The 60,948-nt window shown below is 51.8% G+C and overlaps 3 protein-coding genes across 6 annotated transcripts in view; 2 read left to right on the top strand and 1 right to left on the bottom strand.

The window, feature by feature from the left end:
• The window catches only part of CDK18 (cyclin dependent kinase 18), a 9,998-nt gene extending 3,700 nt beyond the window's left edge, over positions 1–6,298 (top strand). The window contains exons 2-15 of the mRNA XM_084301798.1: positions 701–846; positions 1,163–1,288; positions 2,481–2,537; positions 2,769–2,883; positions 3,029–3,123; positions 3,208–3,270; positions 3,406–3,529; positions 3,767–3,887; positions 4,155–4,252; positions 4,433–4,538; positions 4,755–4,797; positions 5,278–5,368; positions 5,771–5,848; positions 6,162–6,298. Coding sequence (XP_084157924.1) covers positions 701–846; positions 1,163–1,288; positions 2,481–2,537; positions 2,769–2,883; positions 3,029–3,123; positions 3,208–3,270; positions 3,406–3,529; positions 3,767–3,887; positions 4,155–4,252; positions 4,433–4,538; positions 4,755–4,797; positions 5,278–5,368; positions 5,771–5,848; positions 6,162–6,196 — 1,298 coding nt within the window. The 3' untranslated portion in view covers positions 6,197–6,298. The remainder of the gene's footprint in view (positions 1–700; positions 847–1,162; positions 1,289–2,480; positions 2,538–2,768; positions 2,884–3,028; positions 3,124–3,207; positions 3,271–3,405; positions 3,530–3,766; positions 3,888–4,154; positions 4,253–4,432; positions 4,539–4,754; positions 4,798–5,277; positions 5,369–5,770; positions 5,849–6,161) is intronic.
• A 7,821-nt stretch (positions 6,299–14,119) lies between these two features.
• On the top strand, positions 14,120–32,026 carry MFSD4A (major facilitator superfamily domain containing 4A; the record flags this gene model as incomplete). Its single annotated transcript, XM_084301738.1, has 10 exons — positions 14,120–14,349; positions 19,804–20,002; positions 20,135–20,374; positions 24,975–25,143; positions 26,856–26,971; positions 28,003–28,176; positions 30,031–30,178; positions 30,844–30,914; positions 31,132–31,252; positions 31,912–32,026. The coding sequence occupies 10 exons, from the start codon at positions 14,120–14,122 to the stop codon at positions 31,974–31,976; spliced, it is 1,533 nt and encodes a 510-aa protein (XP_084157864.1). The 3' UTR covers positions 31,977–32,026.
• Positions 32,027–35,976: 3,950 nt separating this feature from the next.
• On the bottom strand, positions 35,977–55,672 carry ELK4 (ETS transcription factor ELK4). Of its 4 annotated transcripts, none has more exons than XR_014619133.1 (6): positions 55,530–55,659; positions 47,179–47,394; positions 44,867–45,790; positions 43,581–43,697; positions 41,480–42,288; positions 35,977–40,957 (listed from the first exon to the last, which is right to left on the bottom strand). XR_014619133.1 is itself a non-coding variant. In XM_084301775.1 (5 exons), the coding sequence occupies exons 2-5, from the start codon at positions 47,383–47,385 to the stop codon at positions 42,190–42,192; spliced, it is 1,347 nt and encodes a 448-aa protein (XP_084157901.1). In that variant the 5' UTR covers positions 47,386–47,394; positions 55,530–55,672; the 3' UTR covers positions 35,977–42,189. The 4 variants fall into 4 exon arrangements, 1 of the variants encoding a protein (XP_084157901.1); XR_014619134.1 differs by having other exon boundaries at positions 35,977–41,379; XR_014619135.1 differs by having other exon boundaries at positions 41,239–42,288.
• Positions 55,673–60,948: the final 5,276 nt, after the last annotated feature.

The following is a 60,948-nucleotide window of genomic DNA, read 5'->3' on the forward strand; positions in this document are numbered from 1 at the left end:
ATGCTCTGTGCAGCCTGCAGAGCGCTGCCTTCTCCGTCCCAGTATGCCCAGTTAGAGCTGCCTTTTCCATCCCAGAGCTCCCAGTTCTACCTCCTCCGTCCCAGTACACCCAGTTGGTGTTGCCTCCCCATGAATCAGGGAACTCGCTTCCTACCAGCCGGCCGTTAATTACTGAGTGAGGAGCTTTGAGTGCAAGCCTCAAACCGGAGGCCAGAGGGAGCTCAGTGGCTTATTTTGTTCCGATTTCTTGCTCCTTTCAGGGTTTCTTGGGCTTGATGAGGCTTCACACCCGGAGTCCCTAGAGGAGAGTGATTTTTCTGAGTTGGTTTGGTTTTCAAGAGGGCTTTTGTGTTTCCCAGGGTGATGGCACATCTCGCTAAGTGTTTTGTTTTGCAATAAACAACCGCCAGATCCAGAGCCGTGGTCAGGCACCTAGGTGTCCCTATAGCACACGTCGTGTTTTGTCTAAGGTGACGTTAGTGAGGATAAGGCTGGGAAGCTGAGATGAATGCTGGCCCATGCACCAGGAGCCTGTAGCAAGCAGCAGGTATTGCCTCTGGGTGTGGAGACAGAAAAGGATTTTCCTGCGGCCCTGGAGCATCTCTGGACCTCCCTGCCCTGCTCCCTTTTCTTCAAGACGAGGGTCATGGTGGTACTTCTGTCACTCCAGCAGCTCTCTGTCCTTTCTCTTTGTCCTCAGACCTGGCTCAAGGGCACCTGCAGCTGGAGCACCTGGGCAGGGACTTCCGAGCCGACACGACCCCCATCTCCCCCTCCGAGGTGGAAGGCCAGTCCCCGATGGCCGTGCGCTACCGCAACAACAACCAGCGCCGCTTCTCCATGGAGGCAAGTGCTGCTGGGGGGCAGGAGGGATGGGGACAGCTCTGGCTGTCACCTGCCTGCTGGCTGGAAGGGCCAGTGCTCGATTCATGGGGATCTGGTGGGCTCAGAGCCCTGATGCCCTTGCTCAGCATGTCCATGGTACCGGACAAAGCCCCAAGCGCATCCCCATGCACACACCTTCCCTCTTCCCCTGACCAAGGGTCCCACAGGTGTCCCTATTTCTTTGCCATTGATATCAGCTCTGGATAGAGGGTGCTGCCCCTTGGAAGTTTCTTTCATCAGGTGCTTTCATCACCTACTCTCTTGCCCCTCTCTGCAGGATGTCAGCAAGCGCCTCTCCCTGCCCATGGACATCCGCCTGCCCCCCGAGTTCTTGCAGAAGCTGCAGATGGAGAGCCCGGAGTTCCCCAAACCCCTCAGCAGGATGTCCCGGCGGGCTTCCCTCGTAAGTCTCCGTGTGCAGAGCAAGCAGTGCTGGCACAGCACCTTGCTTTGTGCATGCAGCACCCAGCACATGCACGTGCCAGTTACCACCCACCCTGCGCACGTCCCCCTGTGCAAGCTCCCTTGTACCAACTCACACACACACTGCAAATCCCTCTTTGCGCACTCCCAGCAATAGATTCCCGTGTAACCCATGCACATTTGCCCCTGTGCATATGCACGCACTCATCCTTTCCTCGTGCCACCCCTACACGTGCAAATCCACGCACTGCTGTGCAGATCCCCAGGCCCGTGCATTCCTTCACCCAGCTCCGCGCACACCTGGCGCCCTTCCAGGGGGAGGAGGTGGAAACCTCCTGCAGTGCCACGAACGCTGGAGCCTCTGCTGGTTGAAATGCAAATGCTGATAAATAATGAATTAGCCTTTGCATTCATGCTGGCATTTCAGTTTCTTTTTCTGCAGAGCATCAGCATACGTAGGCACAAAAACCTGGTGTCCTGTTGGCAAACGTGCAAGCACGCGTCCAGTGGCGAGGTGTTGGCAGGTGTCTTCTGATCCGGTGTGCCTGTCGTGTGGAGGGAGGAGAGCATGGCAGGGGTTGTTATTTAAGCTTCAGGAGCTAGGATCTGCCCTGGGCTTTGGGCCTGTAGTGCTGGGAGCCATCCCCTGCCTTGGCACGTGAACGACCCGGACTAACCGAGGGGTCTGTGTGCCCGCAGAGAAGTGCAGAGTGAGGGGTCTGCTGGGAGCGAAACCTGAAGCCCTTGCCTTGCGGTGGTTGCCCTTTCTTTCACTGGGTACAGGAGAGCAGGTCCCAGCAATACATTAACAAGTCGCTGTTCCAAATGGGGAAATGTCCCTTTCACGCTCGATTTGAGGAGCAGAGAAGTGAGAGGAGTTGCAGTACAGGGCAGCACGTAGGAAAGCACTCAAGAAAAGGTCTGGGTGCTGGCGGCAGGATCCCACCGGGCTTCTCCAGCAGAAAGGGCATCGTCAGCTCCTTACAATCTGTGGAGGTGTTCTGATGGATCTCATGCTCGCCTGCACCGCTTCTGCAGGACACAAATCCACATCGTGAAGGCACCTGCCTTGATCAATCTGCCCCCAAATCAATCATGACCCCACGGCCTTGGAGACTCATCCTTCCCTGGATGAGATCCCTCCCAGGGATGTTTTCCTTTCTCTCTTACAGTCGGATATCGGCTTCGGGAAGCTGGAGACCTATGTTAAACTGGACAAACTGGGAGAGGTAAGGAGATGCTGAACCCTCACCAAGGTTTTAAGTTAGGTTAAAAGGACTGTAGAAGGGCAGAATGGAGCCAAATATCTTTAATACCTTGCACTGTTTAGACCAAGTCTTGCTGTGGACTTGAGCCCTTTAGCTTCAAATTATCCTTCCTGCAAATGGTACAGGCTATATCACCATTGTGCCACCCCAATAAATGGCCCGTGTGCCCTCCATTTCCTCCCTCTCCCCCAGGGCACTTACGCCACCGTCTTCAAGGGGCGCAGCAAGCTGACGGAAAACCTCGTTGCGCTGAAGGAGATCCGCCTGGAGCACGAGGAAGGGGCACCTTGCACGGCCATCCGGGAAGGTGAGGGCGTGGGGGGCTCTCCCTCGTCACAGCCCTGGTGAACAGTGCTGGGTCCCAGGCTGGCTCCGTGCGGGCAGACTCGGGGACGTCCCACCGGCATGGTGCCCTGGTCCTGCTGCCCCAAACCCACCTCTTCTTCCCCCAGTGTCGCTGCTGAAGAACCTCAAGCACGCCAACATCGTCACCCTGCACGACATCATCCACACGGAGCGCTCCCTCACCCTCGTCTTCGAGTACCTGGTGGGTCCCGGCGGGCGCTGCGCTCCTGCAGGCGGGTAGCGGGGTGCAGGGGATGGAGAGGCCGATGGGTGCTTCTCGTTGCAGGACAACGACCTCAAACAGTACCTCGATAACTGCGGGAACCTGATGAATGTGCACAACGTGAAGGTGAGCCAGGCCTGGATGTCTCCTCAAGGTGTCTCCAGCTTCCAGGGGTCTTCCCCGGCCATAAGGCTGGGAGTCGCTCGGCCTCTCGGTGCCTGTGCCCCCAGGGCTGAGCGCCAACCCCTTCTGCCCCCGCAGATCTTCATGTTCCAGCTGCTGCGGGGCCTGGCCTACTGCCACGGGAGGAAGATCCTGCACCGAGACCTCAAGCCCCAGAACCTGCTCATCAACGAGAGGGGAGAGCTCAAGCTGGCTGACTTCGGTCGGTGGGCAGGGGAGAGGCAGAGGCCGGGTGGTCTCCGGCAGCAGCTTGGAGCGGGGAGGGATGGGGGGGACCCTCATGAGCAGCTCAGGGCTCCCACACGATGCTGCGTGTGCTCCTGAAGCTGGCTCTGCCTGGCTGCTGCTTTCTACCTGGCAGAGTTCGAGGCATCTCTGGGGAAAACGCGGCCCCGCAGGAAGGCGCCGCTCCCTCAATGCCCACCCCTCTCGTCTTCAGGGCTGGCCAGAGCCAAGTCGGTGCCCACCAAAACCTACTCCAATGAGGTGGTCACGCTGTGGTACCGGCCCCCTGACGTCCTGCTGGGCTCCACGGAGTACTCCACGCCCATCGACATGTGGTGAGCCACGGCTGCCAGCCGAGGGTCCCCAGGGGCTCCGAGCCCCCAGCCGGGCGTTCCCATCCCGCTGGTGGTGCGGTGCCGCACGTGCCCACGGCGTTGGGTGTCCCAAAGGGTGGTGGGCTCTCCTTGAGTGTTCTGCATCCCCTGGGGCCCCTCGCTGTCCCTGTCAGAGCTGATTTCCCCCCCCCAGCAGCCCCAGCCCTCGTTATGGGGCATCCTTGGGGCTTCTCTCTCCCTAACGCCACCGCTCCTGCTGCGCTTTAGGGGTGTTGGCTGCATCCACTACGAGATGGTCACCGGCCGGCCGATGTTCCCTGGCTCCACGGTGAAGGAAGAGCTGCACTTGATCTTCAGGCTGCTGGGTGAGTCTGCTGCTCTTTCCCAAACGCCCACTTGAGGGCAGCGGCTGACTGCGCCAGCGGGGCCGGGGCGCAGCCTCGGCCGCCCGGGGGAGCTGGCACGGCGCTGCCGGCCGGGGGCTGCCGTGGTTCTTGGCCCCACAGCCGGTGAGCACGACAGGTTCCCCTCTTTCCCCCTCCCAGGAACCCCAACAGAAGACACGTGGCCGGGAATAACATCCAACGAGGAGTTTAAGGCTTACAGCTTCACGCAGTACCGAGCCCAGCCGCTCATAAATCACGCCCCAAGGTACCTCCCGCAGCACCCGCGCGGAGGGCACGGTGGGGTTGCAGGGGATGTAAACGGGAGCTGGGGACGCCGCTGTCAGCTCCTCGATGTGCTGCTGGCAGCAGCCGAATGCAGCCACGTGCTGGAGGTGCCAGCTGCCCCTTGTCCCCTGCAGGGACTCTGACAACGTGTCCTGGGCGCAGTAATGCTCCACTATTTTTTTCTTCCTTTCCTCAGGCTGGAATCAGAAGGCATTGACTTGCTGATGAACCTCCTTCTGGTAAGTGTTAGAGCGGCCCGGGTGGCTGGCGAGGGGTTCTGGTGGAGCAAAGTGCTCCAGCTGCCCTCGTGCTGATTTCGGAGCCAGGCAGGAGAGGGGCTGCGAGTGCAGAACGAGCCCTGCCCGTACAGCAGCAGCCTGGTGGATGCTGTCTCAAACCACTTCCCATCAGGGTGCTGAGCCAGCCTTCGCCCAGTGTCCTCTGGCACACAAACCAGATAGGTGTGATGTGGGCAGTGCACTCCCATGGTCACACCGTGTGTGGTGTCCCTTGTGCCCGTGCCAGTGGCACTGGTGACTGCCTGCGTGCCCCAGTGGTGTGCACAGCGCTTGGACGCACCGGCACCCAGGCAGCACATCAAACTGCTTAGGTGCACACCTCGCACGGGTGTGTGCACAGCGTATGGTGCACACCCCACCAAATGCCATTTTGCACGCCTGGTGTGAATGTAACCGCCTGTTCTCTGGGGCTTTCTGCAGTACGAAGCCAAGAGCCGGATTTCGGCGGAGGCAGCCCTGAGGCACCCTTACTTCAAGAGCCTGGGCGAGAGGGTGCACCTCCTGCCCGACAGTAAGTGCGCACTGCCCTCGGCCCCGGGGGACGTGGAGCAAGGTGGCTGTGGGGCCTGAGCTGGTGGTTTGCAGCCCGAGGTGGTTGTTTGCAGCCTGGGGGCTGTGGTTGGCAGCCTGGGGACTGTGGTTTGCAGCCTGAGGGTGGTGGTTTGCAGCCAGGGCTTTTCGGTTGCCACTCGCCTTTTCTTGCTCAGAGGAGCCGAGCGCTGCTGCAGCAGGGTGGGGTGGGAGCCTGGGGGCTGCGAGAACAAGAAATGTTTTGGGGCAGGGTGACTTAGAGCAGGGGTGAGCCCAAGAGGAAGGCTCTGCAGAGGCGCGGCGCTGCGCTGCCATCCCTCCTGCTCCCCCCATCCCATCAGCTGGCCGGACTTACCCCTCTCTCTCTGCCCCCTCTGCCCAGATGTCTCCATCTTCTCCCTGAAGGAGATCCAGCTTCAGAAGGACCCTGGCTACCGAGGCTCAGCCTTTCAGCAGTCAGGTAGGTCTGGGAAAATGGCACTGACTCCACTCCTGGATGGCACCACAGGCCGTGCTGGCACCGGGGTTACTCCCAGTGGGTACCCACGTAGGAGAAAACCAAACCTGCTCCCTGCTTTAGTCTACAAGTTACCTCTGAGGCATCCTCACTCATCACCTGCTGGTACCTAAGTCACACCTGGGTGCTCCTGGGGCGCAGCTCCCTCTTCTACACGGCCTTAGGCTCAGAACCCACAGAGCACCGCAGGGCTTGGTGCCCCCCGAGCACCGCTCACGTCTGACCTGTCTGACCCTCGTCTCTCTGTCTTCCTCAGCCCGAGGGAAGAACAGGCGGCAGAGCATATTTTAAACCCGGACCTCGTGTTCCCCTTGTCACCATGGAGATCAGAGCACTGAGAAAGGAGACAGCAACACGCTCCCACCCGCCCCACCGCAGCACTGCCGACCCCAGCAGGACGATGCTGATGAAGCGCCCTTGGCCGCAGGCTCTCCCCGCCTGCCCCCACAGCCCACAGCAGCCGCTGTTGGTGGACCCGGGGCCTTTTCCCCCCCTTGTTCTCACGTTGCCCCTGTCGGATGCGAGCTGCCACCCTCCCTGCGGGTGCTGCAGTGAGCAGCTGCCCTGGCATTGCCCAGGATCGTGCCCTGCCCTGGGGGAGCCGCTCACTGCCTGCGGGGCTGAGCTGGGCACAGGGAGGTTTGGTGAGCAGAGGGTGGTGTCTGCAAAGCTGCATCGTGTTCGGCCCAGGCAGGGATTTGTGAAGATGTACCTTTGCTCAGACAACCTGCTCTGCACCCCCGGGCACCAGAGAGACTGCAGCTGAAGCCCGAGCCCCGGAGCCCCCTCCACCTGCGCCCTTGCCTCTGCCTGCGCAACCCCTTCCTCGCTGCCCATCTTCGGTACCTGGATCCTGGCAAGGGGGGAGCAGCTGGAGCAGAGGGGCTTCCACCAGCATCCCCCTGTCCTTGCCACCACCGCATTCCCCAGTTTGGCCACCAGGACGGGACCCCATCCCCAGTGCCGTCTCAGGAGCGCGTCTGCCCCCGTGCCAGCGCTGAGCCCCGCGGCGGAGCCGAGCCGCGCAGCCTCGCCGCACCCAAGCGTTGCGCACACCCACCGCAGTGCTTTTCTACCCGGAGGAAGGGGGAGAGGTGCCAAACCTCCCACAGCTCAGCTGTGGGGACCAGAAATAGACCCAGGGAGAAGCAAATCATCCCTCGAACCTTCTTGCCTGGCCTCGCCGTGCGTAGCCAGCACCACCTCGCAGCAGCCCTGGCTCAGGCGGCCGCCGCGGGACCGAGGTGCGTGTGGAGATGTGAGCGCACTCGGCTGGCCGAGGGCTGCTCCTGGTGCCAAACGGAGCACAGCAGGAGCCTGCCAAACCCAGCCCGAGCGAGGGAGCCCTGCTGCACCTCTCCCTGCAGCCTGCCACCAGCCTGAAATGTCTTCAGGTGTGCGAGCACTGCAGGAAGTCTCCTCTGTTTAATATCCACGTCCCCTTTGTGGCTCTCCCGGATGACCGTTCCTCCCACCCATGGGTCCTGCAGCCCTTGGACACGGCTGGGACTCTCTGGTGGGTGCTGTGACTGGTGCTGGGCCCGGCAGGACGTGCCCATGTCCAAACCTGCCACCCCGCCAGGGAGGGCAGTGCTCTGGGGACGCTGACTGCCGCACGCCGCTGCTTCCCCACCGAGCTCTCGGAGCTCTCTTTCCTTTCCACTCTGCCATGCGTGAGGGATTTCTTCTGTGATCCTCTGCGAATGCAAAGCGTGAGGATAAAGGAGGAGACCCCGGGGCTTCCGGAGGCGCCTCCTCCCCGTGCCAGTGCTCGCCGCGACACCCCCTGCGCTCCCCCCATCAGACCAAAGCTGTTAAGTCGGGTTTGTCCTAGACAAGCATCCAGACGTCTGCATTGTTTGAGGTTTGCCCATCCCTGCTCGGTTCCCTTCTCGGTATGTCCAGCATACAGCAGGCTGAATAGTTCATTAATTGTTTCCATTTGATAGGGAAGAGCATGAATAGCCATCAGCCACCAGTGACGCATTTCGCCCTGATGTGAGGGCAGGGCTTTGCCTGGTTTCCTACACCCTGCTCCTGCTGCAAGGGGCTCGTCGGTAGCGAGGCTCGCAGAGGGAGATGTTGGCTGGAGGAAGTCTCAACTCTCACGCTGTCACCTTTTCTTTCACGAAGGCATTTATGTGGAAGTTTCCTCTGCATGGAAGGGATCCGTGGTGCAGAATTGCCAGCTCCTGCCCCAAAATTGGCCGCTCAGCTGGCGGCCAGCTCACGGACACTGCATCCCCAGTGCCCCTGCCTGCGGGTGCTGGTGCGCCCAGGTCCCTGAGCACAATCAGAGCTAGGGAGAAGCAGCCCTCTCCTCCTGCTCTCGGGAGCCCCATTCAAGATGTGCTTGACCTGTCTTCAGGCAGTTTTCTTGCCTGCAAGCTGAGCCCTTGGGAAATGGGTCCCAGCAGCGCATTCCCCGTAGGACAGGCATCTCGCCGAGCGGCAAGGTCACCCAAGGCAGCAGCTGGAGGGAAAGGTTGGGAAAAGCCCAGCACTGACCGTAGACAGGGCTACCTTATCTGGGATCAGATAACGAAGACAAAGGGCCTTCTAGCTGCTGTTTATCCTTTCACAGCCTTTGCCTTTCCTCCTACAAATCCTCCCCAGAGGAGCTCTTTGTGTGGAGGCGCTGTTATTTATTAGCCCCGCGCGCGCTGCTAGCAGCCCAAATTTCAGATAACCCCTTTTGTCCCGCTGCCTTCAGAGGGTATTTCGTTCCCATTCAGGAGGACGATAGCGTGCGTAAATATTTGGTGCCCCGCCGAGCAAGGTTTGAGTTATGAGCGCCCGCCGCTGCCCTGCCCGCACGTGGCGGCCGCTGCGTGATGCCCACGCTCCTGCCATGCACTGCCCGCTGCCAGGCAGCCAAATCCCCTCCAGGAGAGGGGTCGTAGTCCCCCCAAGGGCAGAGGGGGTCCGGCTGGGTTTATGAGGCTGGAGAGCCCCCAGGGTCCCAGGGGGGGACCTGCAGTGCTCGCCCCCTCCTGCCGCAGCTCCCTGCGGGCAGCCCTTCCCTGCGCTGGGAGCGCCAGGCGGCTCCGGAGATGGATGTTTAAAGTAGCGCTGATGAAAATGCTGGGAATGTCTGTGGCTCGCTGGAATTTTTGTCATTTTGTGGGTTCTCCCGGCCGCCGCTTTGCAGAGTAGCTGGCACCCGTCGCCGATTGGGAGTTTTGACAAAAGGAAGCTGTTGTTTTGTCTTCCAGACATTTTTTTCCTTGCTTTTTTTTTTTTTTTTTTTTTTTTACCAGTTATTGTGGAAAATGGAGTTTTGGCTGCGCTCTCGGGAAAGAGCCTGTTATTGCATCTCTCCAGCTGATAGCTGGTTAAAGGAACATAAGTAATGTGCAAAGCAAGGTCCATGTTACAGGGCAGCAATAAAGCTCCCGGCGGCGCGGCTGCATGTCACTCTCCACACACACGCTCACGCCTTTCCTGGCCCTGCCCTTTGCAGATCTATAGCAAGATTTTAAATAACAAACCTGCATTGTATCGTGGAGGCTAAGAACAAAATAAGGGGATTTTTTCCTCTCCCTTACACACGATGAAAAAAAAAATAAAAATAACAAGGCCATTTTCCCAAGCTTCTCACATTTTTTTTTCTTTGATTTTTTTTTTTTCCCATGGCTTATCTTCGGTCGGGAGCTGGGCTGGCGTAAAGCAGTAGCCCAGAGCTCCCAGGGGCTGGAAAGGCACAGGCAGGTGGGAGAATGGCACTGGGCACGAAAGCTGTGACGCCTGCTTTTTGCTCTCCTCATTGCCTGCCTTCGTCCTCTGCACCGCGCTTGTCCTCCTGCAGGAGAAGTCGACCCAAGTGGCCAGGATCCGCGTACTGTGAATGTTCTCTGGTGTGATTCATCTGCAGAATACCGATAATATATTTAACTCGTGTTGTACAAACAAAAGATGCGTTTTAAAAGAAGTGATTTTAAAGATTTATTCCAAAAGAAGCAATGATTTTTTTTTTTTTATATATAGAAAGTTTTTTCTGGAATAAATGGAGAGGTGAAAAAAGGAAAAAAAAAAAAAAAAGAATAAAGGACTGTATCCATCTATCAATCTTGTGTCTGAACATTTTATACAAAGACTTCAATTTTTGTATTTCAGACGTGACATAGACTATTTTGTGGTGTGCTCATTTTCTTGCTAAGGCTTCTATTACGGTTGTATTGTGAATGCTCCAAAGCCAAGCTTGAAAAATAAACTTTATTGAGTACAGGGGAGTTTTGTACGGGATATAATTTTTCTCTTTCTCTCTCTCTCTCTTTTTTTTTTTAGGGGAAGGGTCTGCTTTGGTTTTGGGATTCAGCTGGGTGACCCCCAATGCCTGGGGCACACATGGGTGGCAGGGGAGCTGCAGCCGAACGGCCCGGGCTGGTGCTGAGTTAACCCCAAAGGAGTTTCCCTCTATGTGACCTTTGCAGGAAGCTGAAATGCGGCACCATAGGAACTTGTGCGCAATAAGAAATGTTTCTGTTGTCCCTTATGTGGATCCTAATGCCCTAGACAAATATTGCCTAGACAAATAAGTTAATCAAATAAACCACGGGGCAGCTGTGCCCAGCCCATGGCTGCAAAGTGACTCAAGGGCAGAACCAAGGAAGGGACAAGGGAGACCTGTTTCCCACTGTTCTGGCAGCTAAAAACCCCCAAGATCAGGGCTACCCAGCACGAAAATCCCTGTGGGTATCTGCAGTAAGGAAGCTCCAGCCACCGAGGTCAGGGAGATGGGAGAGCCAGGGATGGAGCACGGGGGGGACCTGTGGGATTTTTGGGGCAAGGCCCATGGTGTGAGCCCACAGACGATGTGTGGTGGGACTGGGGAAGGGACAATGCCCCCTTTTCCCCTGAGCTGCACCTCGGGGCAGTGCCCAGCCCTCCTGACTCACACTCAGGCTGCAGCGTGGGCAGGTCCCGGTGGCAAGCTGTTTGCCAAACCAGCTCCTCCCTCGGCTCGTTCCCGAATCCCGTGGTGCCAGCTCGGGGGGAATGCGGCCGAGCAGCCACAACCACATCCTCGGCACGGCGGGGCCGGATGCGCCCAGCTGCCCCAACAGCCGGCACCGCTCCTGCCCACGGCTCCTCATCCCTTAGGGCATCCTCGTGCCTCATCAGGGCGCATGCTCCGCGGCGCTCGCTGGCGGCTCCCCAGGTCTCGTGGCATGCCTGACCACGGGGACGTGACCCTGGTGCTTGCAGGGAGGTTGGCTGCGTGTCCTTAGGGTGCAGGTGCGTTCCAGGAGGCCTGCGTGTCACCAGGTCGCAGCCTGCCCGCCCTCCTCTGCAGCAGTTTAGGCGCAGAGAAGGAGGAAGCGCGTTGATTGCAGCCGAATTGGGGTGGGCGTGTGGGATTGGTACAGGCAGGTGAGCGCTTCCTCCCTGCTGCCACTTGTAGTACCTGATCTGTAACAGCTGGGCCGAGATCTCAGGATAATGCTTGACCTAAAAGTGGAGCCAGGCTGCCAGGCTCCCCAGCTCCCCCAGCGTGTGGTGAAACTCCTGACCCTGACACGCACGAGGTGAGCACCTCCGGGTGTGCTGCCCTTCCAGCCGGATTGCTGAGCATCTGACACCACAGCCTAGGACAACTCAGCCCATCCTATGGACAGTTTGTGCTGCAGTGCAAGAAGCATCCCGTCTCTCCCCAGCAGCGTTCAGTGACTCAAGGTGTTCCCCAGAACGTCCCAAGAGAAGTGATGCTGGCACCACAACAGCAAATCTGGACAAAATCGGGTTTCTGGGTTGCTGCTCAGGCAGAGCAAAGCAGGACCGATGGTGGTAAAGAAGCAGTTGCTCCATCGGCGGAAAAATCTGTGCTGTGCCTCTTGCTGCCCCAGGAAGAGCATGTGAGCGCACAGGAAGCAGAAGGAAGGTGTTTCTCCAACGCTGCTTGGATCCGTGGAGCAGTGCCTGGCAGTGACGCTGCTGTCCGTAGGCATGCGGCTCCGCTATTTGCTCATTCATGATTTCACTTTGCAGTTTGCAGCAAGCAGAGAAATGTGGGTGTTTAACTCACTGCAAGTACAACATTGACTTCAGTTTGGAAAACAGCCTAAAGAGCCTCCTCACGAAGCTAATTCTGGTGTTGCATACACTCAGAGTCCTGTGGCTCGCATTTTTATGAGCTACCACCGAGGAGCTGGGTTTCAGTATGTGGAGCCAGAAAGATCTGTGTGTTCTTCTGCTGAGTAACCCACCTACGCTTCGGTTTTTATTTGCAAGCATATCTTGCATGATTTGTGTTATCCCTGATGAAACGGCCTGATATTCCTGGAAGCCAGCGCACCGGCGTTTACGCCACTGCTTAGCAAAGCGGGGTCAGGTGCCGTCGCTGGGACAGGGGCCGTGCTAGCATTTGTAGCCTCTGGCACTCAGATGTTGCCTTTTCATCAAGCTGGGGGTGCCGGGAATTTGCCAAGGCGGGGAGAGCGTTGCTCAGCCATTTCATAGCTGGGGAAGGCGAGGCCCAGCGAGCTGATGCTATCAAGTGATGGTGAGATAGCCGTGAAAACTGGGAGGACAGCGCATGTTGCCTGCCTGCCTGGCTGCTGCTGTAAGGCTGCTCCGTGCTGAAGATGTAGTGCGTCTGGCCAGCCATAATAGATTGGCCTCCTTGCCTGCCATCTGGCATCGCTAAAATAAAGTTTTACCAAGTTCAGAGTGGCCCAGATCAGGTCACCGTCAGCAGGAGAGATGTGGTCACGCCAGGTTTTGTAAAACCAGCGTGTTCCCAAGCTCTTCCAGGGGACTTGCAGGGTATGTGTAAAACGTGTGATGATTTATAGTACCGTAGGCTTCAAAGGAAGGCTGGAGCTTGGCCCCCTCTGCCCAGACACACCTGGAGCTGACCAGAACAGAGCCAAGGGGCGACGAGAAGCTGCAGGGAGCAGCTGCAGCCCCTTTTTGGGGGCTTGGTACCTGGTGTGAGGAAGAGAAGGATCTGCTGCATCGTGCAAGGAACCCCAGCTCCATGTACTGGAGCCCTTACCAACACTACCCTGCCACCCCCGGGGGCTTTTATCCCCACAGATGGATGGAGAAAGAGAAACCAAAGAGGTTCACAGTGAGTGGCTTTTGCTTGGGGCCCCGTGCACCAGGCACCATCCTGCTGTGGGTGCTGCTAAGGAGATGGTTATCACCTAATGACAAAACCCTCTTTCCGGCCCTGCCATTGACTCACTCGGTGTCTGTCAGCAAATGCCTTCGTTCCTTTCTGGCCCCGTTTCCCTGTGAGTGAAGCAGGATAACAACACTGCCCCGTGCCTCCAGGCAGCTGAGCTTGATTGCTCCCTGGTTTCAGGTGCTGGAGCCACACGTCTCCCTTCAGGGCAATTGGGGCTTCACCTCCCACCTGCCCCCTGCCACTGCCCACGGTTTGTTCATTTGTTTGCTGTGCTGATGGGAGAGGGCCTGATCCTGCCCTCCTTACGCCAGGAAGGCTCCTGCGGATGCCATGGATGGGGAAGAATTAGGACTCAGATGCAATTTGGATTAGCTAAACATTAAGCTATGTCCAGGTGGAAGGCAGCACCCAGGGCCCTGGAGCAGCATTCCTGAGGTCAGGGGATGGGGGAGCAGCGAGGGGGGTCCCCAGCTCGGGGTGGCACCGAAGGGGCTCAGGGCTGCAGCCAGCCCTCTGCCCTGGCTCGGCTCCAGCGATTCCGGTTTGCCTGGAAAGAGCATTCTAAAAATGGCCAGTCTTCCCCTAAAAGTAGGTGAAATATTTATAAACCCAGCCTCTAGAGGAGACCTTTTGCGTAAGCATCAGCCGCTCCGGCTTCCAAACGCACGCGCTCCCCAAAAGCCAGCTCGCTTGGAGAAGGGGCAGGGGCGACTCGGATCGCGCTGGCCGCGGTGACAAGAGGGTGGCCGAGGGACAGAGGGTGGCAGGGGGACGGCGGGTGTCAGCTCCGGGGGCCGGGACCTGGGCTGAGCGCCGAGGGATGCTCTGAGACGCGGCCACCGGGGGGCTCCGGGGGGACCCCGCTGCGCGCTGCTCGCCCGCGGGAGGCTCCGCCCGGCCCCGGGAGGAGGAGGAGGAGGACGAGGAGGAGGAAGGAGGAGGAGGAGGAGAGGGAGGAGAGGGAGGAGGCGGCGCCCGGCGGGGCTCGGCGGGCTCCGGAGGCACAGCCGCGAAGGAGGAGCGGGGCCGGGCGGCGCTGGAGCCGCATCGCCGCGGGCCGCCCCGCGCCGCCGCCCCCCAGGATGTGGTGGGACGAGCGGGTGTCGGCGAGGTTCCGCAGGAACCTGCAGCCCACCCTCACCTACTGGAGCGTCTTCTTCAGCTTCGGCCTCTGCATCGCCTTCCTGGGGCCCACGCTGCTGGACCTGCGCTGCCAGACGCAGAGCTCGCTCTCGCAGATCACCTGGGTCTTCTTCTCGCAGCAGTTCTGCCTCCTGCTCGGCAGCTGCCTCGGAGGGGTCTTCAAGAGGACGTAAGGAGCCGGGAGCCCCCCCCCTCCCCTCCGCAGCAGCCCCGGGTTGGGGGCGGCCAGCGCCGGGCCCCCCGCGCCCATCCCCAGGGCTCGCACGGCTCAGCCGGAGCGCGGAGCCTGGCGACCCCCCTGGAAAATGGTGCTGGGTGCCGGGTGCTGGGTGCCGAGGGGCAGCTGGGGGCATGGGAGGGAGGGAGGGGGCCAAGGGAGGGCCGGGGGTGTGGGCTGGGGGCTGCTCGGGGTCCTGTTTGCACACCCGTTCCCTGCCACCCGCTGCCCGTGCCCCCGAGCTCGGGACAGGGGCAGCCGCGGCGCGAAGTTACAGTGAGAACTTCCTGGAGGATGTTTCCCTTACCCGAATCGCTTATCACAAAGATAACATCGAGGGCCTGTTTTAATAACCCCGGGTCGGGAGCTGAGGCACTGCCAGCCCCCCGGCCACGGGGGCACAGCGCGATGCCAGGGGACGAGGGCAGCAGCGGGCAGCAGTGAGGTGCAGCCGAGCAGGGACTCACACCGAGCTTCTGCCCAGGATGTGTTTAAAATAAGTAATGTGCAAGGCTCAACCCTGAAGGGTGCCAAACTGGCACTAGGTCGGAGGCTTGATGACAGCTCCGCTCTCCGGAGGCTTAGCTGGTTATTTACCTTGCCGCTCATTCTCGGGGCAGTGGTGTAACGTTTCACCTCCGCGTGTGTCTCCAGACACATGTCACCTGGATAAATTTAACATGTGTAGAAAAGAATCTCACACGAGCCCTTCGCTTCTGTCAAAAGCCCGTTTAAGAATGGCTGAGTTAGGTGGCATCAGAGCACCTGTGAAGTCACCATCGTGGTGCGGGAGCTGTCCCAGCCGCCGTGCCCAGGCAGAGCCCAGAGGCTTTGTGGAGCAGCCTGGGCTGTGCTCCTGTGGGCTGTGCTAGGAGAGGAGCACGATGTGGGGGGACAGGGACAGTGTGTGGGGACCTCGCCCTGGGTCTGACACAGACCTGAGGCTGCCGGGTCGGCAGGCAGCGCTCCGTCAGCCCCGCTCTGCTGCAAGAGTGTTTGAAGCAGCGGCGGAGGAAAAGGCGGAATTGTTTCCTGTCATCAGCTTCCTACCCAAAACCTCCTGCCCCTGGCCAGCACCTCGTAAAAACCAGCTTGAGGTTTCGTGGTTGGAGGCTCCTGAACTTTTAACTCTGCAGCAGCGAGTTGGGGAGGACAGCACGTGTGCTGCTCGCTGGGGCTGCGCACCAGGACGCGCTCAGGGCTCCTTGAGCAAGGGGCTTTGCCGTGCCCACGAGCCGTGGCGAGCAGCAGCAGCGCTGCCGGGCAGGAGGGCATTTTGGGTGCTTGTGGCTTGTGAATGTACCGGGTTACTCAGAGCAGTGCAGTGGTTTGATGCGTGGGTTTGGGCAAGCATGTTACGTGTGCGGGCTCTGAGCTCCGCTCTCCTTCCCGTGCTGCCCTGCCGTGCGCTCCTGCTCCACGGGCTGGAGGACTGAGCGATCCCGGGGCAGGCAGGAGCACTGGGGTGGGCTTTGCTGGCTGGGACAGGGTCCCAGAGCCTCACCTGGCAGCAGTGCAGCTGAGCCATGGTCTGGCTACAATTAATTTCTCATGTTGAGGAACAGAGGCTTGCTTTTGGTTAAAATCCTGTTGGTCTGAGCCCTCTGCTCTGAACGACGAACGCGTGCAAGAAAGCAGCCTTGTGGCTGGGTTTAGTGGCAGAAGGGGGCAGGTGGCACCTGAATGAGGCTCTGGTTCCTCTCCACAGAGAAGCTGCTGAACACAGGGTCGTGGGCTCTGCTCTCCTGGTCCTGCTGGAGTCCTGGAGCGCTGCGAGGACAGAGCGTAACGATGGCACCGTTCCCTCCGCAACTCGCTGCGAGCTGGGATTGCCAGGACCAGCTCCAAAACTCCCTCTCCTGCTAGATTTCAAAGAAGAAAGTTTGTCATCACGAGCAGTGTACGGATGTAGCTGTTGCTTCCAGTGCTTGCAGTGGGGCCTTGGCTGTGCCCTGCGGCCCCTTGGCTGGCCGGGGAGCATGGAGCAGCCTCCCGCCTCGCTGCCGTGCACGTTGGGCAGCTCGGGCTCACAGCATGGGCTCTGCTCTCTGCTAGGTTGTGCCCGGGGATCACTGGGCTCTAATTGCAGCTCTGGCTCAGAAGAATTCAACTTTTTTGGTGAGGTACAGTGAAATTGTTCTCTCACATAGGTGGGAATAAGGTCTGGAGGTCCTGGTAGAGGTGCCGTGACCAACACAGCGTTGGGAGCAGCTGATGCCCTTCGTGAGGAGCTCTGTGCACCCATGGGTGAAGAATACCGAAGGCTTTTCTCTCCTGGCCTTCACCTTTTCCTTTTTAATCCGTTTTTACTGGGTTTCATGTTTGCATTGTAAAGCTAAAGCTGTGCTCGCCCTTTGCTGCAGTGTCACACGTGCTTGGGACAGAAGCAGCAGGTAACCGAGCACCTGTACCCCAGCTGGCTTTTTGTCATGCTGAAACCGCCTTTGTGAAAACTGAGCGTTTTTTGCTCTTGCTCCCAGTGTCAGGTCAGCCTGAGCTGACCCCGCTGGCACGAGCAGAGGAGAGGAGGGGGCTGGCGTGCCTGTTGCTGCATTGGGACCTTGTGCAGGCTCTGCCTGAAGTCGTGATCCCCACCAGGACCAGGAGGGTTGTGAGATGGGACCCTCTGACCCTTCTTTCTCTCCCCTGAACCCCGGGTGCTTGCTCACACCGCAGAGCGTCCTCTGGGAGCAGTGGCCCCGTCCCCTCCCTGCCCTTCAGACGCCCGTCCTCTGGAGGTTTCTGCTCAGACACGTGGATGGTGCGTGCAGGACGGTTCTCATGGGGGAGGAGAGCAAAGCCTTTTGTTGCTGGGAGAGCACGGAGCATGGTGGCAAGCACAGGCTCCTCGGGGGAGGCTCCTCCACCTCAGCCAGTGCTTCCCGATGGAGACTGGGGTACCTGAAGGCAGGAGTGGGATAATCCATGCCCTCTTCTTCCTCCGTGTCCTCACCTTGTCCTCTTAGGGCTTTGGAGTTTTAATGATCGGTTTTGCCAAACGGAATTAACCTGACTATCGTTTTTCTTCTTGATGTGAGGGACTTAGAAAACGCTTCCTGAGGCAGGGAAAAACATCCTGCAAGTTGGAGAGCGCCCACTGCAACAGGAGCCGTGAGCTGGGGCTCGTGTATGCTGCAAGGGGAGGAGAGGGCGAGCTTTGCTGGCAGTGGTGGAGCGTGGTGCTACATCCCCTGCAGCAGGTCAGCCCGAACCTGCTGGTGCCAGGCTGCAGATCTTCCCCCAAGGGTTGTGATGGAGCCGGGATGTGCGCTGGGTGCTCCAGGAACCCAAGAGGTCAGAAGGAACATGAAGCCCCACTTTCGCAGCCTGTATTTGGACTGAAAATCAAGATTAAACAAGCTTTAGCCCATGGCACCCGAGGACACGGGGACTGGTTCGTGATGGGCAGGGCAGCCATGGCACTGCATTAACATCAGGGTGGCTCATGAAGCCCTCTGGAAGGGCACGTTGGCTTCACATCAGCAAGGCATGGGGTTCAGACTTGCTCTGAAAAGCTGCTCCCGAAGAGGTTTGTCTCTGAAGGCATCCCCAGCTGGCTGCATGGTGCCTCCACAGGTGCTGGGCAGTGTCCCTCAAGTACCCCTGGGTGATGTGGCATGAGAAGAGGGCAATTCCTTGGTCTCAGCACTGATGCCAGAGCCAGAGAAGGAGTGGGGGAGGCATGTGCTGCCCTGGGCTGTGAGCTGCTGCTGTCTGGGGGCAGGCACGATGCTGTGATTAACGTCGTACGGCTGCAGGCAGGAATTTCTGCACTTTGGGGACCAGCGAGGTTGTCTGTGCAGTGCTTTTTAAGAATGGATTATTTGCAATTAATGTTTAACTCCAGTAATGAACGTGCTCCCTTAGCCAGGCAAACGCAGTGCTGAGGCTGCCTTGCTGGGGCTGCAGAAGAGAGGAGGCGTTTGGGGAGGTCTCGGTGCGCGTTCCTCCATCGCTCCCAGCCTCGGATTCACCAGCTGCTGGTACCTCTGCTGCTCGCCCTCCTGCTGTACCCTGTGGAGTGCTGCCTCCTCTCTCCAGGCTCGAAGCTGCTTCTCACTCACGTGCTCGCTGTTTTTTTCCTGCCTTGGCTGTGCACACCTCGCTTTGCTCCCTCCCTCCCCCAGAAATCCCCTGCTGGATCCCTGTGTTGCTGCCTGAGGAAGATGGGGAGTCACAGCTTTACAAAACGTTGGCTCGCCCAGCGTGGTCTCGCTGACGGGTGAGGGAGGTTGGGCTGGGTGAGGTGGGCTCACCGAGCCTCCGGCACCACCCAGCTTGTGCCACCAGGCCTGAGGATAAGGGACAACTGCTCTTGGACTGTTTTCCTCCTGACACTGCTGAAGTGCAGGACGTAGGAAGGCAGATTACTGAGAGTTTGCAGGTGAATGAGGGCCACGCAGAAGCACGGGTGTGATGTGTCTGAGGCTGAGCCGTCCTGGACGAGCAGCCAGGGCAGAAGGACGGGCATAGTGGTGCCCAGCTGGCTCTCGTGGCAGCTCTGCCTTGTGCCTCCCCCATGCCTTCTCCTGCCTCTTTGGGCAGAGCGTGAAGTGGCTGCAGCAAGCAGATGGCCTGGGGGAGCGAGCTGGGGGCATTTCACCTGCTGCAGACCCCAGCTGCTCGTTAGCAGCTCCTGGCAGGGAGCTGCCGGGCACTGCACGGGGCTTGGGGCAGGGCGTGGGAGCCCGGGCTGGGAGGGACGAGCTATTTACTCGCTGCTGCGACTCTGGAGTCCCATCTTTCTGCTAGCCTCAGTCGTTCCAGTGCTTCGCTGTCTGGTCCCCGTTTCCTTCCTTCCTTCCTGCCTTTGGACTTGGCAGCTCCGGAGCAGCGCGGTGCCAGCCTGGGCGCCGTTCTCTGGCTGGCGCTGGGCTCGCGGTGCAATGCACCAGCTTCCCACACCGTGCCCGTCCCTGGGGCTTCTCCCGTGGCACGAGCGGGACAGAAAGCAGCTGGCTGCAGAGGGAACGGCCGCGGTCCTGAGCTCGGCTGTGGTCCTGAGCTCTGCCCTGCTGTGCTGGGGGACAGGCGATGCTGCCAGAGCAGAGCGCAGGGCGCAGCAGGCGAATGGTGGATCCGTGCTGTTAACAAGGGAAGGTTCTTGTGTCGTCTGCCTTGAAATGTGCAGAAAAGGTTTGAAGGGAAGGTTGCTCTGCTTGAAAGCTGCCCAGAGGATCTGCCTCTGGGGGGCATCACGCTCCAGGCAGGAGATGCCATGCCCTGGGCTGGTTACGGCTGGATGTGGGGGCACAGAGGAGCCGGGTATCCCCCTGCCAGCCTGTGGGGACATCACCTGAGAATGGCTTTGCCACCAACTGATTGGGGCTGAAAACCCAAGGCGGTGCTGTGTTGTGGATGCTCCTCAAGGCACTAATTCTCTCCTGTCCCCGTTCCCTCCCTCAGGTTGGCTCAGTCGCTGTTTGCGCTCTTTGCCTCATCCCTCGCCATCTCCCTGGTCTTCGCCATCATCCCCCTGTGCCACAATGTGGTGGTCCTGGCTGTGGTCATGGCCGTGGCAGGCCTGGCCATGGGCTGCATTGACACCATCTCCAACATGCAGCTGGTAAAGATCTATCAGAAGGACTCGGCCATCTTCCTGCAGGTGAGCAGGGAGCCTGCTTCCCCCCCCCCAGGCTGTGCTTCCTCCCCCGAGGAAGAGGAGAAAGGAGCTCGGCCAGGCTCTGCACAGAGGGCCATAGCCACCAGCTCTACTTGCATGCCTCACCTCTTGCAGGCCCTTCATTTCTTCGTGGGTTTTGGAGCGCTGCTGAGCCCACTGATCGCTGACCCCTTCCTCTCGGACACCAACTGCATCCTCTCGAACGCCACGGCCAACACCTCCAGCAACCTCCCTCACATCCGCAAGTCGCTGGTCCCGCACCACCCGGGCAACCTGTCCCACTACGACCTGCCGATGAAAGGCATGGTGGTCACCCGCGTCTCCTACGCCTTCTGGATCATGGCCCTCATCAACGTGAGTGCTGCGGGGGCTGTTGGTGTGCCGGTGGTTGGGGGTTCCCGTTGGGTGGTGCCAGCGACGGAGGAGGCGAGCGGGTGGTTGTGCTGCTCAGCGGGTGCCTTGTCTGCTCTCGTTGGAAGCTGCTTGTACCTCCAGCATCCGCGTATCCAGGAGTTAAAGCAGCTCGTGATGCTCAGAGCCACAAAATCTTCCCATTGTCAGCCTGGGGTGGGGGCTGGTGGTGTGAGGAAGGCACGGCAGGAGGGCGATTCGCAGCCTCTGTATTTGTAGGAAAATGCCCACCAAAGGACGGGGTTACTGGGGCAGTGGCTCCCCTGGTGGCAGCAGCAGCCCTGTGAGCGTGCGTTCAATTGCCCGTGTCGATCCGGAGCGATAAGGGCAGCGGGTGCTGGTGCAGCCCCGAGTGCTGCTGGTGGTGCCTGGATTGATGCTGAGGGTGTAGAAATCCAGAGCGCCCAGCTGGGTTTCTGTGTACACGGTGCCATGTTTAGTGCAATTCCTTCATGTTTCTTTTTTTTTTCCCCAAACAACTACAAGGACAGTTTTTAGGGGAAGGCACTGTGGCTGCTCGCTGCCCCCAGCTGTGCAGGTTTGCATTTTGGCAGAAGGGTGATGGTTAAAGATGTGCTCTCCCCACTCCAGGCTGGCGAGCAGCCCTGGATCCTCCACTGCTTCATCTGTGCTAGGCAAAGGGCACAGGTTCTGTCTGCTCATGGTCTGCCCGTTAGGTGATAAACTAAAACCCCAGTGCACCTATTCCAGCGGTGCTCATCGCTGACGTGAGCAGAGCAGTCAGCCCAAATACCTGGGCAGGTGCTGAAATGAGTTCCCCTGCAGAAGTACCGAGGACGATGTTCTCTGCCTAGGAGAAGGCTGTTGTAATTACCTCTGACTCTGTGTATGCCATGGGAAATGTGCTTTTAATTACACCAGAGCATTATCTATTTTGCCAGTCTATCTTGGGCAAGCTAATTTAGTTTCAAAGGCAGTGCTTAATATCTGCCTTGAATGCAGCTCACATCCGACACCCAGAGCCTGTTCCCACCACTGGCCCCTGGACATTTTGCTGCTGTTGCTGCCCGTGGGAGCACGATGAGACCCCGGGCTGAGTCCCTCTGCACCCAGCAGCTGGTGTGGGCAGGCCACGAGCTGGGTTTGAGCATCACTGCGAGCCCAAGCGCTGTCGGTGCGGGTTGTGTGCGCACGCAGCGAGCGGGACCCCTGGGGAGGCAGCGGGAGGCAGCAGGATGCTGCTGGGCTCCTGGGCTGAGGATTAGGTAATGAAGACAAGGGGAGCTGGGGAGTCAGACACGCGTTGTGCACACAGCTCCGGTGTGTCTCCTTACCAAGCAGAGCCGTTATTGTCTTCTCCAAAGCCTCGCAGAGGGAGCTGCCTCGATTCCTTATTTAAACGGGGTAACCCAGCCCGCTGGCTGGAGGTAGTGTGGGCAGCTGCGCTCCAGAACCGACCCTTTAAGGTGTAAATGTCAGAGAAAGGAGACGGAACTGAAAACCCCAGGGAAGGGGATGAAATGAGTAAGCTGTAGAAATGGAAACCAGAACCAGCAACTTTTTTTTTTTTTTTTTAATGGTCAAAACCCCAATTCCGTGCCAGTTCTGAGGGCTGTGTGTATTCTGACAGGACAGCTGAAATGATTCATTTCGATTTCTTGCTTTGTTTAAAGTTGAAATGTCTCAATTTGGCTTTGGCATGAACACAAAGTGTAAAGCCGATGGAATAGTTGGTTCAGTGTTCTTGAAGCAAAATGTTTTTGCTTTGGTAGAATTAAATGGTTCAGCATTATCAAAATGAAGTGCTTGGATGACTCACAGCCAAAATTTTTCATTCTAAGAGAAAATTTTGGCTTTTTATCTAGATTTGGAACAAAAACACGTTTTAAAATTCAGTTTCCCACAGAACGGAAATTTCATCATCCTGCCCGTTCCAAGGGGCTGGAAATCAGGAAAATGTTCCTCCGAGAGGGACGTGTTTGTCCGGAAGGTGGTTTCCCAGGGGAAGTGCAGGGCGCTCCATTGTGCTTAGGTTGCTTAAAAGTAGCTTGGACACGATGGCAGGGAACAACCCCATGCTCCTGGTGGGGGGGGGAAGACTGAAATAGAAACTGGAGGGCAGGAGCCTGGAGTTATACTCACACTTAACGAGTTGTTGCATCACGCAGTTGAGTTTATAATGACAATTAAAAACTACACGGGGCCGGGGGTGACGTTCCCAGCAGGTCAGAGCTGGGGCTGGAGAGGTGGCTACAGGCAGTGGGGCTCTCTCTGGGCATTTTGCCTTCCACCCCGTGCAGGCTCCCAGCTCGATGTTCCCTCTGTGAACTGGGCTCATCCTCACTGCTCCACCTCCAGCTGGTGCACATGGAGCTGCAGGAGCTGGTGGTGTGGAAGGGACGGTCGTCGAGCTGTCCTGGGGCACGGGGTAGGCTGCACCTGCGGTGTGGCTCTGTTCCTTTGCCGGTTGAAGTGTGCCCTGGCAGGGCTCCGCTGTTTGCCTCTGTTTGCTCCTCTCCACCTGCCTGTGGAACAAGCAAAGTGCTTTTGCGGACGCCCCGTCCCCTGCGCGCACCCTGGATTGATGGCTGGGCTCTCCCGCGGGGCTGCTGGTCACGGGTGACCGTCCCCAGCTGCCCTGCCAGCAGGTTGATGTGTGGGACACAGCCCTGGCTCGGGATGGGGCCCTGGAAACCTGCTTGCTCCTGAGCTTTCCTTTCCTTTCCTTTCTTCCCTGAGCTCGCTTTGGTGTGGTGGTGGGCGAGGGCTGCGCTTGATGGCAAGTGAGAGCCCAGGTTTGGGGCATTTCCTACCAGGAACAGCCAGCGCTGGTGAGCCATCAGCAACCAGTTCGTGTCTTGATGGAGTTGGGACTTGTGCACCCAAGGCACTGCCAGCTTTGAGGTGGTACTGCCTGGATAAAGAGGAAGGGGACCTGCTTACTTTGGGGTTGCAGGAGCAGGGCCGTGCCCGTGGTCCCACTGGGAACCACCATGGCCCTTTGCATAGGCACTGAGCGCTCCTTAAGTGCCCGGAGCCGTTATCTATCTGGCCAGTCCCTCTGTGTGGTGTGTTTTTGTTTTTTTTTTTTGTTTTTTTTTGCAAAATCTGCAGTTTAGAAGAATAAAAATCTGGTCCTGACCTCCGGAAGGATTAGAACTATCAAGCAAATGCGTTTTTCTTCCATGGGACCGAACTAACTGTTCCTATTCCCATTGTTCCCAGAACAATGAAGTCCTCATAAATGAATTCATGCAAGAGAGGCGGGTGTGGGGGGGAATTCTCCATACATTTAAATAGTGCCACGAGCCAACAAAAGGCAGGAAATTTGGAGCTAGAGCTCACACTTGCTCACAGACATGTAGAAAACAAGAGCTCAATGGCTGGAGAGTGAGCTGTCACTTAGGATTTCCTGGCTTTCTCCCCCAGTGTGTTGCAGAATAAACACCGCTTGGTTGCAGCAGGAGGAGGAGAAGGGAGGGCTGGCCAGGGGCAGACCCAGCTTCATTTACTTCCCTCTATTTTCTCTCCCCCTCCTCCTAAAAATAAAAAAAGATCCAAGTCCCTCTGGGCTTGCAGGCACCATCGAGTCGTGGGTGTGTGCAGGATGCAGGCTCGTCCCTGGGCACGAGGCAGTGAGGGAGCGTGGTGCTGGGGGGTCCCGATGCTGCTGTGCGATGGATCCAGCGGGCAGGTGCAAGCCTGAGGTCCCCCTCTTTTGTCCCCACGTGTGCAGCACTGGGCAGAAAGCCCTGACTGCAGGGAAAGGTGCTGGTGGGGCCCAGCACCCATGCAGTGGGGACCCTGGAGTGTGGGTGACTCTCAGGCAGCTGTGGCCAAGAGGGCAGGGGCTAGAGGAGCAGCGTGGTTGCTCTTGGTCCCAGGTCCCTCAGCAGAGGCTGTGCTGAGGGGTTTGTTTGGGGCTGCTTGGCTGCAGCAGGGCCGTGCCTGTTGGCCTGCGAATCACGAGCTCGTCTCTTACGAGATGCTGAGCAACCCCTGCTAATGGCTGGACAAAGCAGGTCGTGGAGCAGCTTGTGCATTCCTCACAAAGCGTTTCAGCCAAAGGTCTCCCGTTCAAACTGCTCTGCTCTCCACAAGGAAAAAAAAAAAAAGCTACTTTATTATTATTCTTTTTGCAGAAGTAGACGCATGCTTGGAAACCAGAACGTTTTGGTTTCAAAGGGTTGGTACAGGCTTCAGGAGGTGTGTATCGGGTGCCGTCTGGTCCAGTGCTCCTGTCCCCCAACCCAGGTGAATGGTCCCAGCCCTACCAGGGCCCACGCACCCAGATTGTCTGGATTGAGAATCTTCTCAGATTGATGCCTTTTTTTTTTTTAGTGTGTTTCACTAACAAGCCTCAGTCCTTCCTGCAGTGGCTCCTTACCCCTTTGCCAGCTTCTGCCCTTGCCCTGAGGTTAGGGCAGCATGAGGTTGCTCTCAGAGGGAGATTAACTCACCAATATCCATTGTAGGTGCTGAATCCAGCTTCCTAAAAGTCCCTCGTGAGTGGGGAACTGGCCTGTGCTCTGTGTGGGATGTGTGCAGTGCTTACCTGCCCCTCTCTGCTCCTCCTCCACAGCTGCCAGTCCCCATCGCAGTGTTCTTCTTGCTCTACAAAGAGCGGATGGTGCCGTGCTTCAACAGCAGCAGCCATCCGCTGCTGTCAGCAGACGAGCTGGCGATGGAAACACGACCTACGGTGAAGGACGAACTCGCTACCTCTGTGCAGAGACCCCACGCAGCAGGAGGTGAGCTGGAGGCACCTCTCTTAACGGGTCTGGGGGATGGGTGGTGAGCTGGGGGGGAAAAAAAAGAAAAAAGATGAATTTCAGAATGTCTCCATTGAGTTTAACAAGTGAGCTTAATTGCTATTGTCTAAGGAGAAAACTTTCCAAAACATACAAGTGAGTGTAATCCAAAAGTACCCAAACAATCCTGTTTGGTGCCCAATTGCCCTCAGATTTGTTGGGACCGTAACCCCTGAGCAGAGGTTAGTATGCTGCCACTGGGATCCCAGGCTGCTTTCCTGCAAGCTCCCCGAAATTAATCCTGGGCTCTCAAGGTTTTTTTAAGCACACGTGAAAGTTGTGCCCCTTTGTTTCCTTCTGGTTTGCAGTCAGGTTTTGAGCTGGCTCCTCTGACGGTTCAGCATAAAAGTGGCAATCGTTCTGCAGAAAGCTGATTTTTTTTTTTTTTTAATAGATCTGAAAGGAATAAGGATAGTGCCCTTTTTTGAGGCGAAAAGTTAAATTCCAGCAATAGTTTGAACTTGTGACTACACCCCGTTTTGTGGACAATAGTAGCATTGTTCTTTGCTACCCAAGAGAAACATATCAAAGTCAATTCTCCAGCTAGTGAATCTCGGAAGTAATCACGTTTTAGGGCTATGAGAGGAGCGTTGTTACAGAAGAGATGGCTTTACCTTAACAATTAAATTTTAGGGAAAACTTGGAAGCAGATGCAGTTAGAGATGTGGTGAGGTGCTGCAGAGAATGATTCGTAACTGTGTCTAGCGGTGTGGGTTCTCTGGTGTCTAGTAAGGCTGTGTTCATCTAATAGCATTTCCCTTAGCTGAGACACTGAGGGCTTCTTTCCTCAGCCCAGCTGCCCGTTTTCATACAACCCACTGGAGCCTCATGGTCATCAAATCTCCATCCTTCTCTTAAACGCCTTTGGGATGAATCCTTAGAGAAGCTGGGAGGCTATTTGGCTGACTACTGTGATCTTTGGCAGGCACGTCTGTGCTGGCAAAATCCCTCCTTCCCCATAGAAGCAGTGAGAATTTCATCTTTGCCTGTGCAGGAACAATCATCTCACCTGCTCCGGGCTCCGAGTGCAGTTAGGTTAAGGCTGGTGCTTTGCACTCCCTGCAGTGTGATGAGGTGGTGTGGCAGGGGCCAGTCGGCTGTGCCTGGGGTCCCGGTCCCCAGCAGGCTCGAGCACATTCTTGTTCTGCTGTCGACTCAGAGGAAGCGACACCAGCTTGTGTGTTTATCACCCTCTTTCCCAGAGCTGGCTTGTTTGGTTAAATATTGTTTAGCTGAAGAATGTGAGCTGTCCTGGGCAGGGCTCGTCCGTGTGGCTGTGAGGGACGCTGAACACGAGTGCTGGGGCTGAATGGGCTTGTTTCTTTTGACTGTACGAGTGGGGCCAGCAAAGTGGAGCTCAGGAATGGGAAGAAGAGCCTAAGCAGCTCCTGAGAGATAAGCAGCAAGTATCTTGGAGAGCTAGGATCCCGGTCTGTGGATAGCAGCCTCAAAGCATGTCTTCCTTCTGAAGTTTTCTAGGTAGGTACAGAAAGCCGTGCTGGCAGAGGTCAGCAGTGTTCCACGTTGTTCACAGTCCTCTCCGCGTCTCTGTCCTGCAGCCGAGCGCAAAACAAATCCCCATTGCGGGCTGGCAACCACCCAGCCCCAGGGGGACGTTCCAGCTAAGTTTGCTTTGCATTGTTTTTCACCAGGTCATGATGACTTATTTAGCTGCTGCCAAAGCAAAAACTTCAGAGGGGCTTCTTACACCTACTTCGCAGTCCACATCACTGGGGCTCTTGTTCTCTTCATGACTGATGGGATTGTGGTGAGTTCAGCTGATAGAGGGCTCTTGTCTGACCAAAGCTACATGGCTTTCTTCCTTCCAAATCACTTAAAACAGCCCAAACCCAGAGACAACCACATGTCCTTCATGTGCAGCAGGCCGGACCTGAGGGTCTGCCTGTGCAGCAGTCTGGCTCCCAGGGTAGCTCATTAAAAGCTAATCAGTCTGGCTGGTACCTGCCCTGCTTCTTGGGAGGGTTGTGTGATTTCTCTAAGGCTCTACGGTGCTGCAGCTGGATTGCTACTGCTGCTAACCTAGCCAGTTTAGAGCTGGAGGTGTGGCGTTGTCTGCTTGTGAGCAGCGGAGGTCTCTTCTCATTTCAGCCAGGGCGCAAGCACAGCTTTGTTTTATGTCACAAGAAACGGTGGTTCTTTGTTTGACGGGTCTCCTGAGCCCACAAAATCCAAGAGGAGAGCATGCATGGGGTCCCTGTAGCGGCCTGACGGCATGTCCCTCACCAGCGCAGGCACAGCGGGTTTGCTGTACGTAGCACTTCTGTCCAGAGGAGGAAGACTCACTCTTGGCTGGCTGTTGTTCCTTTTCTTTCAACAGTTTTGTCTCCGTCCACTCAGGGTAAAAACGCTGCTGGGTCTCACTAAGGTGTGAAACAGGAGTGGGGTTACACGAAGCAGCTGTCAGACGCTGGAACTTTCTAGGGCCTCCATCTTCAAGGCTGACTGAGTCTGGGTTCTTACGAGGAGAGGTATTAGGAACGTGAAGGTCCAAGACAGCCTTTAGGGAAGAAAGCATCTGTATAGATAAGAGCTTAGTAAGTATTTTACCTAGCTGTTAAGTCTTGCCCTTTTAGGAGCGCTTAAGCCCTGTGTTCTCCTCCTGGTGGAAGCTTGTCTCCAGCTGCCAACTCTTAGGAACGAGGTTCACTGAGGTTCGATAGCAAATCCATAGGTGGGCTCCTGCACAGTCACAAGCGTGAATACTTGAGGGACAGGATGAAGCTGCAAAGCCTGTAAATCACCACGTCGATGTGACATGCTGTTTTGTTTTTCCCACAGGGAGAGTACTCGGGCTTCATTTACAGCTATGCGGTGGAAGAGCCTCTCTCTGTGGTCCATAAAGTGGCTGGCTACTTGCCCAGCCTCTTCTGGGGATTCATCACACTGGGCAGACTCATTTCTATTCCCGTGTCCTACCGAATGAAGCCAGCGACTATGGTCTTCATCAATGTGGTAAGGCTATTTTTACCATGTCTCTGCTCTGCTTGCCTCCAAGGTGCTCCTTTTGGTTTTGGTGAGCAGAGCTGCAGCGATTCTCAGGGCATACCTCGGCCAGATTTGCACCAGGCAGTCTGCCTAGCACACATGAGCTGCGTTAATCTTCCTCTGCAACCCTCTCTGTGTTTGCAGCTGACAGATATAGGAGGTAGCTAGGACTTACAACTTGATTGTACTGCTTTTTCTTGAGCTTGCTCCTCAGTTAATCTAATGCCAGATTTCTGAGAGCACCTAGTAAAGTGTCTGCCAACTTTATTTACTTTGCACATTATCTTCTCTGGCATCTACACGGAAATTAATGCTTGTGTTAGCCATGGGAAAGGGAAGGAAGTAAATCTACTAGTTCAGTAAATTCTCTGCTTAGATTGTAGCAGCTATGAAATAAATCAAGTTAATGTTAGTTTGCTTAAATTAAAATATATTCGTTTGAAAAAAGGGGAAGGAAGCCTGTAAAGGATATATAACAAAGATGTATAGAAGGATGTGATAGACAACAGCACAGGAGCTGGTTCCATTTCCCCATCATGTTATTGATTTTTTTTGTTTGTTTTTTTTAAAAAAGATGGCAATTAATTTACAATTTATTTAAACCAGAATTTATTTTCATAGCAAGTCTTACAGTAATATTGTGAGGTGGTGAGAGAAGAGGGGTGACAGTACACATGGGGATGTTTTGAAGGCCAAGGTCTGTTGCAGACAGGCCACAGGTGAGGAAGCTTGCTTGGCACCTTGTTGCTGGTCACTTTAAAACCGAATTTTAGATATCAACGGTTGCAGCCAAATTAATTGCAATTATTTTAAAAATGAGTATAATTCCTTCCTATTTCAGAACACAGTCACTAGTTGCATGGGAGCAGGGAAAGCTCAGCCCCAGCAGCTCTAGATCAGATAGCTGGTGTGAGCAGTCCTATGTATCTGCTTAATTACTTCTCTTAATTGCATGACTGCTCTATTAAACCCAAGGACAGGATTTAGTTTTTTAGCAGCTGCTCATATTTGCAGAGAGAAGAGCATCCAACCCTTAACAGAAGCCTTCTCACTTCCCTTTAAAGGCAGCAGTAGTAGTATCATCCAAGGACAAAAATTGGCTTGACTAACACTTGATGCTGTGCTTGCTGGTAAGTGCTGCTCTGTGTAGTACGACAGAGCAGCTCTTGGCAGTCGTTCCAGCATTATAGCAAACTGCAGTTGGAATTCATTTTCTTTACAATCCAAATTGCTCTTGTGTATATGTGCACACACCCCTAATTAGGGCCTGAACGATTAAGAAACATAACTTGAGTTGGTATTGCAGAGCTCCCTCTGCTGACTCTTTGCCATGGCTAACTGCATCTTGGATGTTTTTGCCATTACTTGTACACTAAAGCAAGCCAGAAGCGAGGGCAAGTTTGTTTAAATTTATTTGGCTCTGCTTGTTAGGGGTAGGGTTGTGAACAGTTATTGAGAGCAAGCGAATGCTTTCGCCTGCTGAGTAAGACTTATTAATGATTGAAACATATTTATATTATGGAGGTAGCAGTGCTGTTGTATTTAAAGCCAGAGAAGTATTTTTCAAGACATGATCTTAACTCTCTACCTAATGAAGTCAAGACAGATAAATTAGATATATTCATTTTAAGTCCCATTAGAAAAAGAACCAAATTCTGCACTGTAAAGATAGATGGATTTTAATTTGACTTGTTACTTCATTTTTTTTTAGACTGTGAAAATGTAGTTGATGTTGTATTTTGCTGGGGGAAAAAGAGAAAAGCTAGAGTTACTGTAACTCAGCATTTACCTTCCTGCTGACTCTGTGTTTGTTGTCCACAGGTTGGAGTCCTGATAACCTTCCTCCTGCTCCTGATTTTCTCCTACAGTGTTGTCTTCTTGTTTGTGGGAACAGCATCTCTGGGTCTGTTTCTCAGCAGCACTTTCCCCAGCATGCTTGCCTACACTGAGGACATCCTGCAGTACAAAGGTAAGCAGGGATTTGGGCACGCCTGGCAGACTCTGAAAGTAGGCAGGTGTTCAAGGCTAGAGCTCAGACACCATCACACCTAGCAAATCCCCTTCCCTCTTCAGGGATGCTTAGGAGGACTGGAAGAAAGATCTGCTACTAAATACAATTTTCATTCAAGCTTGTAATTGGAAAACCCGACTGCACAAATCCCAGATTCACTGTACTAATAACTTCTACAGGCAGGGATCCAGACTGGTGCTTAGTTTCCTGCAGCTTTAGAGCTCTCAGGGACTGACGAGGGTTTCTGTTCTGACAGCATCATCCAGGTTATCAGTGAACTGAAAATCCTGGTTTGGCCAGCTTTTATAGGAGGTCTCTGCCAACCTTAGTCTCTGGGACAGCGATACAGAAAAATGAGTTTTTTTCAGCAAAAAGCAGCAGCACCTCTGCTGACAGAGACAAGTTACAGAACAGGAGATGGTTTTTGCCTTAAACTTTTACCTTTCTGTACTACCCACATTTTAGCAGAGTGATTCTCAACATTAGATGGAAACATCCATCAAGTGTTTGTAAATCTTGTACAGAGAGATCTGTGAAGGAGCAGTTTAAAGAAGTTACCAGCCTGGTCCTGGTGGCTGAATCATCTGTTCTCTGGCAGTATCTCTCACACTGTTTCTTTGCAGGCTGTGCCACGACTGTGCTAGTGACTGGAGCTGGAATTGGAGAGATGGTACTGCAGTTACTGGTGGGATCGGTAAGTGTTGGCAAAGGAAAAAGACAGGGCATGCCAAAAACTGAGTGGAACTTTTAAATAGAAACCTTAGTCTCGGTTTTGGACAGTAGCTGTGGGGAAAAGCACTGGTTTACATTTGAGTTATTGAAAAGTAAAGCTCTCACTAATTGCTAATTAGGTATTTGAGTGCTATGATGACGCGTCTGTTCCTTTTTTCTTTTTTCCCCTCCAATTGCAGATTATACATGATCAGGGCAGCTACAGTTTCCTGGTCTGTGGAATGATCTTTGGAGGCTTGGCCTTTACCTTCTACGCTTTCCTCTTGTTTTTCCACAGGATGTACCCCAAGCCCCCGTCAGGTAAGAAAGCGCCAGCGCTAAGCCCTGCTTTATAATGAGAGGAAGAGTGGCATATGCATCAATACATAACCAGGGTGCAGCACTTCAGCAAAATGCAAGGAAATGTTTATTTTACTGCTGCTTCCTGCCCCTTCTTCCTGCTTTGACTTGCCCACAAAGCCTTGGCAGCCACAGCTCAGAATTTGCTTTCTTTTCTGTTGGAGAAGCAAGGGAAAAAACTAGGAATGGTCTGTGGATATCACAGAGGAAGCTTAAACCAAATCGGCTGCCAGCTGTACTAGCACTGCATGCTATGGCTGAGCTAGCAGGAGTAAGCCCTGCTAGCACAGGCTTCCCAAGGCTGTTTCTTGGCTAAAACCCAGGGAACGATTGGGTCTGCCCTCCAAAACAGCTGTCAGGCTCTTGAGAAAAGCCTCACCGATGAAAGATTTTTCTTACCTGTTGCGCCAGTCTATGCACACTTTTTTCCTTTTCAAGCACCTTTTACAGAAGGGGCACTGTGTGACAGGCGAATAACTGGTTCAGGTTACTGGAGATTGAGGCCTTTCTTCTGTGACCACCAAAGCAAAAAGCTAGTGGGGTGGGTGATAGAAGAGCAACATCCAGGCAGAGACCTCATGCACGTTCACTTAAATGTCTGTCTAATGTCAATTTTGCAGATATGGATGCTGCCTCACCTGACAAACCAGCAGTAATGGATGACACTGGACAGTATCAGCGCTAAAGAAGTGGCCGTGCCCTAGACAAGCAATAAAACAGCACACAATTAAGCAGTACTATTAAGGATGATTTCACACTTAATGACTAAATCACGCAAGTTTTCTGCAATCAAAAGCACATTAGTTTGGGTAAGTCAGAATCAAGGAAACGTCCTAATACACCATGGGAAGCTAAGCACAAGTTGCCCGTACCACATGTACCAAAAAGACTATAAACAGCAGACTTACCCTGTACCTGAAAGGCTACAGCAGTAGGGGAGGGATGATGGAGAACAATTAGTCCTGCAAATGAGCTTTCCTTACTGATTCAGGATGAAAGGTGGAGGCGAACAATTTGTTCCGTATGTAAGACTTTGAAATTCTTCTGGCTTAAGTCATTGACCTCGACAGGTTTTTTTCTTTTTTTTCGGTCTGTAAAGTACAGGAACCCTTACAATTTACAGCACAATACTGGTTTTGAACTATTTTTTGGTGCAACACAGGAGTGTATGTGATCTCCGTGAATACTTCCAAATGGGAAAAATTATGCTATTGGTAGAACCCACCAAGTGCACAGTGGTAGCAGGCTCTATCTATATTTGCACAGTTGATTCTTGTATATTACACAGTATCAGATGTTCACGAAGACAGTGTCTTATTCAGCATGCTAGGGCCTCTTGATTATTAAAATCATTAGCTTTCTTTTTTAGAGACGAGAATGAGTTGTGATGTTTTGTTTTGCTTTAAGTCATTATGTTAGCTGCTACAGTTGCAGTGTCTTTTAGGGCAGTTTTATTTCTAGCTTCCAGTTGAAGCTTAAACAGAGGTATTTTGGAGCCAGCCTCCAGCTGCTTAATCTGTGCAATACTTATTGTAACAGGACAGGTGCCTTCTGTAAGGTACTCTTATAACCCACGCATGGCCTATTACAAGCTACGAAGAAAGGACTGGCTTTAGAATGTAAAGCTACATGCATCTATTTCTTCAGTGAGTGATTGGACATGTACTTTTTGCTTTAACTGCTGTATGTGGATGTACATATGTACGTGTGTATATAAAGCAGTGTTTAATTAAAGGTGATTGATTGCTAGATTCTCAGCACGACTGGACTCAGGTAACTTAAGCCCTTTGTGGCCAAGACTATCAGCTACTCTATTCAACAGTTCTGACTCTCAAATTTAGATTGAATCTAACAGCTGGTAAATAGAATTTCTGTTTTCCCAAGCAGTAGCCCTTACCTTCCCTAAAATCTCTTCACATGTGGCTTCTGTAGAAATCCTCTCAGAGTGTAGTCTTGTTGAGCTGCTGCTGCATACATAAACCTGAATGTGCTCGAAGGAGGATAAACACAGTTGAAGTTGGGGCTTAACTCATCCCTACCCTCCAGGAGCCCTCCTGCCTCACATCCAGTGCAGCGCATGCTGTAATTCTTCTCTAGAGCCACAGGATGCCACTGTTACACTCCTGGAGACAGCTGGGATGAAAAGTAAGTGGTGTACTGCAAAACCCAATCACAGCAAAAATAAATAAATAAATCTGGTATTAATAGAGACCCTCCCACTATGACAGCATTCTCTCCATGTCTGTACAGAGGAAATGAGCATGAAACAATAAACTGAGGGAGTTTATTTAGAAAGACATCTATGCTGATTACATTTATATCATAACAGGTGCTGTCAGCTATTTAAAAAAAAAAACAAAACACGTTTTATGATGTCCTTGTAGACAGACGATACCTAGCAAAATGCAATTTCCAGAACAGTATTTCTTTTGATAGAAGTGTACTTGATAATTCAGATTTCCACTTTGCTGGAAATGGAGAGGATATGGAAAGGAGCTACTCACTGAGGGGAATGGTACCTGCTCTGGCACAAAAACTGCATGGCACCACAAAGCCAGCAGCAGCGCCATCTCTGTCTCCATTCAAGCAAGATGGGAGGAAGCCTGTGCTTCTGTCAACAAGACAGGTTAGCTCGAGGTCTGATGAACTCCCTCACTATCACAGAGTGAGCTGCCCTGCAGCTGCCACTTTCAATTTCCTCCACTGAAAGAAACAGTCAAAAGATCAGGAACTTTGTTAAAAATATTTATTTAAAAAAATACAATTGTTTTGCATGTCTGGTTGCACATAACTATTAACATATGATTGACTTGAATAATTTGCTACAATGCTTTTTTAAAGCCAGCTTGCATTATACAAAGCAAATCCCTCTGTCAGTTCTTACATAAAATAGTTTTCTTTAACTATTCCCACCCCATTTTTAAAAAAAGATTGCAATACATTGATTTATTTATTTTTTTGCACAAAAATTGAAGCAATAGAAAAGTCACCTGATTTCTCAGGAAAGACCTTCATTATGTTTGAATAAAAACTGCCAATATGCCACTCTCAAAAAGTAGTATTACTTTGAAGTGTCAATACAGTGCACGTCCTCCAAAGTAAGTTTTGCATCATAGAACTTTGCCCTCCAAATTCTATAGTCAAACCTGAAATGTGTTCAAATAACTGCATATCTGCGATAATCAAGTTGATCGGAGTTTTTTTCAATATGATATCAACATGCTGAAGGTCTTCCTAATATGTTATCTTGGAAGGTTAAATAAAAGCAAATTTAGTAACACTGAACAATTACTGAAAACTTTGGCTATTTATGTACTTGCATTACATACCAGCATTTTTTTAAAACACAATGGCATTAAGATACTCTTATAAGTTTTTTTTTTCTTTTTTTTTTTCTTTTCAAAGAAAAGTTCAACTGAGAAGCTACTCTCTCACAGGCAAGTTTACCCAACTGTAAGACGAGCACCAAAGCGGTGTAAGATTACAGTTGGCTCTAAAAGTCCACGTCTAGAGTAAGTCTCCACTGTAGGAAGCCAGCAGATGTTTGCTATAACACAACTTGCTTTGTCTCTTGACTCGGTACTATATATGCATATTAAATGCAATTCTGTTCTGGAAAGAGTAACTGAAAATGTTATTTGCTGACTTCAATACCATTTTTACTTAAATTAAAGTAAAATCAAATCAATTTCAGAGTTAACAAGTTAACTTACATGATTGTCTCCATAGCCTGCCCCAAGCAGAAATGTCAGAGCTGCTGTAGTATCGAGAATACTGCAGACGTCATCTTGCTGATTTACAGAGAATCCAGATTAACCTAAAAACTCACTTGAGGAGTAACACTAAAGGCATCAGAAAATCACTTTCCAAAACAGATGTGCACTTTAAACAGAACGACAACTGTCACATATCACCACAGCTGATTGGGTTGCTGAAGTTCTCAAAAATTTAGCTCAACCTTCCCTCCCTGGCTCTCTCTGAGCCATGGACAAAAAGCTGCAAGGACCAGATTCTCAGCTGGTGTAAGTTAGAGCAGTTCTGATGAAGCCAAGGCATCTTTCCCAATTTACAAGCTGCTGGCATACGACTCAAATCTGCCATCAGCTCACCCAGTGGTTCTCACATTCTCAAGACAAAGTCTTGTGCTGGTGAACTGCCCCTACTCAGAGCCACTTCAGTCTCAGATTAATTCCAGCTGTCCTAACATACATTAGAGGAGACGACCACTATCTTTACCATACATGTCATTTAAATTTTCCCGTTTATGCATCTCTATTATTAAGAATATACTTCTCAGCTATAAAAACAGAGGGGTTTGGGAGAGATAAGCATTAAATGTGCTACTGTACTTATCACAAAACACTGTGACGTACATAAGGCCATCTGGTAACACTGCAACAGAATACAAACAAGATTTTCAAAGGGAGTTTTAGAATACATTTTTTTTTTAAACTACAATGAATAATCTCAACCCTGTTCACAGAGAATTAACGTTAAAACTAGTACATCATATATATAAAACTCTGTGCAACTGAACAACAGCAGAACAAAAAGTCAACACAATTCTATAAAGCAATTTCAAAGCCTGAAGATTTAAGACATGCTAGCCAAAAAAAACCACAATGCATCTCAAGGAGCCTAGAGCAAACCCAGGTATTGTAACCCCCCCCCCCCCAGCACACAGCACACACTAGGAACCATGCAGAAGCCATCCTCGAAGCCTTCCTGTGTTAAAAAAAAAAAGAGAAAGAAGGAAAACAAAACAAAACAGCTTCCAGTTATTAGTACAGCAGTGTTGCATGTACTGCCCAAGGACCGAAACGGGCTCCAAACACAGCTTTCCAACCTCTTGGACTGCACTGCTTACAGTTCTTTCGGTGTCTCCACTAAAAGACCCCTGTTTTCCAAAGGTTGCTAATTATACTGTAATCCTCTCACCCTGCCAAAATCCCTACTTTGAGATGAAAACCTTCTGCAATGCATGGTCTCAACAGAGAAGTGTTTTAGGGGAAAAAAAAAAAGCCCAAATTGTCATTCCATGAATATAAAATTACTCAAAGATACAGTTAAGACACTTTTATAGAAGACGTGGCATACAGCAATGTCAAAGATGCATTTAAAAATAACCTTTGGCAAATACTTAGCCCACACCATGGTAAAATTGATTTGAGTTCTTAAGAAAAAAAAAAAAAAAAAAGGAAAGGAAAGAAAAAGCCCTCAAAAGCCTCAACAGCATGTGCAAAACATTTAAAAGTGGCAACTGCATAGTGCAGTATTTGCTCTGAGTGTACACTGTAAGCATCACTGACACTAATCTGAAAGCCAGATCACACAACCAACACACATTCTCTGGGGCAGTGACTGTGTGCACATGTACATTCAGAAGATGAGAGCTATTCCAGTCTCAGTTAACGCACACAGAAAGCAAGTCTTCAGCTGTAGAAGTATGCTTTTTAATCAGATGCCTGGAATAGCTCCACAAAGTCTTCACCAACATTCTTTGGAAGGGGAGGGTAAACAGAAATCAATTCTAGTCAGTTCTACTGTTTTCTATAGAATAATTTATACGAAGCTGACATCTCGCTATCTGAAAAGGGAAATACATTAGCTTACACATCCAAGCAGAAATATTGGGCCCTGCCCAGTTCTCTTACCTTACAGGTCACTTGATTTTTATTTTTTTAAAAAAGTATGCTTATGGTCAGAAAAGCTGCATCCTCCAAAAAGAATCAACTTCCTGCAGTGAACATATCCTCCCTTAATTTTGTTTGCTCTTTGTACAAAAGCAAGGATAACATTCCCCAGTCCAAAATCTGCCCGACACCCAAAACCAACGCTCAGCCTTTCTGCTTTAGGCGGTACCAAGACAGGCAGAAGGTCTGATGATGATACTCAACACAAAGTAGAAATATGGCAGCACTGCCATTCCTGTGGCTTTGTAGTTCCTATATTACATCCTTATGACTAAAAGCGGGCTACAGAGAAAAGATTTGGTTCTATTTTCAGTAATATTTCTGTCCAGAACCAGCTCTATAAAGGGGTCCTACAGAGTCAATGCGATTCGCTCCGACTACATGGAATGCCATGTTCACAGATGTCAATCCAAGAAAGTCTATTGCAGTAATAGCCCTGAAGAATTGTGTAAAAACAACTGTCGCTGCATTTCATCTTTTAATCTTCACCTGACAGCCTCTGATTTCAGGAGATCAACTCCAGGATGTCACGTATTAACCACCACTTCTAGATGGCAATAGCCAAAGGCTTCCACATTACGCAGATTTCCTAACGCTGTTCAGACTAAACAGCAGCCATTGCCAATTACTGTTTAATTAAATTCAAATCAAACCATAAAAATTCCTGTTTAGGCAAGACATACTATACCTCATTAAAGCACCCCAAATAGCTTCTAAGCAACACGATTACAATTTTCATGTACTTTCAACTTAGCTGCTGAGCGTGAGATCCCGTGGTGCTCGGGCTGTCTGCCTGCAATACCATGCTCTGTCATTTTTAAGACAAAATAAACTCTCCAGACCTAGGACCCGAGAGGCCAGAAGGTAGGTAATATTTCTTACACAGGAGAACTAAGGAACAAAACAGAACAAAATCGTTATGGACACCCAAAACTCAAACATCAAGTTTTAAAATACCTGTCAAATTTGACAATGTTCCTTAACTACTGATGTAGTTTATTTCATAGCTGACAATACCAAGATAGCCTCTTGATACAACACTGAGATGTGTCTTGTAAACAAATATGCATTAAAAATGGAAGAGGTTAAATTGTATAGTAAAAGTTGAGTACATACAAAAAAAGCTATAAAACAGTAGCAAAAAGTAACTAAAAGATAAATGAATAAACCATGGGTAGCCAACAGATCGTCAGCACTGTAGGTTCCAAACTCAGCACTAGAATAATGCTACTGAAGTGGACCAGAACTCCGCTTGTGCTCACCTGAGAAACTGCATCGATGCGCTAGGCTAGCTCTTTTATCCGGTCTCGACCTGCAGAAGCTCTCGCATGGAAGTTGAAGTCATGAGGGAATCTGACATGAAACAGGTCTGCACGTTGAAAAGCTTGTGAAGGAAGATATGCACATAAGCAGCCTTCACTGCGGTCAAAATGAACACCATAAAAACCAAGAAGAATTTATTTGCTGGATATCTGAGGTTTGAAAACATATTAGAGGGAGAAACTACCCCAAACAAACTACTGAATAGCCAAAACCTTTCGTATTTTAATTCCCACTCCATTACACCAAAGATGCATGGGATACTGAAGTCTTAGGACACTCTACATAAATACAACAAATTCTCCAATTTGAGGAATTTCATCACTTCCTGACCTATTGCAAAACGCAATGTGAATGTGCCAAAGACAGTGCATAGGAATTACATTCAGCTGTCACTGCTGAAGACCAATCAATTTCTGAAACAAGGTTCTAGACTTAAGCTGCTAAGAAAGAAACCTTTCTTCCATCGCCCTCATTGCTAGGATCACATTCTCTGAAAATGGGTAAGACAGAACAGGGACGGTTCTCTGACTGTAGGCTGGTATTAAGACGTTTCTGCTTTCCACGGATTGTCTCTGCTAGCAGCACACGTTGCTAGTGGCATCCCGACGGTTCAGGATCTCAACAAAAGACAGACGTAGCACAGACAGCACCAGCAGTGCAAGCTTTGCAACTCTGCAGTACTATTATACAGCAGCAACGACATTTAAAAGAGATTTCCAGAAGTGAGACAGATGTTCAGCTTCCATGCTCATCCAGTCTAATTCTACCACCACCTATGAATTAACCAAAGCAAATACTACCAAGCATTCAACGATACCACAGGTACTTCAGCAACATGAATTGTAACGTAATAAAATGTTTCTGTAATGCTGCACTATTTTAAAAATCAACACGGCACTATACCCATACTACAGACTGCTAACATGGTAATTAAAAGAGAGCCTATATTAACCCCCCACCTTCCTTCCACTAAAACCAAGTGGCAAACTGCCCCCGCAGTGAGCCAGCAGAGTACCAGCAGTTTACACAACCAAGCTCCGAGGACACTGTGCTGTCAGGAATGTGATCCAAAAAAGCTGGCAGTTATACACTTATTAGTCAATGTCCGTTTAATGAGGCAGCATATATACAAGACACTATTATCTTAAATGACCTGAAAGTTTTAACGGGGAAAACATGAGCGAACTCCTCTCCCACCTCGCCTAGTCTTGCTTTTCCGACTGCCTCCTGAGGTTATAATCCTACGTGGGACCTTTATTTTCCAAGGCAGGTGCCCAAGCAAAAGCAGTCACCTTCTCATGTCACCCGTCAGGAAGTTGGACTTCACCGGCTCGAAGCCAACACGTTCAGCCTGTGTTTCACACTCTCTGAAGAAGGCATTCCTGAAGGTGAACGCGTATTTCAGCGACCAGCTGTGGCAGTGCAAGCTTGTGCAGCTACTTGGAGAAGAGCACGAAACCAGGCCAAGCAAAACTGACAAGCTACATTAGCATTTGGTTCTCTTGCATACCTATGCTGAAAGTGATACAGTTTACAGAAAAATAAGTGCACGTGTGCACATACACAACTTTTAAACAAAAACTTGGCTTTTCTCCATAGGGGACAAGGAAAGGGAAGCAATTAAATTGCAAGTCTTTAGTGCTCATTAGTTATTTTTAAACTCTAATCCTAGTCGGCAATGTTGCTCTCAAATCCACACACACAGTGGGCATAAAATTGGCCAACCTAAAACAACCATTAAAAGTGCTGCTATTTATATATAGCTATATATATATTCTAGAGCAAACTCATAAGCGATCATGCAAACCAGAAAATTCCACATGCCTGCTCTTAACTATGATTTGCAGGTTTCTTTCTGCATTTAAAAAACAAAACAAAACAAAAAGTCAATATTGCACATTGTCATTTTAAGAGCCACTGGCACAGGAACTTGATCCTGCATCTGCTGCTGTGTAAAACGCGAAGCAGTGTCGTGCCTCTGACGTGACGGCCGGGAAGACAGTTCGCTACGTGAGCTCGCGCCCCGCTATCTGCACCCCAAGATAGGCACACTCCTTTCTCCCACCTCCCACCAGGCAGAGGACTTTCTGGAGGAACAATGCCCAAAAAGCAACTCCATTACACCCACCCATGGCTAGGGTGCCCTACCGGGAACATACGAAGTGGTTTACATCATTTCAATGCTAGAATATACAGAGAGAAAAATCACTGCAGTAAATTAAGTCTCGGGTATTGTCATACGTATGCTTTAAAGTGAATTCAGAGTCCACAAAAGTGGCAAAAGGAAAACTCTGGGAAGGCAGAGCTCAGCATTCACCCAGCAGACAGGTGCACTAGAGCAGGAAGCACGCTGCCAGCTCCTCTTGCTGTAAAGGTAACTCTTTCTCTGCTCATCAAAACCTCAGAGACGGGCAGTGAGGATACCGAAGGAAAGAGACGGTCTCCATCTGTTTTCTAGTGGGTATTTTATCCTTACGTCACCAACTCACCACGCGTATGCGAGTAGCAAACCGAAGTTGCTGCCTGACAGCAGAGACCCGAAGTGGAAGGGCCCAGAGCTCGGTGCCAGCAGACCAAGACATCCAACCTCTGAGGGGCCGTGCGAGGGGAGTCCCGCTTCTGTCATTCCTCAGTTCTCTTAAAAGGCCTCCTGAGGTTTAAAAATCTAATTACAAATTTCATTTCGTCAGTGTTTCGAATGGCTCTGGAAACTGATCCTGTATTCATCCACACACACGGCCACCAAGGAAAGAAAAGCAAGCACAAATTTACAGTAAGGTTGATACGCCACGGTACCTCCCTCAACCAGCTGTACGCACTAAGCCTAACGTTTTGGGGGGTCTGAGTGCTTCCTCGTATAAAAAAAAAAGCAATAGATGTAAAGCAAAACTCGAGATAAGAGCTGGGAGAAGGGGAGCTTCTCCACTTCACCTGTGGGAAAAGAGCAGTAACGTTAACGCTCAGACGTTAGTGTTCCCACCCACGGCTTGGGTCTGAAAATCCCGCATCAGGCAGCAACCTCACGGAACAGATACACCCTCAAACCTCACGGGAATCCATCACGCTGCTAAACTAGCAGAGAGATTACAGGCTTTAGCACAGGTCTCTGGCACAAGAAATGTTTGGACTTCAGCATTCAAACTTTCTGAGAACTGAAAGGAACGAATCCCACCATTCGTCTGTCCCCAGGCCTTGCCTCCTCACCGAAGGGAGGGCCAGGAAGCATCCGGAAGGCAGCCAGACCACTTCTCCGAGAGGCTGGGCTGTCTGTGTACAATGCCATTCACAAATTGTTCATATCTGAGTAACACAATCATCGAGTATTCCTTGAAAATTTCTCCCTGCAAAGAGACAAGACGTTTGTACAGCAGATAAGACGCGGGCTGTTTTGTTGCTGCAGAAGTTATCAGGCCCCAAGGCAAAGCCGAGTGCGCACACACCCCTTTCCCGAGCATTTCCTGGAATGCCAGCTTCGATCGCAGTTAGATTTCTTCTTGCCAAGCACAGGAAGCAGAAGAACAGAGGTTTTCCAAGAGTCACAGAGAAAAGACTTCTCTGATACCGTTTACTGCCATCAGTGCAGACTCAGTTACTGCATCACCAACTGAAACTCCCTTTAACCATGGTGAAGTCTTCCAAACCAAGGAGGGAAGAGAAGAGACCGGAGCTTCAGCTCCTATTAAGGCGTTTGCATATACATTCCCAATCTGGGTCTTCAAAAAACAGGAATTTTGCAAAAAAGGCATTTTATCTGGGAATGGCAAAAACTATGACTTGATAATCTCTGTGGAATTATAAATTGCTCGTTTAAAAAACATGGTTAAATATAAGTGTCATATCTTTCCCTTGCTTGCCAATACGTCCTTTCCATGAGTTCATGTGCTATGTCTTCTGCAGATCAGGGGAAAATGGGCCAGGGGTAGAGGGTCCATCCAGTCCAGACAGAGTAAATGGGCCATGACTGTTCAGCACTGATGGAAACTGAGAGACAAAACAAAAATGAGTAAGGAAGAGGCTATTTTAACTTACTGTTCCTCTCCAATCTCTGCATATAGAAGCTCCCCCAGAAACAAACTAACAAAACCTCGCAAATAATCTTCTTTCTTCCCCAAGTAATTGACTTTTAAAATGCTCCTGCAGCACAGATCGCTGGATTTGTGCAACTGCAACCAGCGTCAGCAGACAGCCCCAGTCTGCAGCCTCTGCGCTGAGCACTGCCTATCTCCTAAACTAATAAGGTCACAAGACAGGGACTTCGTAGAGGTTGTTGAGAAACCACGTCCTACATTGTTCCTCAATTAATTACCAGCTATTTATAGAGGAAAAGGTCCAACGCATTTTCAGACCTAGCTGTTTATTGCCTATTCTGACAGTACACATAAGGTACTTCCTTCATCTCCATGGAGATGACAGATATAAACCCAAAAGACAAGCACTTAAATTTCACCCCCTGCCTAAGCAGACTCAGGCAACAGATAGAGGTGCTCCAATTCCTAAGTGGAACATGGAGGAAAATCAAAGGTAATTACAGCTAAAGACTTCATTTTCTTAATTTAGAGGGCATTTTTTAAAATTTATTATATAAATAAAAATATTTACCAAAAACAATGAAGCTGAGAATTTCCAAACAATAAAAGATAGCAGAATAATACAGAGCGTACAGAAAATGTGCTACATACTGCCAGAGATCACACACAGAGCCTCCCTTCTTACCAGTGCTGAGATTTAATTAATGTCCTTCAAAGGAAGAGGCTGTTAACAAACTATTAAAAGAACCACGAGAGAATAGCAAAATTCCATTTCCAGGAAACTCTTAACCCGTGAAGTTATGAGGAGGCAAGTTTTACAGGAAAGGCAGACTTAAAAAACATAATTTAACTACAGCAGACTGCTATTAATTTAGACCATTTCTGAAACAACAACATTTACAATATACTTAAACAAAACAGGGTAAACATCCACGAAGATTAAACTTGCTCTCAAAAGCTAACATGGGAATAGAAACCAAAGATGTCCATTCTGTTTCCACTGGCTACAAAATCATTCCTTGAATTCAAGGAAACTGTCAAGCGACTTTTTAGCACTTAAAACTTGGAATAACTAAGCAGCCAAAGTAGGAACTACTCCCTGAAATGCTCACTTGCCTTATTAAGCAGCAAGTATCACTGCCCAAACTTGCCATCGGATTTTTGGGGTAACAGATCCCCGCAGGTCTTCTGAAGAAGGTGGCTTTGGTTAAGCGTAGGTCAAGCAGAGAGACTGGCTGAACTTACCTGAAAGAGTGTGTTAGCACCTTGCAACCTTGCAGGACTGAGAGGAGCAACCGGGCTTAGGGTACTCCAGAAATGGATACTGGAGAGCAAGGGACTTGGGGTCAGCAAGATGGGAGTCTGCAAAACACATGGAGACAAGTCAGTTGTTTGAAACCTGCACTGAGTAATAGATAGCAGATGGAAAGCTCGCCACAATAATGAGCTCCTACAGCTGCGGAGGGCTGGATCCAAATTTCAGAAACTCCCCTTCTCTCCTTCCGCTTCCTCCCACCTTCTCCTCCTCCTCCCTTCAAACCCCACAACAGCAGCAGTCATCGGCTCTCCCTCCCCTTTCTTAGCAATTGGCCCTCTTCTCCCAGCAGCTGCCAAATCCTGCGCGCAGCAAATTGGCCTCTCCTGCAATTCAGTACACAGCACCTGCAAGGACTTGGGAAAACTCAGCCCATGAATTTAATGTGAGCAGGCTGCGAGCGTACACATGGTCTGGGTGACGCTGGTGATGTAAGCCACAACAAAAGAAATTCACATCCAGCTTCTGAATGCTCTGGATGTTGCAGGTTCACCAGCCAAGCACTTCGAGGGGCGCCAGAAGAGCAGCTACGCTTGATTTCTCCCCCCTGCCTTCAGCCAGTTCAGTTTTCTATCAGCGGTTTCCCTGCAGTTTCACTCCAATTTATTACAGGAAGGAGATTAAATATATACAGAACAATATAACAGCAGAGTTGGATTCGGTTCTCTTCCAAATTTTCCAGGAGGAATGAAAGCTTTCCTTTCCCACTCAGTGGTAACAGCCAAATTCTGCAGCCATTCTTGTCACCGTTAACTCCTATCACTCTGGTCTGAAGTTAAAGGCTGCTGAATCAAGTGAAAGCACTCGGCTAAACAAACACCTCAGTGGTTAGCTTTTTTTAAGCATTTTCAGAATCAGCCTGAAGGGCAGGGTTTAGGGTTTTTGAAATGATTCAGTGTCACTTTGGGAAGATTTACAAAGGATCTTACAGGTGCTGGGCTCTGCCTTCCCCATGCTAACGCTGTACAGATGTGTTTAGCTGGCTTGCTACTTGGACACACTTTGGAGTGGAAGATAATGGAGATTATGAATAAAATTTCTGTTTTATAAGAAAATGGAAGTAATGTCATGGGTTTCAGAGCTCCCAAACACCATCTACAGGCTTTTAACATTTCATTTGCCCTCCTTTATTGTTTAAAAATATAACCACTACTCTTTAAACAAAAAAAAGGAAAAAAAAAAAAAAAAAAAGAGATGGTGGGGGTAATTAAGTTACCTGAGAGAAAAGTGCTGGAGTAAGAGAAGCAGTGGGGAGAGAAGGGCTCAGTATTCCCAACGGACTTGGATCACTGCCTGTAATGACAAGAGTAGGAGCCAACTCCAGCCCTTTGGGTTTTTTAGATCTGGAGAGATGATTGGCAAATTCCTTCTCCAGCACAGATGAATCCTGCTCTTTGGGCTCTGGGGATTGATGCTGAAGGCTCTGAGCCTGCTCCAGCTGCTGCGAAGCCACCGACTCTATGTCCGTGTCAATGTCCAGGTCAGGATTAGAGCTCAGGGGGGGCGATGGGGGCGTGGAAGGAACTTGCAGAGTGGGAGACACCGAGGATACGGGCGGAGTTGGGGTGAAGCTGGTGGTTAAGTTTGGCAAAGGTGCTGGAGCTTCAGGGACAGTTAACTTGGGTAGGACGAGAGTCTCCAAGGTCTGGAGAGTTTCTTCTGATCCCATGGAGAGGGAAGATGCAGCCGAAGGGGCAGAAGCGGTGGAAGTGGCAGAGACCGTTGAAGTGGTAGCGACCAGGGGGACAGAGGACGGCTTTTTGGAGGGCATGGTTACAAACTTGATGACAGACGGTGTCGGATCCTGAGCGGGTTTCTTCTCTGTCAGTTTCTCGGCTGGATTCTCAATCTTGATGGACCTGAAGAGTTTTACACTGGAAGAGTTCAGGGAGTTCAGCGTGAAAGAGGAGTACAAGCCTGAGTGGATATAGTCATTGCGGCTGGAGGACTTAGCACATGACTGAGACTTCTCCTTCCCACAGTTTTCCACATCCTTTGGAGCACTGCTAACTTCCGCAAAACCAGTCATTTCAGGGTCTCCTTCTATACGGCCCACGACAAGTGGATCCATATTTAAAATCTCCGGATAAGAAACAAACTTGTATACAAACTTCTTACCGTTCACTTTTTTAATGATATTCTGTGGGTAAGAAGATACAGATTTTTAGCCCTTCTGATTAATTTTCTTGCTACAAACATTGCCTAAAATAGACCGAGGAATTAAATAGTTGGTAGTCTTTCACTGAAGATTGTTTCTATTTATTTTAAAATACAGGCTGCATTCTTGCAAGTTGGTTATCCCACCAAAGCATCACTTCCCGAGCTCACGAACAGAACACTAGAGCAGGTGAACTTAACCCAACTTTAAATGTACTAACAGCAGCCTTAAAACTGCAGAGCAATTCAGTTTACAATATTTTCAAAGATCAGCTAGGACACAAAAGATTGCCAATACCCCCCATCAAAGTTAAGATCATTGGTATGTATACAGTAAGTGTCATCTATCAAACCACAACACCCTTATTCTTAATAAGATGATAATAAAAGAAAGAAGTTGGACTGGTCAGCAGAACGTAGGCTTATCAGCTTTTTCAATAATCAAAGCGGCATTCATCAAACCTGGTTTGTTCCCAACTGCAATGCCACACACAATTAGGGCCAAAGATTATTATTATTTATTGAACAATTGTTATTACTGAGAACTCTTGGCATAAAGTCAGATTAAGGAAACCGTGTTACCCAATCATAAAGGACAAGCAACAAACCATATCCTACAAACTGACAGGTTCCTCAGGAACTGTTTTGGTGTTTCAATCCCGGACACCCACACAGTAGCAGTTGTGGGATAAATGGCTTATCGAAAGGTTACTGAAATGAAGATCACAATCCCACACTGCGGTTCTACTTCAGCTTTTTGACACTACACGTGCACTAATGAAAGGCTACTGCAAGTTCTTAGAAGACATTAGCTAACTAAGAGGAGCACCTTCCTCTCCTGGAATAAACTCAATATCCTCCTTAGGGGTGCCATTTCTGAACATAAGGAGGAAAAGAAAAAGACTCTGGGCTGCCACACAGGAAATCCTTATTTTGATAGCTCCTTCATAGAGACAATTACAGAAAAGGTCTCAAGGTAGTGCAATATTCACCATCTAGACCATCATTATTCCGTTGCTTAAATTGGAGTGTTGAGGATTTTAACACGTGCAAGGACACGTATTTTTGGAGAGGGGTTGGAAAGGAGAACATGATTCAAAGAAAGATTCATATTAGCAAAGGCATAAATCAAAGACGGTAACATTTTGCACAAATGGATCTAGAACCTTGTAACATAACCACGGGGAGGAACCAGGTATGAGGATAAACAAAAGGCAAAAAAAGCACGTCTAAACACAAACTAGTGCACCTCACTTAAGTCTGGGAGACAGAAGTGACACCTATCCCCTTGAAGAGAATGAAAAAGGAAACAAAGCTCATTAGGCGGGTAAGATGGATAAGGATTTCAGGTGGATTTATGGACTTTGTTACCTTCACATAGTAGTATCTGAGAGCACGGCTGAGTTTATCATAGTTCATACTGGGCTTGTTCTTGCGGATTCCCCAGAGTCTGGCCACCTCCTCTGCCTGCAGCAGTTTGAACTCCCCGTCGTTGGAGGTCCAAGAGATGATATTCTTGTTCTGAGGCTCTTGCAGGAGTTGGAGGAGGAACTGCCACAGGGTGATAGCACTGTCCATAGCAGTAAGCTGAAATTCAGAAAGGCAGATAAGAGGCAAGAGATTAGGACCGGTGCGTTTTCTGCATCTCCCTAGAAGGGGGGGTAAGGGTGCAGAGATGTTATTTCCAAAGGCAGCAAGAGTAAAAATTATTAGTCACCAGTCGTGAAAGATGTTCCCTGCAGAACAGAGAGGCTGAGAGCCAACTGCTATCGTCTCCTCCCACATGTCAGTCCTTTTCACATGGGTTATATTTAGCCTCATTTAACTAAATCAGGTCACTTTGGGTAAGTTGCAATGAGTCATTATCCAAAAAAAAGAAAAAAACACGCCAAAAAACCCACAGTTTCTAAGTTGTTCCATGTTCACCCATTCTGACTTGTACTGCTTTATATATATATTAAAAAAAAAAAAGCTCAGGTGCTCTCAGGTAAAATCAAACACCCACACTCACCTCCTCCGTTTCTTGCCTGCACCCACCTCCAGCCTCCAGGTCCTTAACAAGGCAGAGGGTGGATCAACTGCTTAAGCTAGCAGGGGATGCCACTGTGCAGCACAACTCTATTTTCCCTCATTTGTATCGCCGCTGTCCCTCCCAATCGACCCCCGGTCTCCTCTCAAACCTCCTTTCTTTCCCAAATTTCATCCCCGTGTTTTACAAGGAAGTAAGCTAAAAAAAAAAGTAAATGAAACGGTTTCAGACGCTGCCTTGGCTTTTCTCTTGATTCCTCTCGTGTCTTACCTACGTCAGTCTTCTAGGCTGAGACTTTCTAGCACTAGCCAGTTGCTTCACCCACTGCCAGCACGGTTTTCCCACACTGAGCAGTGGCTGGATAAAGCCATCGGGGACAGACGAGGCGGCAGAGATGCCATCCTTCCCTGACCATATCTGACCGCGTGGAGCAGCACTTCCACAGACGTTCTGGAGCAGAACACAAATAACCCCTCCTGCACAGAGGAAGCATTAGGATAAGCTCCGCTGCGAATTAACAGATCAAATTATATTCGTGCGGTGTCCCACATGGATTCCCTTTAGTCCAGAACCGATTTGAGAACGGATTCCTTCTGGCAGAATGGCAGAGCGGTGGAGGCTGGAGGGAGCTCTGTGGACCAGCTGCCCCAAGCTCCCCGCTCGGGCAGGGTCTCCAAAGCCCCGTACCCAGGATTGTGTCTGGGTGGCTTGTGAATATCCCCAGGGGAGACTCCCCAGGCTCTCCGGGCAGCCCGTGCCAGCCCTCGCCACCCTCCCAGCGAGGCAGGTGTTCCTCACACAGACGGCTTCACCTTCTTCCACTGCAATAACAAGAAACCCGGCCACCGTGCACCGAGAGCCTTCACGGCGAATTGTAGGGATGGTGTTTTGCTGTGTGGAACTGCTCCGTTCCCCCCGACAAATCTCAGTAAAAAAAAAACCATAGAGCAGGGGGTTTCTCCAGGGGGAGCCTGCAGCGCCCAGACCCCAGGCTCAGCACCAGCATCGTGCCCAGCCCTGCAAGCAGCACCCACGCATCCGTGGGGCTGGGTTTAAGATCCAGGCGGGACTGGCAGCCAGTTCATCTGTTACCAAGGGTTTTTATTCCAACCTCCTCACTGCCCAGCACTCACCCAGCCCTATATAAGGAAGAGAACCGGCTTCGTGTCAGAGCCTCCCGACTCACTCAGCCCTGTAAAAGGATTCCTGCTGACAGCTCACACAGGACTCTGCATTCTTATTTAAATAAGGTGCCCTAGGGCAGGTGGTTTTTTGGGCAGAGCCCATCTCGGTGAGCCTATTTTTAAGACTACCTGCCTCATGGCACGCTTGCACGACTCCAGAGGGATGTTACATTGATCAAGCCAGCTAAATTGCTGCAATTACACGCACAATCTCAAAATGAAGGACACCCACACCACCTTGTTATGCTGGCCTAAGGTGCTTTCCTCGTTAATTACTGCACGCGTACAACTCCACGCTTGCCCAAATTAATTGCTGAGTGCTCTAAGAAAACATCAGCTGCTGAGCCCGGTGCTTTGAGACTTCCCGCAGCGCGCTGGGGAGCCGAAAGGTCCGGCCCTCTGGGGCAGGGAACCCAATTCAATCCTTTCCAGGACTTCGACTTACGTTCACCAGGAACCTTGAATCTCGTTTAATATCTGCCTGCTGGCACAGCACCACGAGCAGAGCCTCGTTACCCTGTCAGGATGATGCACACGCCCGGCTGTTGTGCAGGCACAAGGACTTGGTTCCACCGTTCTGCAGAGCTGTCAATGCCCGCGCTAAGTGCTAACAGCGAAGGAGCAGGCAAATGAAGTTGAGTGATTATTCCCACGCTACATTTATCCGCAGCAGCTCCAAAGCCCGTACCAGCACTGCACCAGCTAGCGCTGCCTGATGCAACGGGAGGTAATCACACAGAAATTAGATTAGCAGCAGAATTTCAGAGCAGCACAGGCTTTTCTTCGCCTAAAAACCTGCGTGGATTTCATCCCCCAATTTAAACGCCGTAATCCCACCGGTGTGCTTCCCTTCAGGAAGAAGTACTTCGCTGCTGTCATCTCAAAGCTCACCAAGTGCTGTCAAATGATTGCTAGGCGAAGGCTGGTTTGGGATAAGGATACACAGTCCTGAGCAAACCGTATGTGCACAGCACCGAGTTCAGCACCACGGCCTGTGCCTGGAGTGACTGAAATGATAGAAGATAAAGGATTTAAATAAATCACTTTTCACGGTGACGTGTTACATTGTTCTAAGGAGCACTGACCAAAATAATAACTTGCGTGCTGTGCTCTCTGCAGAGCTCACGGTCCCAACCACCGCCCCTTTCTGGCTGGCAGAATCCTTTCCCAGGCAGGGCCACAGCATTTGCATGGTCATCAGCTAAGTTTCTAGCGACGTTTCTGGCATTTACAGGCTTTAGTGTTGTCTTGATTCCTCCTGTTGCTTATAGGATATGCTGCATGTGGCCATCGCCCTCTACTTTATCCAGTCTCCATCATAATGGGGCAGTTTTTCTGACTCCCCAGCTGCCAGGGAACACACACACAGAGCAGCGTGGTGTTGGCAACAGGCAGGTTGTATTGCAGCCGAGAAGCATGAACATCCCTCTTATTAAATATTTATTGTGCACGTGTACAGGAACCAACAGAGGTACCTCGACGTCACTGGGAGCTTTTCCTGACAAGTAAATCCAGCAGAGACGGCCAGCAAATAGCCCTCCCTGCTGGTTAAATCAATGGGCTCGCTGGTAGGACTCGCCCCTTCCGTGTCCAGGAGTAAGCTGCAACTGGCAGAGGGTGGCACATGTACAGGAGACAACGCTGCGTGACAAATAAAGGCTCCTCTCATTTGGCTTTATTGCACTTACTTTGATACCGCCTAAGAACACATCAAAGAACTGTTGCTTCTTTAAGAAAAAACAGGATTAGGGAAAAAAAAAATCATACAAAATGTAAAAATAAAACCAGTAGAGCAGAGCTGAGCACAGTCGCTTTGTCTGATTTATGAAAACCCAGGTACTGTGTTAAGTTCTTCCTTCTCCAGCAGCGGGGGCAGACGGCGGCCGTCCTGTCCCTTCCATGAGCCCTGACCCCACAGCCCTGAGGCCTCCTGAGCGGTGCCAGCTCCCCGTCTGACCCCAGCTCTACACATCCCCAGCTGCCAAGCCCAGCTTCTGTCCATACCCCGGCCCTTTTTAGGGCCACGTGCTCAAAACTGTCCCCCTCCTTCTGCCCCAAGAGGGGCAGGAATTTGGTGGAACCTCTCATCCTTTTTATTCAGCAAACCCCACACCCCAGAAACATTACAGGCCCGTTGATTTTGGGATCTAAAAGGCACGGGGATGAGGACAGGAACCCAGCAGCCCACCCGTATCCACGCTAACAATGGCAAGACGTTGCTTCGTGCGTGATTTGTACGTCACGTTTCAGCCCCTTCCACATCTACAGCTCCTCTCATCAAAAGGCATCCATCTCCCAGCACAGCTCCCTGTCAGCACAACAAACCTCCTCGTTTGATTGCTTCTTCTTCAAGATGAATACACCAATAATTACAAGCACACCACGGCACGCTGCCTCTCTGCTGAAGGTTATTTTCCTTCGGAGAGTCCACGGAGAAAGAAAAAGGTCTCGTTTGAGAAGACAATGAGGGAATTAGGCAGCGAGGCAACGGCGCTGTTTATGACAACAGCCTTCCCACTCCTGCACCAGTTGAGTACGAGGAAAAAATAGTTGCTAGAGGCAGAGGGCAGTTAGACTTTGTAATGAGCATGCTAAAATAGAGCACTATTATTGTCTTGAGATCTTCTCTGCCGCCTACGGCTGACCCTTGCAGCACACCGAGTAGCTGACGGGGTTTGGCTGCAGTTTGCTGAGCGCAGGCTGCAGACCTGAGTGTGCTCGGGTGGCTGCAGCCTCTCGGAGGTTGCTGCAGCTCCGTCTGAGCCCTGCCTTCACAACAGCTTCACGTTTACAAGAGCCAGGCCACGAGATAGGCATCTTCTCGAGCGCTTTCTCACCCATCTCCGCCACAAGCCGCCCCGTGCGCTCCCTGTGATCACAGAGCCTCCAGGCTCTGCCTCGCCGGGGGAAGGAGGGCGTGCGAGCGCGGCGTGGCACAGCTTAGGAAGCGGCACACGATTTTACCACGGCCAGCAGCTGTACTCAGTGCTGCAAAACAAACCAAAAGGTTCAGTGCCCCCAGCTTCTGGGGGGCAGAAGGGCACTCGATGAGCCCCAGTAGGCAGCAGCCAGCCGGGACGGGGAAGGTTGAAGGGGCAGCGACAGAGGGGCTGTGCCCCAGCCCCCCCCCTTTCAACGCCTGCTGGCAGATTTCCTGTGCTTTGACTCAACACCGAGAGCAGCTCAGTAATCCCGCGCCTCGGTTTGTTCCCTTATCAGCATCTGCAGGCTGATGACTTTTCCAGATGGGCTGATTACAGCAGGCAGCTCCACAGCCCTGCCAGAATCCCCCCTCTCTCCCCCCGAAGCCGAGGCTGGTGCAAAGGAGAGGGGAAGAAAAAGTGTCACGGGGAAGAAAAAGTGTCCTTACGAGGACAAAAATCCCTCCCAGGCATGTCAGGGGCACGCTCCTAGCTGTCCAGGCACTGACACAGAAGGGACACCTCACAAGCTGACTGCGAGCAGCACAAAGCAGAAGACACGGCGTGACGGTGCCACAGAGGATGCTGAAGACAGCCCGAACCCAATCAGTACCACCAACGTGCACAGCACCCCGACAGCACCAAAACCCACCAGGAGAGAGCAAAACCTCTCCCCAAACACTTCCATTTAATACATAAAGTCAAACAGCAACGATAATTTCGGGATGGTCTCAGGGTCCTCGTGTTTAGTGGTGCAAATCAGCCGTGCAGCGGGCCAGCAGGTGAGCAAATGAGATCCTTACACAATCCCAGGGAGCCGGGCTCGCTGCGCACACACCACACGGGCAACCTGCTCCTGGACACCAAACCCGAGCCGTTAGGGCTTTGCAGGACAAAACCCTCCCCGTGTTTTTTTTTTTGTTTTTTTTTTTAGTAGCTGAAGATGGCCATGGTGCGTGAACAGAAGGAATCTGTAGACAACGAGCCCTGTTGTGTTGTGCAATATTCCTGCGGAGACAAGGCTTGAGACGGTTGTTCCAGGAAATTAAAAAAAAAAAAAAAAAAAAAAAAAGGCAACAGTTTAGATTAAAGGAGGTTTTTGGAGGTCACAGGCCCAAGGCCTGGTTCACAACAGGGTTAACATCAAAGGACCATCAGGCTGTTGTTCAGCGTCTCTGGCCAGCCAACAAAGCAAGCCTAAAGCTGCCCTATTCCCTCTGTTCCTTTTATTTTACTAACGGGACGAGGAGTGGGAACAGCACTAATGAACTCCGCAACTAAGTGGTCATCAGCACACAATCAAGCAACAATTTCATTAGCCCAGCACTCCAAACGTCCCTGCACCAACACACCTCTCATAAAACACTCTCAAGCCCCTGGGAAGGTGAATCACCTGAGCTATTCGTGTCAGGGTTTTACCAATTTTGACTCCTTTTAGGATCCTGCTGCCTGACACGGGTGAAACCTACCGGCCAAAATTCTGCCTCTTTGGAGTGCTAGGAGCGGGACACAGCCTGCTTCTGGGACACACGGAGCAGTGTAAGGACACCTGAACTACTGCTGCTTGCTTGCTTTCTTCCTGCAGACAGGTGAACTACCTGTTAAAGGACTGCTGTGCGTGTAAATCCAACTTCCCATTTGCAAGGAATTAAATCAGAGGCAGATTTTCCCATCTGCAGCACCATCGTTAAGGTTTCCAAACCCTGGTAGCTTTCCAAGAGGCACTCAAACTGTACCTTCTCCAGTAAATAACAAAATCAGGTAAATAAGATTAAAAAAAAAATCCCAGCCCCCAGTAAATTCTAGCCTTCCCCTTGGCCCTGGCATTCACGGTGCTGTTGTTTCCCAGGCAGTCAGGAAAATCAGCTCGTTCTGAAGGAGAAGCCGTGGTTATCAGGGCAGGAAGCTCCTTGGAAGGAAACGCTGGAGGATGTCCTCATGATAAGAGCTGCTCCACAGTTTTCATTGCCTAATCCCTCTCCAAGTCTGACAGGCATATTTACTTTAAACAAACGCCGCAATAAATTCTCTGCTCTTGGCTCGAAAATCAAGCTGCGAGTTTATACGAAATTGAGGTATTAGCAAATATTTTGGGGTTTAGGAGCAGTTTGTTTCATCTTTTTAACTCCTGTCTGAGAAAGAAGCACTTTGTGTCCCGAGTTAGCATTTTCCAGCCTTCCCCACCTTTCGGTAGCATGGGAACGGTCGGGGGAAAAAAAAAAGAATGGCAAACTTCAAAGACACTCCATTTTTTATCCGGCACTTGGTTTGTTTCTAACGCTGATGTGACTGCCTCTAATAAGCCATGAAGTAATTGTATGAGAGCTCCTCTTTCGGTGGATTACACTTTGCTTTTCCTCCTCCTCTGCCATCGCAGAGGCTGCGGGGAGCGTTTACCAGCAGCAAATGGAACCGGCTGAGGGTAAAAGCATCCGCGGCGAGGAACAAGAGGCCGTGTCCCCGCACTGCCAGCCCCGAGCAACAGGCTCGGCGTTTCACATCGATCCTAACCTCGTTACGGAAAGGAAGCCTCGTTCGAGCTGGAAAAGGTTCCCTCGAATAATGTTTATGAGACACGCAGCCGGGTTGCCATGACGATGGAACAACTCCTCTCCGCAAACAGGCGCTAAAGCCCCTAAAAATAAACAGGCCGGGCGAAAGCACGGAGGCGCAGCTCCGCCGGGAAGGCTGCGCCTGGCGCAGGGAGCGCGCTCGCCCTGCGGACGAGGAGGAGAAAGCGAAGAGAAAGCAACGCCAGGGACTGCACCCCGCGGGCACCCGGCACGGCTCGCCCACGGGGTGCCTGCTGCCTCGTCGCGGAGCCACTGCTGAAAAATAAAAACCACCAGGGTCTGAACAACGCCGGGTTCCCCCTCTGCGAGGGGAAGCAGGGGGATTGCTGGCAGCAGGCCCGGCCGGCAGGTGAGGTTGTGTAACAGGCAGGTAGGAGCCGAGCCGAGCCGAGCCCAGCTGCCTGCGTGCGTGCAGCCGGCGCCCATTTGCATGCCTTCCCCACGGGTTCCCCCCTCTTGATGTGGGGAAGGCGCCCACCCACCCCGCAAAGAAGCGCACGAGAGGCGCTCCAGAAAATCAGGGACGAAATCACAGAAGGCAGGGAGAAGAAAAAAAAAAAAAAAAACACAAAAAAAAACAACAAAACCCAACCGAGGGCGCGATCGCTGCCTCCTGCTCCCCGCTCAGCCAAGAAACGGGGACAGGGGGAAAAGAGGGGGCAGGGGGGGGCACCTGAGGGACCCCCCCCCATGCCCCACGGAGCCGGCCGGGGCCGTTTCCCCGTTCCCCGGTTAACGGTGAGCAGAGGGGGCCCGGGACAGCCCCCAGGGCCTCCTTCACCCCCCAAAGCCAAGCCCCCACCCGTGGGTGCCCCTCAGGACCCCCTTTTACCCCCAGCCCCCCCTCACGACCCCCCCAAACCCCTCAGAGCCCCCCTCACGACCCCCTCCCGGCACTGACCGAGCCCCCCCGGTGCCCCCCATCCCCCCCTCATCCCCCCCAGCCCCCTCAGGGCCCCCTCAGGGCCTCCCCCGGCCCCTCTCAGCGCCCCCCCCCCCCTCGCTCCCCGCTCACCGAGGAGGAGCCCCGCCGGTCCCCGGGCGTCGCGGTGCTCCCCTGGCGGCGGGCAGAAGGTGGGAACGGGTCCCCCCGCCGCCCTTCATGGCCGGGCCGGGCTCCAGGCCCCCATGGCGGGCGGCCGGGGGTGAAGGGGAAGGGGGGGGGGGCTCGGGGCGGCGGCGCTGAGGCGGCGCTGAGGCGGGGAGCGGCGGGCGCGTTACATGGCGGCCCCCAGCCTCCGCGGCCGCCGTACGCCACGCTTCCGCCCACGGCCCCCCAAGGGACACGTGGGGAGGCCAATCGGCGAGCAGAGCGGGGGAGAGGATAGCCAATGGGAGGGAAGGTGCACGCCCACCCGGCCGCAAAGGATGCTGGGGGGTGTAGTCCGCGGGGTGCAGCCATGTGCCCGAGGCCCGGCTCTCGGCCCGGCCCACGCTGTTGGGGGCTGTGGGACGCGGGGTGGGGGAACGGGGGGGGAGGGAGAGGGGGGAGGAGGTGGGGGGGGAGAGGATCCTGAGGGGAAAAGCCAAGAGGGACAGGAAAAGGGGAGTGAGAAGAGAAAGTGAAGTGAAACAAGAAGGGGAAAATGAAGCGAAGTGAAGTGAAGCGAAGCGAAGCAGAGCAAGGAGGGAAAGCGAAGTGGAGCGAGGAGGGAAAGCGGAGCAGGATCCCCTGAGGGGGGGTTCCCAGCATTTCGGGTGCTCCTTTCGGAGCCGGGTTGGGGCAGCCCGGCCACCCCTCGCCCTCAGCACCACGCCAGGTTTTGGGGGATTTGTATCTCAATGAAACCGGTAGAGAAAGAATAAAAAAATCAATAGTTTCCAAGGGATAACACAGAACAGCATTTGCCTCAACAAAAAGCATCCGGGCATCGCTTGAGCAGGGGACGAGCCAACATTTGTACCCTTCAGACGGCAGCGCAGACATCCCTCCCTCCAAATCCCTGCAGAGAGCTCCCTGCTTCTGCCTCTGCTTGAGGACAAACCCGCACCCAGATGGTTCTTCCTGGGGGAAAGGCACAGCCCTGCCTTGGGGCAGGGGAACGGGGGCACCAGGCCATGGTCAAGAAGCCCTCCCTCCTCACAGAAGGCTCCCAGCTTGGGCCGACGCTTCTCTATCCCTGCATCTTTTCCACATCTCAAGGGGCACTGCCTCAGCCTGCAGCAGCACACAAACGGGCAATTTGGGTCCTGAGATAGGTACTAAAACCAGGCTCCACACCAGTTTGAGAGCAGTTATTTTGCAGTTATTCTCCAGTTATTTTCCCATCGGATCAGGCGTGAGGAGCAGCAGGTGAAGGGCCAAGCAGGCAGCGTGCTCCCCGCTTTGCTCTGATGCACAGCCACCCGTCTTTGCCTCGCCCTAAGATTCCCATCCACTGGCAGGGAAAAATAAAAAACACAAAGAACTAAGCAGCGCTTCACTGTCGAACACCGCACATGCCAAAACATGCAGCCTTGGGTTTTCTAGACACATGCCGGTGAGAGGTTAGATGTGTTAGCACAAAGTCTCCTGTGCACGTTTCAACTAGTTGCCTTCCTACAAACTTGACTCCCGCTCGAGACATGGGTACAGGCCAAAGCACTGCTCAGCCAGGTACGTTTTTGTTTGGGAAGTACCACCATTCCCAAGCACATGAGAAAGTGTAACTGAGATCACTGCTAAGCCCGAGCAGCTCCAGCTACAATTAATGCTGATTCTATGAAGGCAAATTCTGTATTTTTACCAGCTCATCTCCTTGAGCTGGTCCCATTTCACATAGGCAAACGACTTCCACCAAGTGACAGGAGATTTATACTCAAGAGCAAGATGGGAAACACAAACACAACCTTGACTTTTGACACAACACAAACTTGACTTTTTGATGGGAGAAGGGGGCTCTGTATGTGTTTTCTGGGGTCCTCTTAAAATTTGGCTCAGTGTTCCACTTAGGGTATCGTTTAGGGCTGTTTAGAAAGAGCGAAGACAAAAGCATCCAGTTGCATGTGCAGTTACGTAAATGCTCACCAGGGGGGTTCACATGTACTCAAAGGCTTCCGTTGGGAGCATGTTTTGATGGGAGAGTGTCGCCGTATGCATTTTTTAGGGTTCCACCTGGGGTTCATCTCAGTGTTCCGGTTAGGGTTATGTTTAGGGTTGTTTGGAAAGAGCAAAGACACAGTATGGGAGCTCAGTTTGGAAGCCTGTGGAATCTGCTAGACACAGAAATAGCTAGTAGAAAAAAGCAAGATACGGTAGAAGACAAGTAGCACAAGGTTGAAGAAGAAGTAACAATCGAGGAGTTGAGAAAACAACCAGCACGAGCGGTCCGCATGACAACAAATCAATGAGCAGAATTAGTGTGATAGTCGTGTGAACACTAGTATAGCCACCAGTGAGCGAGTTCTACTGGTAGCATAACTGGCACATGCAGAGATGCTAAGGGTAGAAATGCAAGAATGTATACTTAATAAATGCTTCAGTTGCACACCAACCTGGAGTCGTGTGATAAATTCCCTTCAAATGGTGATCCCGACGTGATGGGTGATTCGGGACGAGCAATGCAGGCATAGCGTCCGCAGGGAACCCCGCTGAATGAATCGAGCTGACAGCAGGACTGCAGCTTCCACCCTGGGACCACACCTAACCCCAGGTGAGCAGCGGGCAGAAGTATGGGGGCGAAGCTATCAGCTGAGGAGAAGGCGATAGTGAAACTGTTGAGCAAACTCTTAGAGAAAAGAGGGATAAAGTATGGTCCATATAAACTGAAACTACTGCTAAAGTTTTTTTGCAAAAAAAACGGCGCCCCGTCGACTGTATCGGCGGTGTTTGATGTAGGCAGAAACAAGCCCCAGCCCGTTTCCTCCACCTTTGTCACCATCGGCGCCCCTGATAGGGGATGTTTCTATGCCCCCCATCTCTCCCCAAAGCGATACCTCTCGATCAAGTAAAGATTTTGACCCTTGCAAGTGTTGGGATGATATATGCCGAGAGGCATTGAGAGATGGGGACCCGATAGGCACAGCCTTTCCAGTAACAGTACGGAATAACGGGGCAAATGAGCATAATGCTTTTAAGTGGAACTTGATAAAGGAACTGAGAAAAACAGTCACGACCTACGTGTTGCATGCACCTTTCACCCAATCATTATTAGAAAATGTGACGACAGGTCAGTTGCTGGTTCCGTATGATTGTCGACAAATAGCCGCTCTGATCCTCACCCCGACTCAAAAACTGTTATGGGAACAGACATGGAGAGAGCTGTGTGAGACAGCGGCACTGCAGAATTTAGGAAGAACATGAGGCGACCCTCATGGGTGCAGGGCTTCCTCAGCTTATGGGGACGGAGCTGTTCACAGACCCACGATGACAAGCTCGGCTCAACGATGCCATCTTGCGCCAGTCAGCCCAACCAGCATTACAAACCCTGCTGAAACTGCCAGAAGCAAAAAGGAGCCAGCCTTCTTTTACTGGCATACGACAGGGAGTCAATGAACCCTATATGCAATTTATAGACAGACGGAGGGATTCGCTGGACAAGCAAATAGATAATCATGAAGCTAAAGAAGCTCTCATGTTGAAACTGGCGATTGAAAATGCTAACACAGATTGTAAAAAGATTCTGCAATCTGTGCCTAATGGGACAACCTTGGTACAAATGATAGAGGCTTGCAATCGCCTGGGGTCTGTTGAACACCATACGAGTATGAGCGAGCTTGCCTGGTAGCATAACTGGCACGTGCAGAGATGCTAAGGGTATAAACGCAAGAATACTCAATAAATGCTTCAGTTGCACACCAGCTTGGCGTTGTGTGATAAATTCCCTTCAACACAGAGTCTGGTTGCATTTGGAGTTGTGTAAAGGCTCCCCTGGGGAGATCAGGTGTACCCAAAGGCTTCCATTGGGAGCATTTTTGGGGTTACGGTTAGGGTTAGGGTTAGGATTAGGGGTTAGCGTTAGGGTTAGTGTTAGGGTTAGCGTTAGGATTAGGTTTAGGGTTAGGTTTAGGGTTAGGTTTAGGGTTAGGTTCAGGGTTAAGGTTAGCCTGGGCTGCCCCAGGGTCTCTCATGCCACCAGCATCAGCCTTGATTTCTCGTCCAGGGCTGAAATACCCGCGGCTCCATCCTCTGCTACCTGTCCATCCCATGTCTCCTGCAGCTGGGGACCCACCTTGGTCCTGACAGTATAAGAAAAGAACCTAAAAACCTTGCATTTTTGTTTGTTTGTTTGTTTTTTCCCTCCAGATCCAAGCATTTGTGGCTTCCAGCCACAGCGAGCTGGATCCCCCAACACCGCCAGCCATGCTCCAGGTGCTCCCATGGTCGCGTGGGTGCAGTGAGTCCAAGGGGACTGGGGGTGCCTGCAGGGCACCCTCACATCCTGAGGCCATAAAACAGCTCACAGAGCAGCTTTTGGGAGCAGGCAGGCCCACGGACTGCACCTTCTCTGCATTGCTGCCCTCTGCCTGCACCAGCACACCCTCGGTGAGCCGGGAGAGCAAAGCTGCTGCTGCCAGCATGGGGCTTGGCTCCTGCAGGGACTCGGGGACCTCTTCTGGGAGCAGGTCGCTGCGTTTCAGGGCACCACCAGCCCGGCTCGGGTGCTGGCACCCCAGTGCCAAAGTGCGGGATCGAGGACTGGAATTTAGGGAGTTGGTTTTGCTTGCATGTGCTCCTTTATCTCGCTTGGTCCTGGCCGTCTGGATGCAGGTCCTGCCTGTAGGATGTGCCCTACAAGACGGGAGTGTCTCAGTGGGATTTGGGGCACGGAGGGGAGCCTCCTGGGCTCCAGATTGTGCCCAGCACCTCTGGGCCTGTCCCTGGGCACTGCTGCCAAGAGCCTGGCTCTGTCCCCTCGTCCCCTCCCTGCAGGAACGTGCAGGCCTTGGGGAGCTGCCCCTGAGCCTCCTCTTCTCCAGGCTGAGCAGCTCCAGCTCTCTGAGTAGTTCCTCCGAACAAAAATGCTCCTCCAGCACCTTCGTGGCCTTTCAGTGGGCTCCCTCCTGTGCCCATGTCCCTGCTGTACTGGGGAGCCCAGAACTGGCCCCAGCACCCCAGGTGCAGCCTCACCAGTGCTGACCTCCCCACACCCTAAAAGAGAACAAGAAAACAGCATGGAAAGGTGTGGCAAACACGGCTTTTTAATTAAAAATAAATAAATAAATAAATCCATCAAACCCTGGCTTTAAGGTTCGACCGAGAAAAGAGGAAGAGGCCACTGGGGTGAGCTGTGCAAACATCTGCGTGGAGGAGAGGTGCCTCCTGGCCAGCAGGAGCAGCTGGGAGCTGGAGGATCCCTGCTTTTGGCTCAGCCTCACCCCACGGCACCGCACTTTGGGATGAGCCCAGCTCAGGGCCAGGACAACGCGACAGAGGCGGCATCTGCTGGACTCGCTGCGCCCATTTCTGCACCGCACGTTGGCTGCCGGGAGGATATTTTTAACTGCCCCTGGTT

This window comes from Netta rufina, assembly GCF_964035555.1.
Source record: "Netta rufina genome assembly, chromosome: 26".
Classification (NCBI taxonomy): domain Eukaryota; kingdom Metazoa; phylum Chordata; class Aves; order Anseriformes; family Anatidae; genus Netta; species Netta rufina.

Excerpts from the sequence above, each read along its gene's own strand:
- ELK4 (XM_084301775.1), bottom strand. The coding sequence starts at position 47,385 with ATGGACAGTGCTATCACCCTGTGGCAGTTCCTCCTCCAACTCCTGCAA. Across the intron at positions 43,698-44,866 it reads CTCCAGCACTTTTCTCTCAG|ACTCCCATCTTGCTGACCCC; the intron begins GTAACTTAATTA and ends TGTGTTTTGCAG. Across the intron at positions 42,289-43,580 it reads GTGCTAACACACTCTTTCAG|TTTCCATCAGTGCTGAACAG; the intron begins GTAAGTTCAGCC and ends TTTGTCTCTCAG.